At 34.6% G+C, this 72,089-nt stretch overlaps 2 protein-coding genes across 3 annotated transcripts in view; both read left to right on the top strand.

The window, feature by feature from the left end:
- Positions 1-9,161, top strand: part of LOC143256381 (uncharacterized) — a 12,158-nt gene extending 2,997 nt beyond the window's left edge. The window contains exons 2-3 of the mRNA XM_076513556.1: positions 3,195-4,552; positions 5,030-9,161. Coding sequence (XP_076369671.1) covers positions 3,203-4,552; positions 5,030-5,170 — 1,491 coding nt within the window. The 5' untranslated portion in view covers positions 3,195-3,202 and the 3' untranslated portion in view covers positions 5,171-9,161. The remainder of the gene's footprint in view (positions 1-3,194; positions 4,553-5,029) is intronic.
- Positions 9,162-44,891: 35,730 nt separating this feature from the next.
- LOC143256379 (tissue inhibitor of metalloproteinase-like) lies at positions 44,892-70,951 on the top strand. Of its 2 annotated transcripts, none has more exons than XM_076513553.1 (6): positions 44,892-45,210; positions 53,771-53,914; positions 60,103-60,185; positions 65,398-65,503; positions 66,065-66,186; positions 69,657-70,951. In XM_076513553.1, the coding sequence occupies exons 2-6, from the start codon at positions 53,785-53,787 to the stop codon at positions 69,882-69,884; spliced, it is 669 nt and encodes a 222-aa protein (XP_076369668.1). In that variant the 5' UTR covers positions 44,892-45,210; positions 53,771-53,784; the 3' UTR covers positions 69,885-70,951. The 2 variants fall into 2 exon arrangements, with proteins under 2 accessions (XP_076369668.1, XP_076369669.1); XM_076513554.1 differs by lacking the exon at positions 44,892-45,210 and adding an exon at positions 50,218-50,403.
- Positions 70,952-72,089: the final 1,138 nt, after the last annotated feature.

The following is a 72,089-nucleotide window of genomic DNA, read 5'->3' as shown; positions in this document are numbered from 1 at the left end:
TTGTATGCTACTGTTTTGTTAGCATCTGTTTCTTTTATTATTCTATTGTATGCTACTGTTTTGCTAGCATCTGTTTCTTGTGATATTGTATTGTATGCTACTGTTTTGTTAGCATGTTTCTTGTATTATTGTATTGTATGCTACTGTTTTGCTAGGATCTGTTTCTTGTGTTATTGTATTGTATGCTACTGTTTTGTTAGCATCTGTTTCTTGTGTTATTGTATTGTATGCTACTGTTTTGTTAGCATCTGTTTCTTGCGTTATTGGATTGTATGCTACTGTTTGTTAGCATCTGTTTCTTGCGTTATTGTATTGTATGCTACTGTTTTGTTAGCATCTGTTTCTTGCGTTATTGGATTGTATGCTACTGTTTGTTAGCATCTGTTTCTTGCGTTATTGTATTGTATGCTACTGTTTTGCTAGCATCTGTTTCTTGTGTTATTGTATTGTATGCTACTGTTTTGTTAGCATCTGTTTCTTGTGTTATTGTATTGTATGCTACTGTTTTGTTAGCATCTGTTTCTTGTGTTATTGTATTGTATGCTACTGTTTTGTTAGCATCTGTTTCTTGTGTTATTCTATTGTATGCTACTGTTTTGTTAGCATCTGTTTCTTGTGTTATTGTATTGTATGCTACTGTTTTGTGAGCATCTGTTTCTTGTATTATTGTATTGTATGCTACCGTTTTGTTAGTATCTGTTTCTTGTATTATTGTATTGTATGCTACTGTTTTGTTAGCATCTGTTTCTTGTGTTATTGTATTGTATGCTACTGTTTTGTTAGCATCTGTTTCTTGTGTTATTGTATTGTATGCTACTGTTTTGTTAGAATCTGTTTCTTGTGTTATTGTATTGTATGCTACTGTTTTGTTAGCATCTGTTTCTTGTATTATTGTATTGTATGCAACTGTTTTGTTAGTATCTGTTTCTTGTATCATTGTATTGTATGCTACTGTTTTGCTAGCATCTGTTTTTTGTATTATTGTATTGTATGCTACTGTTTTGTTAGCATCTGTTTCTTGTGTTATTGTATTGTATGCTACTGTTTTGTTACATCTGTTTCTTGTGTTATTCTATTGTATGCTACTGTTTTGTTAGTATCTGTTTCTTGTGTTATTGTATTGTATGCTACTGTTTTGTTAGCATCTGTTTCTTGTGTTATTGTATTGTATGCTACTGTTTTGTTAGCATCTGTTTCTTGTATTATTGTATTGTACGCCACTGTTTTGTTAGCATCCGTTTCTTGTGTTATTGTATTGTATGCTACTGTTTTGTTAGCATCTGTTTTTTGTGTTATTGTATTGTATGCTACTGTTTTGTTAGCATCTGTTTCTTGTGTTATTGGATTGTATGCTGCTGTTTTGTTAGCATCTGTTTCTTGTGTTATTGGATTGTATTCTACTGTTTTGTTAGCATCTGTTTCTTGTGTTATTGGATTGTATGCTACTGTTTTGTTAGCATCTGTTTCTTGTATTATTGTATTGTATGCTACTGTTTTGTTAGCATCTGTTTCTTGTGTTATTGTATTGTATGCTACTGTTTTGTTACATCTGTTTCTTGTGTTATTTTATTGTATGCTACTGTTTTGTTAGCATCTGTTTCTTGTGTTATTCTATTGTATGCTACTGTTTTGTGAGCATCTGTTTCTTGTATTATTGTATTGTATGCTACTGTTTTGTTAGCATCTGTTTCTTGTGTTATTGTATTGTATGCTACTGTTTTGTTAGCATCTGTTTCTTGTATTATTGTATTGTATGCTACTGTTTTGTTAGAATCTGTTTCTTGTGTTATTGTATGCTACTGTTTTGTTAGCATCTGTTTCTTGTGTTATTGTATTGTATGCTACTGTTTTGTTAGCATCTGTTTTTTGTGTTATTGTATTGTATGCTACTGTTTTGTTAGAATCTGTTTCTTGTGTTATTGTATGCTACTGTTTTGTTAGCATCTGTTTCTTGTGTTATTGTATTGTATGCTACTGTTTTGTTAGCATCTGTTTTTTGTGTTATTGTATTGTATGCTACTGTTTTGTTAGCATCTGTTTTTTGTGTTATTGTATTGTATGCTACTGTTTTGTTAGCATCTGTTTTTTGTGTTATTGTATTGTATGCTACTGTTTTGTTAGCATCTGTTTTTTGTGTTATTGTATTGTATGCTACTGTTTTGTTAGCATCTGTTTTTTGTGTGATTGTATTGTATGCTACTGTTTTGTTAGTATCTGTTTCTTGTGTTATTGTATGCTACTGTTTTGTTAGCATCTGTTTCTTGTATCATTGTATTGTATGCTACTGTTTTGTCAGTATGTTTCAGTATGTTTCTTGTGTTATTGTTTTTTTGTGTTATTGTATTGTATGCTGTTTTGTTAGCATCTGTTTTTTGTGTTATTGTATTGTATGCTACTGTTTTGTTAGCATCTGTTTTTTGTGTTATTGTATTGTATGCTACTGTTTTGTTAGCATCTGTTTTTTGTGTGATTGTATTGTATGCTACTGTTTTGTTAGTATCTGTTTCTTGTGTTATTGTATTGTATGCTACTGTTTTGTTAGCATCTGTTTCTTTTCTTATTGTATTGTATGGTACTGTTTTGTTAGTATCTGTTTCTTGTGTTATTGTATGCTACTGTTTTGTTAGCATCTGTTTTTTGTGTTATTGTATTGTATGCTACTGTTTTGTTAGCATCTGTTTTTTGTGTTATTGTATTGTATGCTACTGTTTTGTTAGCATCTGTTTTTTGTGTTATTGTATTGTATGCTACTGTTTTGTTAGCATCTGTTTCTTGTATTATTGTATTGTATGCTACTATTTTGTGAGCATCTGTTTCTTGTATTATTGTATTGTATGCTACTGTTTTGTTAGCATCTGTTTCTTGTATTATTGTATTGTATGCTACTGTTTTGTTAGTATCTGTTTCTTGTATTATTGTATTGTATGCTACTGTTTTGTTAGTATCTGTTTCTTGTGTTATTCTATTGTATGCTACTGTTTTGTTAGCATCTGTTTCTTGTGTTATTCTATTGTATGCTACTGTTTTGTTAGCATCTGTTTCTTGTGGTATTGTATTGTAAACTACTGTTTTGTTAGTACTTGTTTCTTGTATATAAATAATGTACAATTTGGATGAATATCTTCTGTAAATGCTAGTATTGATAGCAGCAGAAAATTGGTTAGTTGTTGTTTTATTCATGTTTTTAATACAAGGAACAAGAATGGACCAAAGTGAACTTTTGCAAGGAGTTTCTCTCCCCCTTGACTTCACACCCGCCGTTTCAGACGAAATAATTTATGAACATTTCAACGGCAGCAACGTTTCATTGGCACCTGTTTCAGTTCATGGCAAAATCTTAACAGATAGCAAACATACAGTAAGCTTATTCTGCAACCAAGAGAAGGAAGGGTTTCACATAGATAAGGTCTCTCTTCCTGCAATGACCGGAAATAATGACGATGATGACCTAAATATAAAGACTGGATACAGTGATACGTCTTTAGACCAAGTCAACATAGCATATGAACAAGGCCTAGAAGGCAACATTAGTTTAAAACACCCTATTTCAGTAAGATGCCATTCACAAAGAAAGGAGCCTCAAACCAAGAATTTAAAGACACGTCCTTTCTTAGAAGAGAACAACCATTACGATTATCGGGGAGACCGTAGTTTCTCTAAAACTAAGTTGTTTGAAAACTGTATTCAAAGCAACGGTTCTATGAATGGAATGTCCGTGCTTAAAGACTACCAAGTTATAAAAGAAACAAGTCCTGGTTCGAGTTATCATTATGTATCTCCGCTGACAACAAAACTCATTCGCGGCGAAACAAGCCAGCTGGTTACTGCACAAGATAACGAAATGCCTCCAATGATTTATTCAGACTCACTAATACAAGAAAATGAGTTAGAATTAAGTAAAGTAAAACAGCTAACATTACATCAGAATTCTTCAATTTATAAACTTGCTTTTGACGAAAGTTTTACGGACCATCCAGATGATGAAGTACAACATCTGGAATCCTTCCCAGAAGAGTTTTCTGTATACTCAAATAAAGACAAACTAGCCTCACCTTCCTCGTCAAGTGTTTCAATAGAAAATGAGGTACATCTTCAGGAAGATTCTCTCATGACGAACCAACGACAAGGTCAAGCTTTAGAAGAGATGGACGAATTTTCAAGACTAAGGTCAGAAATAATAGTTCATGAAATGGACACAGTGAGCGAGGCAGGGTCAGAAGATGTAGAACTGATACCCCACCGCTATGAAAGCCAAACAGCTGCTCAGAAGCACATTTACGTCAATAAACTTACTCTAGCTGTTGAACTGCTCAGAACCAAAGAGGTTTTACCTTACGACGAGGAGCTGAAACCAGTCCCGCTTGGTCATCAGGTAGAGGACGTACTACCAGAGGTGCACGTGTTCTCCTCGGCTGAAGGAGCAGTTAACCAAAGCTTTGTTAAAGAATCAGATCCTCACGACAGTAAGGAACAAGTTCAGACACCAAGTTCTATAAAGTGTGAAGTGAAAACGACACAGCCACAAGGCAGAACTGGAGTGTTAGGAGAGGAGGTAAGACATATTCTAATTATTTAGTGTGTTCGTGATGAAGACGTATAAACAATGGTAAGTGTACATCATGGTAAACGTAATCTGTTACATCATCAAAGTTAGAGCGAATAAACTTCTAATAACATCTTGTAGAACCTTGGAGAACGTAACATAAAATAGATATAATTACATAATAAATATTTAGTTAATGTTCCTCTTTCCTTTATTAAAATCAAATAGATATAATAATCTAATCTAATAATAATATATTATAAATATAAAACTTGTTGACATTCCAATTGTGACAGTAACTTGATTTGTTGTACTTCATATTTCACATTATTACATGTTTTCATATTTTAATATGTTCCATCTTTATTCATAAATTATTTCTAGCTTGTCATTTATTGACATCTGTATTGGTAAATCAGTTAAAGCTTCCTTACATATTCATTGATTTTACACATTTTATTGAATTTAAATGAATTATTTTATAAGATTCAGAAGAGCGAAAGACGGGTCCAAGGCAGCCAAGCCAAGAAGGGATATTCATTGTTTGGGTCTTCGCCATCTGTTCAACCAAACATTGGTCCGACCCATTTTGCATCTGCTCGCGGACTTTGCTGTGTGACAATGTGAACACGTGGACGACATTTCCACTTCGGTTAATCACGTCTTCTACTGTGGAAACTTGTTCTGTAACAATGTGAAACACCATTAGTTATGTCTCCTACTGTGGAAACTTGTTCTGTAACAATGTGAAACACCGTTAGTTATGTCTCCTACTGTGGAAACTTGTTCTGTAACAATGTGAAACACCATTAGTTATGTCTTCTACTGTGGAAACTTGTTCTGTAACAATGTGAAACACCGTTAGTCATGTCTCCTACTGTGGAAACTTGTTCTGAACAATGTGAAACACCGTTAGTTATGTCTCCTACTGTGGAAACTTGTTCTCTAACAATGTGAAACACCGTTAGTTATGTCTCCTACTGTGGAAACTTGTTCTGTAACAATGTGAAACACCGTTAGTCACGTCTTCTACTGTAGAAACTTATTCTGTAACAATGTGAAACACCGTTAATCATGTCTCCTACTGTGGAAACTTGTTCTGAACAATGTGAAACACCGTTAGTTATGTCTCCTACTGTGGAAACTTGTTCTCTAACAATGTGAAACACCGTTAGTCATGTCTCCTACTGTGGAAATTTGTTCTGTAATAATGTACAACACCATTAGTCATGTCTCCTACTGCGGAAACTTGTGAAACATCAGGTTTCAGAACCTTACGCTGCATGAAGTATATATCATACATAATGTACATCAATGTGAAGGATCAAATACTCATAACACCTGCCATAACAATGTGACCATCAGACAGTCATGTGCAGGTGTTTCGTAAGAAATTGAAAGTTACACCACACACCTTCATAAGTGTGCTCCGTGAAGATGTGATGTATTCTACCTTCATGATTTCTGCTCTCCGAGTATGTTTCACAAGTATTTGAAACATCTAACAATCACGACAATTTCTCAATATGTGTCATAACAATAGCAGGCGTTTTACCCTTATAACTCCCATACTATCACGACAAATACTCAATAAATATATTTCATAACAATAGCAGGTGTTTCACCCTTATAACTCCCATACCATCACGACAAATACTCAATAAATATTTTTCATAACAATAGCAGGTGTTTCACCCTTATAACTCCCATACTATCACGACAAATACTCAATAAATATATTTCATAACAATAGCAGGTGTTTCACCCTTATAACTCCCATACCATCACGACAAATACTCAATAAATAGTTTTCATAACAATAGCAGGTGTTTCACCCTTATAACTCCCATACTATCACGACAAATACTCAATAAATATATTTCATAACAATAGCAGATGTTTCACCCTTATAACTCCCATACCATCACGACAAATACTCAATAAATATCTTGAAAAATGTAAGGCATCGTACTTTCGTCACTCCCACGCAACAAATGTGTTCCATGAGAATGTCAAACATACACTACGTACTTTTCCAAACGTTATGTAATTAGGTTAATGTGTTTATGATGAAAATAGTGTATATGCTTGTCATCAAGGCCGTGTAAGAATGAATGGAACAGTTGTATGTCTAACATATAAACGACAGTTCTACTGAAAGAAAAACTGGGATTTTGTTAATGTCTTTGGTATTTGAATAACAAAACGTATTGAAACCATTGATCACAAAACCTCGTTTGATTGGCTCACTGGTACGTTACCGAATATCTTCCTCTGGTAGCAGCTAGAACTAGCATCAATGTTTTATAGAAAACAAATTTATGTTCATTTGTAGGTTTACTAAGAATTGTGTATCGACTTCAGCTTGTTAGCAGAAACCAAAAATTCATATGAGAAAGAGATGTTGGTCACAATGAAGTGTAAAAGTGACGCTTTATCACGTGGACACTAGATGGCAGCTAAAGCATTTGACTACAAACATCAATAAACAAAAATGAGTAATTAAAAGCGTTTAAAATGGTGTCTCTCGCTGGTGCAGCCGTAGATATACGGATTTGCAACGCTAAAATCAGCGGTTCGATTTTTATCGATGGTCACAACAAATAGCCAGATGTGACTTTGCTATAAGAAGAACATATGCAATTATAAAAGTTCTTATAAAAATGTTTTTTGTTTTTTTTTCTTATAACTATTATCCACATCTAATTTACAAGATATCGTTTAATGGTAATTTGTATTACGAAAGCATTTAATAGCATTAATGTATGTGAATACTTATTACTAATAATGTTGGAATATTGTGTTATAGAAACTGTCCTGGTTTAAAATTCGTATTATATAATACACAAGTCTATAGATTTAAAACACTTTTGTTTTTGTTGACCTTCCTATTTCCTGAAGCAATATTTTACAAGAGTGCCTGCGTTTGACCTGTGAACCCTAGTCACGTTGGAACTGAACAAACATCTAGTCAAGAGAAGGTATTCTGCAAATTATCTCTTCTTTTACAGTTCGCTTTGTTTTGTGGCATCAAAATCTTTAGATGTGAAGACATCTGTTTCTTAGTTTGTTCTATTGAGCTTTCAGTACCTATATTATAAATCTTAAAGCTTTCATGACTAGTTACAAACCATGAGATCGATTACAAGTTGTTGTATCTATCTATTTATATATGTGTGTATTATGAATAGTTATTTTATTTATTCGTTACTATATAACATTCTCTATACATTTCAAGGTCTCGCTTTAAGGAACAATGTGGTTATGAAACCATTGATTTCCACTACATTACTAACATTCTTATAGTATAAAGACAGTCTGAAACTGATTGTGTCTAAATAATAAACTGTTTAATTTTCTGTAGAAGTAGGCCCATAGAAATAACTTACAGGATCGTATTATATTATTAAATGCTGTTTTCAGCTACCATATGTTTATTACATAAATATAATCAACAAAAGGTATTGAATGGCAGATTGAAATTACTCAATATTTTCTTCTTATTCATGTAAATGGATTATAAAAATATAACTTTAGACTATATCTGACGTGAAATTATTGTATTCGATGAGGCGTAAGATGAAATTTTTGAATTAGGCAAAGCCTAACATGATGCTATTAATTTAGACTAGACTGTGTGACGCTGTGGAATTTTATCAGGCCTAACATTGCACTGTTAAATTATAGTCGGTAAACGTGACGCTTTTGAATTAGACTAGAACTAATAGAACGCTGTTGAAATATATCTGGCATAACATTACATTCTTAAATTATAGTAAGCCTAACGTGACACTGTTGAATTAGACCAGGCCTAGTGTAACATTGTAATTAGATCAGGCCTAACGTGACGCTGTTGAATTAGACCAGGCTTAGTGTAACATTGTAATTAGATCAGACAAGTGACATTGATAGTTATGTCAGACTTAATGAGACGTTATTGAAAATAAATGGTAGCTATATATATATATTTTTTTTTTCTGCTTAGATTGTTCTAAGTTTGATTGAAACTTATCTGCTTAAAGTTGATTCCCTTCAGTTCCTAGTAACTCGATAAATGAACCTTAAAGTATAACTATTATACTGCTCAACAGTAACGGAATTGTTTGTTGAATATTTCCTATGCTCCATTATATACAATGAAACTGATATAACTACTCATAACGTTTGAAATTCATACTTACCACCATCGTGCGTATCTGATATCTTTTGTTGTTCTTTTCTTTGTATTTTTTATTCATACCTTTGTTACTTATCGTACGTTTTGTTATCTAGATATTAACAACATACAAAAAGGATATGCCTAATTATATTGAAATAATTATTAGTTTATTATTATTAATATTAAGACACGTTGTTGTTACCATACTTATAGGAATATTATATGGTTAAAGTGTTCCATATTTCAACAATATATTGAAAAAAAAACATTATTTTTACTGAGAAAAATAAATAGAAATCAAAGTGCCTCCAAAGTGTCTAAAGAATTTAGACACGAATTATATTCAAGACGACGATAGGAAGTGTTTGATAGCGACGTGCGGTGGTGAAATGTAGTTATTATGAAATTTAAATGTATAATCGTAGAGTATATTTACAGAAAATAAATTTCTTCCAATCATTACCTTGTTTCTATATTTATTACACTGTTACACCAAAATCACGAAGCTACTTTCAAGGACCTTGTTTCTATATTTATTACACTGTTACACCAAAATCACGAAGTTACTTTCAAGGACCTTGTTTCTATATTTATTACACTGTTACACCAAAATCACGAAGTTACTTTCAAGGACCTTGTTTCATACTAAACAATGTTATTGTTATATAGCTACACTCAAACAATTTGTATTTATAATTATTATGTAACTACATTCAATAAGTTTGTGTCTATAATTATCTTCTAGTCACATTCAAAACGTTTGATTCTATAATTATCCCGGAGTTACATTCAACAAATTTGTTTTTGCAATTATTACAATCGTGAGTAATGACCTGTAAACTGAAGCTATGAATCACGACCTGTAATATGAAGCTACCATTAACGTATCATCTGAAGCTCTCAGTCACGACTTGTGTTATAAGTCACGACTTTTCGTTCCCCTCCACTTGTGTATTTTTAGGCTTAACGACTTAAACAGTGAAACAAGCAGTGACTGAGTTTATTGTAGTTCGATCTACACCACCACTATTTTCCAGTATCTATTTATTCAGTACAAGAATGCCCCAAGCTTTGATATGGTTCATAACAAACTACATTGCTGTAATTTCTTTTAGGGATGGGGCTGTAGTATGCCTACGGATCTAATTTCAATGTGATTCATTTTATAAAATATTTCTGAGGCGACTATATACATAATCTATGTATTTAGTACAGCTGTAATGTCATCTAGTACAGGTGATCCCAAACTTTTTAGACCTGCGGAGATTCACATTAGAAAGAAAAAAACTTTCCGAAGCCTTAACTTAAAAATATACGCTAAAAATAAAAACATTTGGTCACTAGCACCAGATAAAGTTTGCGTCTAGCTTTTAGAATATATAATTTATTAAAAATATCAATATTTAAAGAAAAATGTTCTTTTCTACTTTCTTGTTCAAAAATCTCTGCTTACAAAATTTATATCAGTAAAAGTACAGTGTATGTGTTTATTTATTATATCAGTAAAAATACAGTGTATGTGTTTATTTATTATATCAGTAAAAGTACAGTGTATGTATTTATTTATTAATGGCTCGGATGGGCTTGCTTTTGTTCACAAAGCAGTTCAATATTTGGAGTTATAGTTGTTACCTATAAGCGCAAATCATCTTCAATATTTAGCCTGTTCCTAAATTTGGTTTTTGTAGCTGTATACAGCGAAAAGGTTTGCTCACAAAGATACGTTGTTGGAAAACGCATCAAAATTTTCAGACCTCTGTTACTTATTTCGTGGTATTCCATGGCCATTTGAATCCAAAATTGTGTAATTTCTTCCTGCTGAAATTTTGTTTTCAGAGTGTAATCTGTTGAAATTTATATAAGCTGTTCTTTCTCTTTCAAAGACAAATCGTTAGTATTTGCAGAATCAACAAAGGGATTTTGAATCCACAGTAATTTTTCTAAATGAGGAGGGAAGTACTCCCCAATAGTTATATACAAATTAGATATGTGCTGCAAGACTGAAACGTTTGCATCTTTACTTAATGGAATTTCATTCATAACTAAAAAAACACTGAGATTTTCGAAGCAACCAAGTTCTTCCATAAGTATACATTCACTCCAAAGTTTTAGCTTATGTTAAAGCGCTTCTATTTTACTCTGAGCTTAGATAGACAAATGTGTCCAAAAGGTAAGCCACTTTCTGTATGCAGCACTTCTCCCTTAATTTGTATGCCAGTTCAAAATGGCATTGAGATAAAAAAGAAGCCTATCTCCTCACGCAGTTCGTAAAACCGAGCATGCACTTTTTCCCGAGAAAGTAATCGGACGTCAGTATAAAGCAGTAAGTTTTTATGCAATCTTTCCATATCCTCACTGAAGATCCCAGCATTGAGTGGTCTTTATTTTATAAAATTAACTATTTTTATGACATCACCCTATACCTCTTTTAAATCTTTTGGCATTCGTTTCATTGCAAGTGCATGACGATGAAAACAGCAGTGGATACTCTCGATGTCCGCGTTTTTATTTTTTGTACGTGCCACTGCACCTGAAAATTTTCCAATCACAGCTGCAACCCCATCAGCACAAATACAAAGCTGCCATTGGGATCTCATGTTCTTCCATAAATAAGTCGATCAGTTCAAATATTTCTTCGCCTGTTGTTTCAGTAGGCAAAGGTTTGCTAATTAGCAGTCTTCTTCAAAACTAGCTTCGTGAATATAGCAAACAAAAACACAAGCAACATCGAAATACGTGCGACATCTGTTGATTCATCCATCTGAAGCGAAAAAGTTGGACTCGCTTTTACTCGCCTTCTGACATATCACTGATTCTTCGATAAACCGAACTGTCAGAAAGGGGAACAGAGTTAATATTTTTAAGAAATTTCTCATCAGTCGTGCACTCTACCAAATCTTTTGGTTTTATGAAATCTTCTAGAATTGTATGAGCTTCATTTATATGCAAAAACGGCTCGTTTGGGTTGAGAAAATATTTTACATAGAAGAGCGAACAACGTTTCGACCTTCTTCGGTCATCGTCAGGTTCACAAAGAGGTATTAATACCGCCCTCTACATTTCGACACACAGTTACACAACCCCTTTCATACATGTGGTCAGCTTCCGGTCAGTTACCTCTTTCTTTGTGAACCTGACGATGACCGAAGAAGGTCAAAACGTTGTTCGCTCTTCTATGTAAAATATTTTCTCAACCCAAACGAGCCGTTTTTTGCATATAAATTTCTCAACAAGTGGGTTTCTCGACATCACTGATTGTATGAGCTTCACCTGCTTTTACAATACGTTAACTAACACGATATGAAGCAATAAGAACACCTTTGTTGTTCTGATGGACAAATGAACGAAATGTAGTTTTCCTTGTATTTAATTCCAAACATTTTCTTTTGAAATACTCAGAAGTTGGATTTCTTAATTGGGAGTGTTTAGTTTCTAGATGCCGTTTTAACTTTGCTGGATGCAAACTACTGTTACTCAACACTGTTCCATATTCAACACACAACCCACTAGGTCCATCTTCATTACCTGTCCATGTAAAACAATAAAACTTTCATCATACTTCCTGTTATTTGTTGTTTCTGTGCTTCTTGCATCATCCTGAGTTGAAGTGCTTCACTCGACGATAACGCCGATGAATTCGTTTAGGCCTAGAAAGATTTTTACTCGTATCTGATTTATTACTGATATTCAGCTCGCAATATAGCTACACTCAAATGTAGCTATATTGCATAATATTATTGTCAGGAGGTTTGTTCTGACTGCTAACTGCTAACTGAGGAAATTAACTTAAATAATTAAGTTTACTTGTATTGGGAGTTGAAATTGGTTGTATCAGCTGAATAAAAAAGGGAATATTTGCTCAAAGGCAAATTAAGCTTGTCCATGACTTCGACAAGCTAAGTCTAACTGTATACAGTTAATTCGAGATTTAGGTTACCTATAAAGTAACCTGTTATAAGCAATATATATTGCTTATATTTCGGCAATATAAAGTTTCATTATAAGGGTGACAACTAATTATTAATTTCTCTAAAACTATATTCTTATATCTTTGACGCTTGAAAAGTATTTTCACGGACACAAAATAACTTCTAAATGAAAACAAGCACTTGTTGTCATAACGAAGTCAGAATCAAAGATTTGTGGAAAAAATGCTAGGCCGCTAGAATTATATCTTTTTCTAAAGGAAAAGGGTAACCTGTTATTGTTATAATTTTTAAGGGTAACCTGTTATTTTTACAATTTTTAAGGGTAACCTGTTATTTTTACAATTTTTAAGAGAAATTTTAACCCAAATAACAAAACATTAAGCCACATTTGACGTGCGTCCAAACCTTGAACAAAATTAAATATGACGTCGTATGCCCGCAAATCTAACCTAACCTAACAATTACCAATTATAATTGTAATAAATATAATTATACTTCATATAAATGAACTTTGAAATTGAAACAACTGATACCGCATCTAACTGCATCACAATGTTTCAAATTTGGACAAGTTTCAGCTATGACGTCATATTTCATTTCGTTCGAGATTTAGCTGCTAATCCAGATATGGCTTTTAAAAGATAGTTGGCGTCACTACTTAGGGTTGACCGATGTTTCATACGAAAATTACTGGGCTATCTTGCATCTCCAATGACGCATGCGATCTTGAGATGGTTCCATATCTACTATCAACCAGTGGTGCCACTGTCAAAGTTAATTGAGATTGTATTAACACTTTCACCATGAGAACTTCCCCTAAGATAAATAAAATCGTCTGGCGTTAAGCTGAATAAAATATTGTTTGCTTGTTTGTTTTTGAATTTCGCACAAAGCTACTCGAGAGCTATCTGCGCTAGCCGTCCCGAATTTAGCAGTGTAAGACCAGAGGGAAGGCAGCTAGTCAACACCACCCACCACCAACTCTTGGGCTACTCTTTTACTTACGAGTAATGAGATTGACCGTCACATTATAACACCCCCACGGCTGAAGGGCGAGCATGTTTGATGCGACGGGGATTCGAACCAGCGACCCTCAGATTACGAGTCGAAAGTCTTAATCCACCTGGTAATGCCGAGCCTCTGAATAAAATATCAAAAGGCCCATTACGTGACAAACGTGTTGTATTAAAGATATATTTTACTTCTTTGTACAGCGTATTATGATTCACTTTTATAATTTTAGGAAAAAATATTAACATTCTAAAATTTAATATGCGTAGTTTTGTCTCATCATTATATAACTTTGGAAAATTAGTTTCATAAGAAACTCCATGTCACCTAGTTCTTATTCTAACCAATAATAGGTTCAGGTAAGGAAATTAAATGTCCATCTATAGATACAATAAATACATGTTTATCTGACATACACTAGGAAAAAGAAAAATTATTTCGAAAAGCCTATAAATAAATGATAAAGGGAATATTGTCCGACGCTTACATGCCTCCAAATATATCAGCAAATGTCCTACGAAGATGTTTCATGGTGTCTTCTTCAGCGTGGATGGTGTTTTTGCTTCTGTACTTCCCGCCATGTTTGAGATCCCCACAGGGAAGAGTGGGAACAGTAACTGCAGAAGCCTGTGGTAGTAAAGCTTGCACCCTCTGATGAGCAACTGATGGTGCTCTCTGTTGAGGTGCACTAGTAGCTACTTGTGGCGAAAGGGATGGGGGTTCCCTAGCTTCGCTCTATAGTAAAACGGGTACCTTCTGTTGAGAATCATGGTGTTATACTTTCAGTGCTTCGGCCTTTGGATAAAGGTTATAAGAACCAGTTAGTAGTATATAATACAAGTGTATTGACAACTACAGTAAAAACTGCTCCAAAAATAATATTCATTTTTTTACGTTACATGACATTTTCTTCACAGTTTTATATACCACCATAAACCAGTAAATGATGCATAAAAAACATGTTAATTACTTACACACCGCCAGGATGTGTCCAGCTTGAATCTATCCTTTCTAACATTTAATGCGGGGACGGATAACCAAGAACCCCAAGTTTCCACACACTTTGTGGAATTCTGGATACTTGTTTTCATGGTTTCCCCAAATCTCTTCCAGGGCTATTTGCCTTAACTGTCCGTAATCTTGTAGTAATAGAGTTGATAGAATGGAGTTAGTCAATAATACCCACAGCTGCTGTTGAGCTACTCTTTATCTTGTAGTAATAGAGTTGATAGAATGGAGTTAGTCAATAATACCACAGCTGCTGTTAAGCTACGCTTTATCTTGTAGTAATAGAGTTGATAGAATGGAGTTAGTCAATAATACCCACAGCTGCTGTTGAGCTACTCTTTATCTTGTAGTAATAGAGTTGATAGAATGGAGTTAGTCAATAATACCACAGCTGCTGTTGAGCTACTCTTTATCTTGTAGTAATAGAGTTGATAGAATGGAGTTAGTCAATAATACCACAGCTGCTGTTGAGCTACTCTTTATCTTGTAGTAATAGAGTTGATAGAATGGAGTTAGTCAATAATACCACAGCTGCTGTTGAGCTACTCTTTATCTTGTAGTAATAGAGTTGATAGAATGGAGTTAGTCAATAATACCACAGCTGCTGTTGAGCTACTCTTTATCTTGTAGTAATAGAGTTGATAGAATGGAGTTAGTCAATAATACCACAGCTGCTGTTGAGCTACTCTTTATCTTGTAGTAATACAGTTGATAGAATGGAGTTAGTCAATAATACCACAGCTGCTGTTGAGCTACTCTTTATCTTGTAGTAATAGAGTTGATAGAATGGAGTTAGTCAATAATACCACAGCTGCTGTTGAGCTACTCTTTATCTTGTAGTAATAGAGTTGATAGAATGGAGTTAGTCAATAATACCACAGCTGCTGTTGAGCTACTCTTTATCTTGTAGTAATAGAGTTGATAGAATGGAGTTAGTCAATAATACCACAGCTGCTGTTGAGCTACTCTTTATCTTGTAGTAATAGAGTTGATAGAATGGAGTTAGTCAATAATACCACAGCTGCTGTTGAGCTACTCTTTATCTTGTAGTAATAGAGTTGATAGAATGGAGTTAGTCAATAATACCACAGCTGCTGTTGAGCTACTCTTTATCTTGTAGTAATAGAGTTGATAGAATGGAGTTAGTCAATAATACCACAGCTGCTGTTGAGCTACTCTTTATCTTGTAGTAATAGAGTTGATAGAATGGAGTTAGTCAATAATACCACAGCTGCTGTTGAGCTACTCTTTATCTTGTAGTAATACAGTTGATAGAATGGAGTTAGTCAATAATACCACAGCTGCTGTTGAGCTACTCTTTATCTTGTAGTAATAGAGTTGATAGAATGGAGTTAGTCAATAATACCACAGCTGCTGTTGAGCTACTCTTTATCTTGTAGTAATAGAGTTGATAGAATGGAGTTAGTCAATAATACCCACAGCTGCTGTTGAGCTACTCTTTATCTTGTAGTAATAGAGTTGATAGAATGGAGTTAGTCAATAATACCCACAGCTGCTGTTGAGCTACTCTTTATCTTGTAGTAATAGAGTTGATAGAATGGAGTTAGTCAATAATACCACAGCTGCTGTTGAGCTACTCTTTATCAACCAATAGAAAAGAAAGATTGAACGTACAATTTTAATGACCTCACGGTTGAAACGACGAGCATCTTCGGAAATTGCGAGTCGAGACACCTGACCACAGGTCATGCCAAGCTTTTAAAAATGTTGATAAAAGAAATGAGTTAAGGAAAGAAAATATTATATAAGTGATTTCGAGGGGCTGTCTGGATATTGTTTCAGTATTAACGGCAGTTCTTATCATGTTATTCATTAATTGTTTGTTTTGTGTTTTTAAACATCCAAATTGGCACATTCAGTAAAGTTTCTACTGTCTTCAGTGCGGTGTTTCTCAGCATTGGTGATGGAATTTTTCACATTAAAAGGTAACTTTCTTCGTCATTAAATGGATTGAACAAGTCAATATACGGTTTACAGGAGCAGGTGCCCGATACATAGTTAATAAATGGATTGAACAAGTCAATATACGGTTTACAGGAGCAGGTGCCCTATACATAGTTAATAAATGGATTGAACAAGTCAATATATGTTTTACAGGAGCAGGTGCCCTATACATATTTATATGGTTTACAGGAGCAGGTGCCCTATACATAGTTAACTTTTGTTTTAGTAAACCATAACACAAGTACTTGTTGGTAAAGTGAATTAGTTTTCAAGAACCTCGTTTGCTTTAATTAAATAAAATTGCCTTTTATTTGGATACAAAAACACAATTTAACACGACCTTCCAGAGCCAAGGTGTGTTTTTACACTATGAGTTTGTACACATCCCTCAAGACACAAGGGGGGTGTATTTATACTACAAGTTTTAACACGTCCCTCAAGAGACAAGGAGAGGGGTGTCTTTATACTACAAGTTTTTAACACGTCCTTCACGAGACAAGGGGAGTTTTTATACTACAAGTTTTAACACGTCCCTCAAGAGACAAGGGAGGGGGGTGTATTTATACTACAAGTTTTTAACACGTCCCTCAAGAGACAAGGTGCGTTTTTACACTACAATTTGTTGAATATTAAAATTACTTTAATCTAGAAACTCCCAAAGAAAGTGGTTTTGGATGTAATTTTTCGAGATGAATTTTCGTTTGTAAATTAATATATTTTAAAGTGAAGTACAACATCCTCAAGTCTCCATACTAGCTAGTACTATCCGCTGTAAGTAAATTCAGTATACATGTCAATAAAGCCACATTATCACCATCATTATTTAAGCAACTGCCAATCTTTTATGTTTCTGTTATCACCTGTTTTTCGGCAAGGAAGGTCAAATCAGCATGATAGTCAGCAGTGGGATGAGCAGACAGGAACACTGTGAAAACAGTTACTTAAAATTGTGCTTGGTTTGCTGCACATTATATATGGATCCTAAATAATTGTGAGTATCATTTGGAGACTTCCATGTTTTTTGTGCTTGGCCATTAAGCTTGTGACGTGCTGACTGATTCTAGTCACCACTTAAATCATTTGTTGCAGCCCAAACGTGAAAAAACCGCAGCAAATGGTTCCTTTCTAGCCAATTACAATGTCCAAAATTTTAGTTCAAAATAAGAAAAACCCGACTGCGTAGTTTTTGTTTGTTTTTCATATAAAAATTCCCCCCAGTGGTTCACGAAGGGCCTGTTAAAAAGATAAAAACTTTCGCAAAATTCGCGCAGTTCTAATATTTATATTGTTATTACTAATGCATGAAATAGTTTCGCTTATTGAAAACCTACTACATGATATTCAGTTTTTGTCTGTCCTGAAAATATGCGTGGACCTCACCAACTAAATACACTCGCTCTTCATTTCAGTGGAAGTAGACAAAAGGTAGAACTAAATATACAGTAGCAGATATTTTGTACAAAACATTAACAGCTCATCCAAGTTTTTAAAAAGATCTAACTTTAGATCGTACAATAAAACAAGCTTATTGATATTATGAAGGACGTTAAAATTAACCCTAACTAAACTAAATCAATAAAACGGACACAAGTGACAGCGTTATCTCTATCGAATATAGGATTTAGCTAATAACATTTTAACTAATGTTAGGCCTATGACAAGTGAACTTGTACATTTATACGTCTGCTATTAGAAGTCTTGTGTATTACTACAGAAATCTTGCATAGTAAAGGTCGAAGAATTAGTGACTTCCTTTCAATATTATTCAGAGAAGGTAGAAACTATGAGTGAGGATATCACAACTTTGAGAGCTGAAGTTAAGGAGTGTAAACAGGAAAATAAAACATTAAAGCATGAAAATGAAGAATTGTGGAAGGAGATGGCAAGTTTTCGGAGGAAGATGTGTGAAGCGGAACAATATTCTTATAACTATAATGTTTTGATTGGAGGTATTCCAGAGAAGCCTAATGAGAATTTGCAAGAAGTTGTTGAGAAGATTACAACTACTTTTGGGGTTGACTGTGCTCCTACAGATATTGACACTGTTCATCGTATAGGAAAGAAAACAACTGAAAATAAGAGTCCGAGACAGATTGTTGTTAAGTTTTGTCGTAAGCAAATTAAATTTGATCTGCTTAAACTTAAGAAAACTAAATTTCGCTCTCTTAATACTAATGATATTAAGGTCTGTAATGAATCTTATCCAGTTTATGTTAACGAACATCTCTCCCATATTATCGTGATATTTTCATGCAAGCAAAACGAAAACAGAAAGATCTTGGCTATAAATTTCTTTGGGTATCGAATGGTAATATTCTTATTAGGAAATCAGAAACTACTCAGCCCATTGTTTTACGTTGCTTGATTGATCTTAATAATTTATAAATACTGCAATGGCTGATGATTTTGATGATATTGTTGGTGTTACACCAACTTTGTCTTCTCTTCTGATTTACCAAATGTTTTTCTGTTGGTCATTTAAATTTAATACATGTTAATATTCGAAGTCTTACTCAAAATTTTGACCAATTTCTTGTTTTTTTACAATCAAGCGTTGTTAAATTTCATATAATAGCTTTTTCTGAAACTTGGTTTGTTGAGGATGGATTTGTTTCCTTTTCGATTCCAGGTTACTCCTTTTATTCTTCATCTTCTAGTCTAAATAAGGCTAGTGGAGTGGCAGTTTTGTTAAATTTGAGATACTGACTATGATAAAAGAAGTACAGTACATTAAGTCTGATGCTTTAATTTTATTTTGTATGATTCAAAATAAGAAATTTAATCTCTTTGTTGTTTATCGATCTCCTAGATTGCCTGTATTGAAATTTATTGATGAGCTTTCATTAGAATTGAATTTATACAAATATGATATTAATATACTTGTTGGTGATTTTAATATAGATGTTTTGGCATTTGATGATGTTTGTTATAAGAATGCATATTTTAAGTTTTTGTCTGAGAACAATCTTCGTATTATTATTTCTTCTCCTACACGGATAACCAATGTTACTAATTCTTGTATTGATCATTTTTAATTAGTGGAAATACTGTTAAAATTGTTATTCTTATATTGTTGAGAGTTTTTTGACCGATCATTTTCCAATTGTTTTATGTATAGACATTTTATCGGATCTAAAACATGTCTCAAATGTTCAAAAGATTAAGTTTAATGAATTGAGTTCTTGTTTGAATTTTTCAGATTGGTCCTGTGTTATGAATTGTTCTGATGTTAATGTTGCTTATGATAATTTTGCTGAAGTGTTAACTGATTGTATTCAAAGTTGTACTACTACTGTTTCTGTGTCACGAAAGTTTAGAAAAATTAAGCCATGGATTACCAGTGAATTGGTTTTGTTAATGATTAAAGAGATAAGTTAAAAAAGAAAGTACATCAATTTCCTGATGATATTTATCTAAAGATTAGATTTAAGTGTTTAAGGAATTATATTGTTAGCTTGACCCGTAAGACTAAATGGACTTATTATCATAACCTGTTTAAGAATGCTAAAACTATTAAACAGAATTGGAATATTGTTAACTCTATTATTGATGTTAAAAAAAAAATAAGAAATTTTGTAATTTTGGTACTACTGATTTATCTGATTTGAATTATTTTTTTGTTAATGTTGCTAAATCTACTTGCTCCAATCCTAAATTTTGTTCTCAGGGCATGCCTCCTGCTCCTTCTTCTTCTTGTTACCTATATCCTGTTACTGTATCTGAAACTATGAATAATATTTTCTCCTTATCAAATTCAGCTTCTAATGGTGTAGGTGGTGTTTCGGTTAAGATTTTGAAAGCTAATGCTAATCTTTTGCACCAATTTTGACTTTTTAATTAATTTATCTTTTACTCAAGGGAAGTTTCCTAATGCTTTAAAGTTATCATTGGTCATTCCTATTTATAAATCTGGTAATATTTCTGATTTTACGAATTATAGACCTATTTCCTTATTAATACATTTCTCTAAACTATTTGAAAAATCTATGAAGATTAGAATTTTATCATTTCTTGATAGACATTCAGTTTTGTCTCCTTCTCAATTTGGCTTTCGGCCTGGGCTTGGAACGGAGGTTGCTGTTGCTAAACTTGTGGGAAGTATTACAGAAGCTTTGGATTCTGATCTTCATCCAATTGCTGTTTTTCTTGACTTAGCCAAAGCTTTTGATTCTGTTAATCATAAAATATTGTTAAATAAATTATCTTATTATGGTTTTAGAGGCATTGTTTTTGATTGGTTTTTTCTTACTTTCACAATAGAAAGCAATCGGTTTGTATCTATAATAATTATAGTGATTGGCTTACAATTAATGTTGGAGTACCACAAGGTTCTGTTCTGGGCCCTTTATTATTTCTCATTTATATAAATGATATTCTTTACCAACAGTTTTTTGGAGATATCCAAGCCTATGCCGATGATATTGCTGTTGTTTATAGTAAGCCAAATCTAATTAATGAAGCCATTATTTCTAGTGATCTTAATAAAATTAAAATTGGCTTTTCTGTAATGACTTATCCTTAAATATATCTAAATCTTTTCTTCTTCAGTTTAACCTTTATGGTGTCATTCCAGCTTTTCCTTCTATTTTTATCATTCTAGTGATTGTTATACTTACTCTAATTGTAAGTGTCCCAAATTGACTCAAGTTTCCTCTGTTAAATATTTAGGAATTATTTTAGATCGAAAATTAAATTGGCAATTTCATATTAATTCTTTAGTTAATAAATTAAAATATAGTTCTATGCTAATTTTGAACTTAGTCATTGTGCTCCTTATCATATTTTGTTAAGTGTATATTATGCTCTCTTTCAATCTTTCTTACAATATTGTATTTCAATTTGGGGTGGCACATATAAGACTTTTTAATTCCTATTCACAAGTTGCAAAAAAGTGTTTTCTCTCTTATTTTTACTCATAGGCTTGATACCGATTTCAGTAAATTTAACTCCCTCTTTCATATGATAAACTTTATTTATATTTTTTAGCTTTATCTACATTGCATGTTTCTTTTAATAGGCCTTTTAAAGTCACTTCATATTTTACACGACTTCAATCTTTTTTTCCAATTAATGTACCCACACCACGTAAAACAGTTACACTTCATCAATATCTTTATTTGGCACCTCGTATTCATAATTTTATTCCTTATAGTATAAGATCTTCTATTAATCGTGTTAATCAAAAGAAATACTTAAAACAATGGATCTTAAATACTGATGATAATATTCTGGGAACTTTATATTGATTTTGTAAGTTTTGATTTTACTTTATTATGTGTTTAACCATCACAGGACGAGTTAACTCTTTGTTGATGGTTTTATATTGATATTTGATTTTTTGTGTCTAATTTATTGCTTAATAAATTTATTATTATTATTATTATTATTATTTCCAAAGTACTACTGCATGCAGTAAAGTTACTAACTTGACCAAATTGTTTTGTTAGTCTCAAAGAAAGGTAAGATAATATTGTACTTCTTTCTTTTATTTCAATACCTATAATGTAAAAGTTAAGAATCCTCCTAAGACTACTTTTAAAGGAAGTAAATTTTTAAAAAGTACTACCACAATGATTGTACCCAGTAACCTGCCCGAAAGGTTTGGTTTTAAATTTCGCTCAAAGCTACATAAGGGCTATCTGCGCTAGCCGTCCCTAATTTAACAGTGTAAGAATACAGGGAAGGCAGCTAGTCATCGCCACCTATTGCCAACTCTTGGGCTACTCTTTTACCAATGAATAGTGGGATTGACTGAAACTTTATAACGCCCCCACGGCTCAAAGGGCGAGCATGTTTGGTGTGACGGGGATTCGAATGCCTTAACAACCTGGCCATGCCGGGCCGCTAGAAAGATACTGCCACATTGTCTGTCTACATTAACCTGGTAGAAAGGTACCACCACATTGTCTGTACCCAGTAACCTGATAGAAAGGCACAACCTCATTGTCTGTGCCAAGTAACCTGATAGAAAGGCACTACAGTGTGTACCCAATAACGTACTAGTTAACTGTTACGAATTAGTTAGTAACCTGAACCAATTTATTTAATACATTTATCTATTTAAAACCAAGCCTCGCTATTCCATTGTTCAGCTGTACAAAACATCTGTATGACATTCAGTTATCAATGTTCGTTTATTGATGTTGAATTGATTGACTAAAAATAAATAAATAAAGATGTACAGCAACAGAGTTCTTGTGAGAACAACTAGGTAATACGCTAAGATGAAAATAGAGGCAAGAATCCTCTTTCACGGCCGCGTACCCAAACCATGTAACTCAATAAATCGTCAACTTCTTATTAAAAACGTGAAAAAAACAAAGGTCAACTAATTTTTAAGCTACGTATGCAAGTAACCTTACGAGTTCACTGTCAGATATGTTGTTCAACTAACACTAACTGTTGTCACTAGTTTGAGTCAGAAATCTAAATATGACACTCAAATGAATTTCAACCGTAAACTGTAAGACACATGGAATCTATGTACATCCGGTATCAAAAGTGGGTTTAATCCTAAAAACACACAGGTATTTTAATGTCTGGAATATTTTGTATTTCTGAAGATTACCAAAACTCACACCTCATACCAGAAAAGAAAATATATTCACCTACCGAAAGCTGATCTGAAGCATGGTGACCTCCTGAATGACTGCCAGTTGTTGAAACTCCACTTAGACTCGTCCTTGAAGCTTGCTTGCTAAGTATAAACAATTAAGCAGTACAGCTGAATATTAGGTAGGCCTAAAGCAACTAGTTTAAGGTGCTACTCTTCATTTATCTTATATTTTTATGCAGATGCCACATTTTCGTTAACTATCGTATGTGATTAAACTTACACTAATTTTAATATCTTGGTTTATAGTAGCGCAACACACCTAGAACACCTGGTCTAGTTTTCATTTAACTCAAACAGGATATAAAACTCACACATGTTGAAAGTACACTTTATTCATGTTCCTTCCAATATAACGATACAAATATAATTGGTAAATCTTCCATATTGAGTTATTTTTCTTTTTCTGTTAGGTTAAGTTTTCGCACGTGTTTGAGCAACTTAATACCTGATAATTACAGCTAGAAGACGCATATAATGGGCGTGAACTACAAATTGAATGAAGGGTGTTCGTAACAGCAACATAAATCTGAATAGATAAATAAATAATAATATATATATGCAAAAACGGCTCGTTTGGGTTGAGAAAATATTTTACACAGGAGAGCGTACAACGTTTCGACCTTCTTCGGTCATCGTCAGGTTCACAAAGAAAGAGGTGACTGACCGGAAGCTGACCACATGTTTGGAAGGGGTTGTGTAACTGAGTGTCGGAATGTAGAGGGCGGTGTTAGATGTTTGAATATATAATTTTATTTTATTATATTAATATAGGTATAAAGGCGTTCCTTTATATTGGTTTATTTTTGGTTTAAGTTGTTGTATAAGTAAGGCTTCTTTAATTTTGCGTTTGTTTATGTTTGTTTATGTTTGTTTCTTTATTTAGTATTTGAGTGTTTTCTATGGTTATGTTGTGTTTATTTGACTTGCAGTGTTCGAAAACGTGTGAAGGTGACTTTTTATGTTCTTTGAATCTGGTTTCCATTTTCCTACTTGTTTCTCCAATATAGAAGTCGCGGCAGTTATCACATTGTATTTTATAAATACTGTTGGTGTGGTGTTCGTCAGTGTAGTTTTTACACAGTATAGACCTCAGTTTTGTGCCTGGTTTTTGAATAAATTTGGTATTAACTGGAATGTCACATATTGTTATTAGTTTTTGCCAAATGTTGGTTTTTGTCTGCTGATGTCGGGAATATATGGTATGCAGCAGTATATGGTTTCGAGATTTTTTTATTCGTGAGATATATTTACTTTTGTTACTTGATTTTGCTTTTTGTCTAGGTGTGTGCGTATAATGTTTTCTACGGTTTGTGGAGGAAACTTATTGATGTTGATGAAGTATTGTTTTATTTTGTCTAATTCATCGTTAATTTTATCTGGTGAGCATAGTTTTATGGCTGTGTTTATTTGGTTTCATAGTATGTTGAGTTTTTGTTTTGTTTCATGTGCTGAGTCCCAAGAAATGTATAGTCCAGTATGGGTGATTTTTCGGTGGATTTCTGTTTTGAATTGTGTGTCGGTTCTTGTAATTTTGAAGTTAAGAAATGATATTTGATTGCTTTCTTCCTGTTCACATGTGAAGTTAATGTTGGGATGTATAGAGTTAATGTGATTGAAAAAATTAAGTATGTGTTCTGTAGATTTGAATCCCGCAACCGTGTCATCTACATATCTGTAACAGTATAGTGGTGGATGTAATGCTGTGTTAATTGCTTGTGTTTCAACTTGTGTCATAAAAATATTGGCTAGAACTGGTGATACTGGGTTGCCCATGCTTAGGCCATTTGTTTGTATATAGTTTTGGTTGTTGAACATGAAGTTTGTCTTTATCGTGGTGAATTCTATGATGGTTGCTAATTGGTTGCTGGGAATGTCTATAGTTGGGTTAGGGTCTCGGATAATAGAGTTCTAAGGCTATCTTGCAGGCTTCACTGGTTGGAACTTCTGTAAAGAGGGATATAACATCGAAACTGGCCATTAAGGCTTTATGATTAAGTTGATTTAGATTAGACTTGAAATTAAAAGAGTCTTTGATGAATGAGCTGGCTGATGTTACATATTTGGAGAATGCCCATGCTATGTATTTACAAAGATTGTAATTAAACGATTCATATGTGGACATTTTTGGTCGTAATAGACAAACTGGTTTATGAGGTTTGGGGATGCCGTATATTTGTGGTGTGCGTGAGTCGGTTTTACATAGGTAGGAATAAAGTGTTTGTGAAATTGTGTTGGCTTTTTTCATTTTTAGTAGTAATTTGTTTAGTTGCGTCTCGTGTGTCTTTGTTGGATCTATGTGTATTGGTTTAAATTTGTTCGTGTCTGATAGAATGTTCTTCATTTTTTGGATGTATTCATGAAACCAAATAAACACAGCCATAAAACTATGCTCACCAGATAAAATTAACGATGAATTAGACAAAATAAAACAATATTTCATCAACATCAATAAGTTTCATCCACAAACCGTAGAAAACATTATACGCACACACCTAAACAAAAAGCAAAATCGAGTAACAAAAGTAAATATATCTCACGAATCAAAAAATCTCGAAACCATATACTGCTGCATACCATATATTCCCGAGATCAGCAGACAAATAACCAACATTTGGCAAAAACTAATAACAATATGTGACATTCCAGTTAATACCAAATTTATTCAAAAACCAGGCACAAAACTGAGGTCTATACTATGTAAAAACTACACTGACGAACACCACACCAACAGTATTTATAAAATACAATGTGATAACTGCCACGACTTCTATATTGGAAAAACAAGTAGGAAAATGGAAACCAGATTCAAAGAACATAAAAAGTCACCTTCACACGTTTTCGAACACTGCAAGTCAAATAAACACAACATAACCATGAAAACCACTCAAATACTAAATAAACAAACATAAACAAACGCAAAATTAAAGAAGCCTTACTTATACAACAACTTAAACCCAAAATATACCAATATAAAGGAACGCCTTTATACCTATATTAATATAATAAAATAAAATTATATATTCAAACATTTAACACCGTCCTCTACATTCCGACACTCAGTTACACAACCCCTTCCAAACATGTGGTCAGCTTCCGGTCAGTTACCTCTTTCTTTGTGAACCTGACGATGACCGAAGAAGGTCGAAACGTTGTACGCTCTTTTATGTAAAATATTTTCTCGACCCAAACGAGCCGTTTTTGCATATATATTTCACTACAAGTGGGTTTTCTCGACATCACCAAATAATAATATAGTATTTTAATATTTTCGTTTATCTTTCACATTTTCTGAAGATGTATAAATGAGCTTTATTAACATCCTAGATAAACTATTGTTTGCACATACACATCTACAGTTACAGAAACCGTTAACAACAGTCTCTAACTGTCACATGGTATAATGTCAGATACACACACATTTATAGTTACAGAAACCAATAACAATAGTTTACAACTGACACATCGTATATGTTTAGTAATTACATTTATTGTTGCTTTTTCAAGCCATTGGTGTTTTTTGTTTTAGTTTGGTTTTTAAATCAAGGGCGTCTCGATGCTTCGTTAATGTTAGGCCTACTTAGTATTAAAGGTATCGAAAGTGAGATATACTATATATTCGATTGGGATTGTGTAATCAGCGTAATAAGAAAGGTAATGAAATATACTTCCAATCTTTAAAAGTGAAGTTTTACAATAAATTGTATTTACTGGTGTAATTAGTTCCTTAGTTTTGTCAGTTTTCAAATATAATGTTCAATTTTAATGTTCAAATCTACCTGATCCATTAGTGACATGGCGACCGTTTATATTGTTTATTAAGATGAAGTTTCAAATACGAAGTACAAAATAGGCCACGTGTCTCGTTAATCTTATTTTGTTTCTTCATATAATTTAATAAGTTTGTTTGTTTCTGGTGAAGGGCAAAGTTACGCAGTAAAATTATATAATTATCTGTGCTGAGCCCAGCACTAGTATCAATACTTCGTTTTTAAAGTCGATAGCTATCACACTCGAGGTTATAATAAATTATGAATCAACTTGCACATGTTCATTAGATTAACTTGAGCATTTGAATAAAGTTTCAGTAGTTTTTGTAAATATTTATAACTCTTTCTATACTTTTCCCTGCATATTTGAAAAGCATTGTCAAGCACGTACAAACTACATCTGAAGAGGAATAACATGTAATCACAAATTGTTCAGTTAATATAAGGCTGCTTATATTAACATAAGCATAATACTATATGTACTTACCAATAGATGGTACACTATTAATAAACACTCTCATAGTCTTCTTTACTAACAGTTAACAGATAAAATGTGCTAATCCTCGACTAGTAGTAAAACATCACGTGGTAGTTAATCAACAAATAAATAATTGCTCGAATTACGGCACAATACCAACTAACGTTAATAATTGAAATGCGTAAATATGCAGACCTAAATTTCACCAGGAACATGGATCTTTATTACAATTTCAGTTGATTAAGAAATTAATCGCAAATAGTGTTACAGCTAGACCTAAAGAGCAGTACAATTAGAAGCTGTAATAAGTTAAGCCTAACGAGCAATATATTAGGTTGAGGAATAATTCGTGAGCGTTTTTAAATAATTTCATTCAAGCATTACATGCAAGACTATACAATACTTCAATGCATGAACACATTACACCCAAAACATTTATTATGATACTTTATTTCATGTAATACCTGGGTATGTAGTATGCATTGTTTTAAACGAAATTGCAAGAAATTAAATGCGAAAAGCAGATGGTGTCGAAAATGCTCGATTTTGTCCACTTGACAGTCCATTTAATGAGCTGAAAATGAAAGCAAAAATTAAAGACATATGAAAATCAAACACACCATCTATTAGAGCAAAAAATGATCTACCAAATGACATGAAATATTTTGCGAAAGCGTTTCATTTATGAATATATTTGTTTAACTTGAAAAAACGCTCACGAATTATTCCTCAACCCAATACTTGGAATCAGTAACAGCCGAAAAAGAAGTATGACTTTTTAATCCTAATGTTATCTGACTATACGTTCCAACAATAAAACTCTTTAGACTGACAGTTCACTGGTTTTGACTATATTTCTCTTTAAGCCTAAGTGTATACTGATTGGCTTAAAGAGTAATGTAGTCAGAACCAGTGATCTATCAGCCTAAAGAGTTTTACTGTTGGAACGTGTAGTCAGTTAGGATTAGGATTAAAAAGTCATAAAGTTGAACCAATACTCAGCTAGGCCTAAAGAGCAATATAATTAGAATAAGTAGTTAGCGAATCCTAAATAACTATATTTTTAATCTAAATTGTAGTTTTTAAACAAACAACAAGATATACAAACATATCAATCTACAGTCTCAACAATTCTCTCGTAAAAATGTAACCTGAAAAAGCTGTCCAATCTATGGTTAGTTAGAGCCCAACAGAGAATACTTGGTGTTATATTCATATTGGAAAATTGATGCCACAAAATAGTGTTAAGAGTTTTGGTCAGTTTAACAGACTGGTTATCAGAACAAACTGAATTTGGGAATGAAAGGAGATTGAGAGATATTGGCACGATAATAAAATTTCGTTATATTTAGGTCCAGAAACCATTTAATATCATATCACATCTCAGCTGAAGAAGAATGTTTTTTTTCTACAACTTCATTCAACCACCTCACCTAAGAATGGAAATTTCTTTATTCTGTGGACATATTGTTCCTTGAGCAACTTACGTTTGAGAAAATTTACGTTTAAAACATCCTTGTACAGTACAAAACATTCTATTACAGTATAGTATTGTACATTATAACATAACCCTAAACAAAATAAAATAGTATTATAAAGTGCAATACATTTCTATACAACGAAACCATAAACAACATAAAACAAAATTATACAGTACAAAACAATATTATAAAATGTAACACATCCCTAAACAATACAGTACAATATTACACAATAGAGCACAACTGTAAACAACACAATAGAGTATTATACGAAGCAGCACAGTCCTCAACAACACAGTACAGTATTATAGAATATAACAGAACCGTAAACAATACAATGGATTATTATACAATACAACACAACCTTAAACAACATAATAGAGTATTATACAATATATCACAGCTCTAAACAACACAAATAATATTATACAACACTATCCTAAACAACACAGTACAGTATTATATTAGGTTGTCCAGAAATAAATGTTTTTAACAGTGAAGTTTGGAAAAGTATAAACTAATGTTGTAAAACATGCTTTAATCAAAGTAAGAACCATGTCTTCAACATACTTTTGCCAACATGTAACGATGCTGTTTATGCTCCTGCTGTAGAAATCAGAGTTTTTATGGTCAATGAACTCCCTGAAAGCTTCTTCTGCAGCTGCCTGGTTTTGAAAGCGTTTATTGTTCTAAAAGTTGTCAAAGTGTTTGAAAAAATGAAAATCTGTAGGGGTAGGGTCTTGAAACTAAGGTGGGTGAGGCAGATTCCCAAATCGTTCAGTTTTTGGAGCGTCATCCTTGACAGGTCTCATAACGCTGATTTGGTTAACTTTCAGTCAGCTCATGCGGAACCCACTTATCCAACTTTACGTCTTTCCAGTCGCACTCAGGTGGTTCACAATGCTTAATTTGCTTGTGTCTAGTTCTTCTGCAAGCTCACATACTGTTGTGCGAGGGTTTGACTGCTTCCTTTAATGTGTTTTCATCTAAGAATGGCTTCCTTCCACGACCCTTGTGGTCTTCAAGACTTTCATTTTCATGTCGAAAACTTTGGAACCAATACTAAACTGAGTAACAGATCCATGGTCCAATGCCTGGTTAATGTTCCGTGTAGTTTTGGTAGCTTCTCGTTCAAATTTGAAGTTGTAGAGGAAAATCAGACGGAAGTCCTTGTTCACACTGCCTTGGGGGTTGCGATACTTACTCTGAGTAGAGTCGAAACAGTAGACAAGAACCGTATACAATACAAGGCATTATTATACAATACAACACAGCCCTAACCAATAGAATGTAGTATTATACAATACAACACAACCTTAAAGAACACAAGAAATTATTACACAATACAAATAAACTCTAGAGAACAACATAAGACAGGAATAACGAGTACAATACAGTGTTACAGAATACAACACAGCGTTAAGCGACACAATACAATATTATACAACGAAGTCCTAAACAACATAAAACAGTATTATACAGTGCAACACAGCCCTAAACAGCACAACACAAAGGAACTCAAAACAACATATAACAGTATTAAAGAGTACAATGCAGTATTATACAATGCAACACAACCCTAAACAACAGAATACAGAATTATACAATACGACACAACCCTAAACAACAGAATACAGAATTATACAATACGACACAACCTTAAACCACACAATACACAATTATATAACACAGTACAGCCTTAAAGAACACAAACGACCTTAAATACTGAATTTCTCTTGTATAAACACAAAATGGAGAAACTAAGATAGGAAAATCGTAAAACACCAGAGAGACCGGGCTTTCTCATTTTTAAACTATTTAAAACTCTTATAATAATACATGATACAAATATAACTATTATATTAGTACGAGTATTTTATTTTAATTGACGTAAAATAAGATTAATTCTAAATCTGATCCCAGCAAGTTTTGAACTTATCGCAAAAGTAACCGAAAATTACTTTAGCTTATTAATACACAGACGAAATGAATTTGAGTTTATTAACATTAGAATGCTTTGTTTCGTCAGTTTGGGAACTTCACTTTCAAAGACATTTCGACCCTAATCCCCTTGTCATCTCACGAGGTTCAGTTCACTTAGATTAGTGCTAAGCACATGTATTAAACTAATAATGTAAAACAATCTTTATAATTAAAGTATTATTATAAGAAATAATTAACATTTAAAAAGTAATGATATCATTTTTAACAAATTAGCATGAAAATACTGTTAATAAATTAACACTCGATTTGTCTGTTACGAAAGTAATGTGTGTGCACATGCGTGTACAGATAATAATGTGAGCACGCACTGTCAAAATAAACAAAAAGCTAGTATCATTATAATAGACTTTGAGAGTCCCTCAAGACATTTGCCATGAGATTGAATACAGGATTTCTAGTATAATACAAAAAACTATAATCACTGAAAGTGAAAGTTCTGATATTATAATTCTGCTATCAGTACATCTCATAAACATGCACAACAACAATTTTACTCAGAAAAATAGTGCAAGCGTCAGCCTGCGCCAGAGGTTTAGAAGTCTCAACGAACAAGGCAGTGCAACAGTTCTATGAATGAAGTAATAACAAAAAATAGTAGCTGGTAATATCTTTTATTAACTATTTAGTGAAATAACATTAAAAATTCGAACTTTCAAAAGGTCTTACAGTAGGTCCTAGAACAATGTTATAAGTTTTTGTTAGATACTATTAAATACAACATAGATTATCTAAAGGTTAATTTAAAAACGTATACAGAAAAGTGTTATTGTCGGATTGAAAGACTGTCGTAGAAGTAAGAGTACGATCCTGTGGATTGGCAGGCGTCTATAATTATGAATTGTTCCCATACCGTTCAGGTGTATATAATTATGAATTGTTCCCATACCATTCAGGTGTATATAATTATGAATTGTTCCCATACCGTTCAGGTGTACATAATTATGAATTGTTCCCATACCGTTCAGGTGTAGATAATTATGAATTGTTCCCATACCATTCAGGTGTATATAATTATGAATTGTTTCCATACCGTTCAGGTGTACATAATTATGAATTGTTCCCATACCGTTCAGGCGTATATAATTATGAATTGTTCTCTTATCATTCAGGTGTATATAGTTATGAATTGTTTCCATATCGTTCAATTCTCTATGAGGTGAATTAATCACTTTTTTGGTTGCATTTAATGTTCTTCTCAAATGTCTAGTAACGACTGCCAGATCTCCACATGAATAGTGTGTTTCCATCTTTACTCTCTCTATTCTTAGTGTGTTTCCATCTTTACTCTGTCTATTCTTAGTGTGTTTCCATCTTTACTCTGTCTATTCTTAGTGTGTTTCCATCTTTACTCTGTCTATTCTTAGTGTGTTTCCATCTTTACTCTGTCTATTCTTAGTGTGTTTCCATCTTTACTCTCTCTATTCTTAGTGTGTTTCCATCTTTACTCTGTCTATTCTTAGTGTGTTTCCATCTTTACTCTGTCTATTCTTAGTGTGTTTCCATCTTTACTCTCTCTATTCTTAGTGTGTTTCCATCTTTACTCTGTCTATTCTTAGTGTGTTTCCATCTTTACTCTCTCTATTCTTAGTGTGTTTCCATCTTTACTCTCTCTATTCTTAGTGTGTTTCCATCTTTACTCTGTCTATTCTTAGTGTGTTTCCATCTTTACTCTGTCTATTCTTAGTGTGTTTCCATCTTTACTCTCTCTATTCTTAGTGTGTTTCCATCTTTACTCTCTATTCTTAGTGTGTTTCCATCTTTACTCTCTATTCTTAGTGTGTTTCCATCTTTACTCTGTCTATTCTTAGTGTGTTTCCATCTTTACTCTCTCTATTCTTAGTGTGTTTCCATCTTTACTTAGTGTGTCTTTTCTCTCTATTCTTAGTGTGTTTCCATCTTTACTCTGTCTATTCTTAGTGTGTTTCCATCTTTACTCTCTCTATTCTTAGTGTGTTTCCATCTTTACTCTGTCTATTCTTAGTGTGTTTCCATCTTTACTCTGTCTATTCTTAGTGTGTTTCCATCTTTACTCTGTCTATTCTTAGTGTGTTTCCATCTTTACTCTGTCTATTCTTAGTGTGTTTCCATCTTTACTCTCTCTATTCTTAGTGTGTTTCCATCTTTACTCTCTCTCTATTCTTAGTGTGTTTCCATCTTTACTCTGTCTATTCTTAGTGTGTTTCCATCTTTACTCTCTCTCTATTCTTAGTGTGTTTCCATCTTTACTCTGTCTATTCTTAGTGTGTTTCCATCTTTACTCTCTCTATTCTTAGTGTGTTTCCATCTTTACTCTGTCTATTCTTAGTGTGTTTCCATCTTTACTCTGTCTATTCTTAGTGTGTTTCCATCTTTACTCTGTCTATTCTTAGTGTGTTTCCATCTTTACTCTGTCTATTCTTAGTGTGTTTCCATCTTTACTCTCTCTATTCTTAGTGTGTTTCCATCTTTACTCTCTCTATTCTTAGTGTGTTTCCATCTTTACTCTGTCTATTCTTAGTGTGTTTCCATCTTTACTCTCTCTATTCTTAGTGTGTTTCCATCTTTACTCTCTCTATTCTTAGTGTGTTTCCATCTTTACTCTGTCTATTCTTAGTGTGTTTCCATCTTTACTCTCTCTATTCTTAGTGTGTTTCCATCTTTACTCTGTCTATTCTTAGTGTGTTTCCATCTTTACTCTGTCTATTCTTAGTGTGTTTCCATCTTTACTCTGTCTATTCTTAGTGTGTTTCCATCTTTACTCTGTCTATTCTTAGTGTGTTTCCATCTTTACTCTGTCTATTCTTAGTGTGTTTCCATCTTTACTCTGTCTATTCTTAGTGTGTTTCCATCTTTACTCTCTATTCTTAGTGTGTTTCCATCTTTACTCTCTCTATTCTTAGTGTGTTTCCATCTTTACTCTCTCTATTCTTAGTGTGTTTCCATCTTTACTCTGTCTATTCTTAGTGTGTTTCCATCTTTACTCTGTCTATTCTTAGTGTGTTTCCATCTTTACTCTGTCTATTCTTAGTGTGTTTCCATCTTTACTCTGTCTATTCTTAGTGTGTTTCCATCTTTACTCTGTCTATTCTTAGTGTGTTTCCATCTTTACTCTCTCTATTCTTAGTGTGTTTCCATCTTTACTCTCTCTATTCTTAGTGTGTTTCCATCTTTACTCTGTCTATTCTTAGTGTGTTTCCATCTTTACTCTCTCTATTCTTAGTGTGTTTCCATCTTTACTCTCTATTCTTAGTGTGTTTCCATCTTTACTCTGTCTATTCTTAGTGTGTTTCCATCTTTACTCTCTCTATTCTTAGTGTGTTTCCATCTTTACTCTGTCTATTCTTAGTGTGTTTCCATCTTTACTCTCTCTATTCTTAGTGTGTTTCCATCTTTACTCTGTCTATTCTTAGTGTGTTTCCATCTTTACTCTGTCTATTCTTAGTGTGTTTCCATCTTTACTCTGTCTATTCTTAGTGTGTTTCCATCTTTACTCTCTCTATTCTTAGTGTGTTTCCATCTTTACTCTCTCTATTCTTAGTGTGTTTCCATCTTTACTCTCTCTATTCTTAGTGTGTTTCCATCTTTACTCTGTCTATTCTTAGTGTGTTTCCATCTTTACTCTCTCTATTCTTAGTGTGTTTCCATCTTTACTCTGTCTATTCTTAGTGTGTTTCCATCTTTACTCTGTCTATTCTTAGTGTGTTTCCATCTTTACTCTCTCTATTCTTAGTGTGTTTCCATCTTTACTCTGTCTATTCTTAGTGTGTTTCCATCTTTACTCTGTCTATTCTTAGTGTGTTTCCATCTTTACTCTGTCTATTCTTAGTGTGTTTCCATCTTTACTCTGTCTATTCTTAGTGTGTTTCCATCTTTACTCTGTCTATTCTTAGTGTGTTTCCATCTTTACTCTGTCTATTCTTAGTGTGTTTCCATCTTTACTCTGTCTATTCTTAGTGTGTTTCCATCTTTACTCTGTCTATTCTTACCATCTCTCGCCTACTGGGTCTTCTCTTTCACATGTATTCCATCAAGTCTGTGGCCATGAGGCAGGAAACACCACAACTGGGACTTTTCTACCTATAATTTAGTCAGCAAGTCCAGGAAACACCACAACTTTTCTACCTATAATTTAGTCAGCAAGTCCAGGAAACACCACAACTTTTCTACCTATAATTTAGTCAGCAAGTCCAGGAAACACCACAACTTTTCTACCTATAATTTAGTCAGCAAGCCCAGGAAACACCACAACTTTTCTACCTATAATTTAGTCAGCAAGTCCATGAAACACCCCAACTTTTCTACCTATAATTTAGTCAGCAAGCCCAGGAAACGCCACAATTTTTCTACCTATAATTTAGTCAGCAAGCCCAGGAAACACCACAACTTTTCTACCTATAATTTAGTCAGCAAGTCCATGAAACACCCCAACTTTTCTACCTATAATTTAGTCAGCAAGCCCAGGAAACGCTACAACTTTTCTAGCTATAATTTAGTCAGCAAGTCCAGGAAACACCACAACTTTTCTACCTATAATTTAGTCAGCAAGTCCAGGAAACACCACAACTTTTCTACCTATAATTTAGTCAGGAAGCCCAAGAAACACCACAACGTGGACTTTTCTACCTATATTTTAGTCAGCAAGTCCAGGAAACACCACAACTTTTCTACGTATAATTTAGCCAGCAAGCCCAGGAAACACCCCAACTTTTCTGCCTATAATGTGGACAGCAAGCCCAGGAAACACCCCAACTTTTCTAGCTATAATTTAGTCAGCAAGTCCAGGAAACACCACAACTTTTCTACCTATAATTTAGTCAGCAAGTCCAGGAAACACCACAACTTTTCTACCTATAATTTAGTCAGCAAGTCCAGGAAACACCACAACTTTTCTACCTATAATTTAGTCAGCAAGTCCAGGAAACACCACAATTTTTCTACCTACAATTTAGTCAGCAAGCCCAGGAAACACCACACCTTTTCTACCTATAATTTAGTCAGGAAGCCCAAGAAACACCACAAATTTTCTACCTATAATTTAGTCAGCAAGCCCAGGAAACACCACAATTTTTCTACCTATAATTTAGTCAGCAAGTCCAGGAAACACCACAACTTTTCTACCTATAATTTAGTCAGCAAGTCTGGGAAACACCACAACTTTTCTACCTATAATTTAGTCAGCAAGTCCAGGAAACACCACAATTTTTCTACCTACAATTTAGTCAGCAAGCCCAGGAAACACCACACCTTTTCTACCTATAATTTACTCAGGAAGCCCAAGAAACACCACACCTTTTCTACCTATAATTTAGTCAGCAAGCCCAGGAAACACCACAATTTTTCTACCTATAATTTAGTCAGCAAGTCCAGGAAACACCACAACTTTTCTACCTATAATTTAGTCAGCAAGCCCAGGAAACACCACAATTTTTCTACCTATAATTTAGTCAGCAAGCCCAGGAAACACCACAACTTTTCTACCTATAATTTAGTCAGTCCTGTCAGTCCTTCTCTGTTTTTTTTATTTTATCTTTTCCCTGATAATTTATTTCAGTTTTATTGTTATTATTATTGTTCGTTCTTTATCTTCATTTACTTATAATCAAATCTCCACTGGGAGTTCTATGATAGATCCTATAACGACTCGTTTTCTATTTATCTGAACTTTGTTCTTTCTTAAATCTCCAGTCATTCTTGCTCTATGTTCATCGGTTAAAATCCTTTCGTCATTCAGAACTTTATTATTTCAAAGTTCTCACATGCATAATATATGTTGACAGGAATCCTGACCACTCCGGGTTCTGTCCAGAATACTGTCATATTTCTTTTCGTCTCCTTACAGGTCTTAAAAAAGAGTTTCTATTTTTTCTAATACCAAGTGTGAGCTGTACAATGGTAATAAGACACCGCCCAGACGGTAAAACACTGTAATGGCCCAGGATTCCTGGGCTTAGGAACCACACGAGTTTTTCTTCCTTAACTTTTAGGCGTGCAATAAAAATCAAGAATTAGAGAGAAACTAGCCCCCGCTAGTACAGCGGTATGTTTACGGATTTGCAACGCTAAAATCAGGGGTTCGATTCCCCTCAATGAGCTCAGCAAATAGCCCAATGTGGCTTTGCAACAAAAAACACAACACACACAAGGAAACTAATTTTATTAAAGTAACAGACAGGAGGGGGAGGTGTGATTTATCTTCACAGTTAAAAAGCTGAGAAATCTTATTTAAACTAGGGTTTTTACCCTCGTAATAATTTCTGTGTTAGAGAAACTTGTCTTTTGTTACACACTAGAAAAAGCACCGACATTTCCTTTGGTTACTACATAAAAAAAACAAATGAAAATTTAAATATGTAAATGCATGATTTATCAAGGTGATGTTCACGAAACGCAAAATTAAACAACCTTGCACGTGAGATTGTCACTTCTAAAAATCAAAAGCAAAAAAAATCCGTAATTTCAATTTTAGACAACGCCACGTGCTTTAGTATTAAGTTTGAATTTTAGGCGGACTTTGTAATAGTTCAAAGGCAAGAGGTAGAAAAACGCCCTTCTTGGCCATGGAAACACCCATTTGATGAAATATCTGAGAATTATTTATTTTTGTTTATTTCCAAGTATTTGGAAGTTAAAAGAAAATAAGTGACGTCAAAATTGCTACATATAATGGAAGCACGTGCTATCCTGTAGCACACGCTACACTTTAAAAAACATTGAAGTCCTCTAGTGGTAGGTTGTCATACTAAAGGTTGAGTGATGTATATAACGGTACAGTCGACATTACGAGATATAAATCTGATTGCTTAATTTTCATTCTCATATCCTGTCTCAAGTTACCTAAAACATTAATTTTCAATTCCAAACCTTGTTCTTACCACATCGTAGAACATGAATCAAGGTCGAAGCAGAAACTGACCAAAGAAATTTTGGGTGGGAAACCACTTTATTAGAAGTTAAGTAACGTGTGTGCTTCCCAAATATACAATTCGTCAGTTTTTGTATTGTGCTTTTAATAGTCAATTTGCACCGAACAGATGCTTCTCTTGAGTGAAAATTTCCTTAAACCATGAAATAAAAATGCCGCATCAACCAGTTTCAGCTGGATAGTATTACATTTCTTAAATATTATGCACTTATGTATATACATTAATCTCAGTTTAAGCGAACCACGTTTATCTGGACCTAGATAGCTTAGTAAACTTATAACTGTTTACATGCGAATGTTATTGGTTGTCAATTTTATTTTTTTATGCTCGTTCTACTACCAGGGTAATATTAAATAAAACGAATTGTAGAATGAACTAGAATATATGCATTCTTAACGAATTCATTCACCATTACCAGTAAAATAGAAGACTAACATATCTCTATCGACTTTCGCATAATTAAAGATTACAACGAAATATCTTAACCCTTAAACAACGGCAATGTTGTATGTAGTTGCATCAATTGATGATATCCGCTTTTTAAGAGTTAAATCTGAGAAATAAAACTATTTGTAACGCTTCACAGAAGCGTCGGTGTGGATTCCTGTCCGTGGTGAGGGGACCTGCCATTGAAGGTTCTGTTCTTTCAGTTTACCTCTTCTGTAAAACTATTTGTAACGCTTCACAGAAGCGTCGGTGTGGATTCCTGTCCGTGGTGAGGGGACTTGCCATTGAAGGTTCTGTTCTTTCAGTTTACCTCTTCTGGGATCTAAGTATTCACCCATGTGTAAACGAATTAATGGAACAGAACGTCAGATTAAAAGCGACTTCATCCCAATGTTAAGTATCGTAACTTACCACCCAAGGCTTATCCTGGAAGTTGTGGAGACTGTGATACCGGGAACTACGCTATATTTAAACCCTCACAACAGGTTTTGGTAGTCGTTACAAGCGTCTCGTATGTGCTGTCGTACCAAAAGGGCCGAAAAGAGCTGTGAAGACATTATTAAATAAACAACGTGTTTTCCTCTGCGTAGATTCCTGTACCTGGTGAGGAAACCTCCCAGAGAAGGTTCCGTTCTTTAAGTTTACCCCTCTGGGAACTGAATATCCCACGTATTTTACTGTGCGTAGCGAGCCGCGACGGGAGGAGAGGATCCTTGGTAGTTGAATGGTCCAACCCTAACACACCACTTTGGCCTTGAATTCCTGCAGACAGGCGGCCTTGGGGGTGCCCCCCAGGATCAATCAGCTGGTCCAATTGGACTAGAGTCAACCAAGTGCCAGTGTTGGATATTCTCAACAGATGTTGTTGGCAATGTTTTTAATGCTGGTGTTTGAGTATAGTGCTTACGAAATCACGGCGTTGCTGTAATGTCCTTGTTTGGCATTGTAGTGCGTCCCCTCGTAGGACTCCATGGTGGGTGGGGTCAGTAGGCATCGAAACATTCCTTTTTTATAATGGATCCCCCGAATAAAATAGTGAAAAAACAGTTCATAGGTAAACGACCACGTATTAAATTCTGAGCAGCAATCTTCAACAGTTGTAACACTTGAACTTCATTTTCTTATACTACATTCTCTTTCAGACAAACCTTTAGAGAAAATGTCTCCCTTTTTCATTCAGAAGGGACTATAGGGATTTGCTGACTCTTCAGAGTCAGTCAAAATACTTCGCTCTGATGACATATTGGTAGAAACAGCCACATTTAAACACAGTGATCACCTCTTGCATTCAAAGGTGATTGGGGATATACCCATTGAGGTTACTTCCTATGCTATTTTGAACTCGTCACAAGGAGTTATTATTTAGAGGGATTTGAAAATCTTCCCCGAGTCGGAGATTCTCCGTTGGTTTCTCCACCCAAGGAGTTTCTACAGTGGAGCGTGTCTCCACTCACAAAGATGAAATTATGACGCCAACAAATTCAAGTACACATGAGTAAAAATGGCCACTTTGATACAATGGAACTGTCCAGATTTACATTCTAATCTGGATGATAGGAATTATGACGCCAACCAATTCAAGTACACATAAATAAAAATGGCCACTTTGATAAAATGGAACTGTCCAGATTTACATTCTAATCTGGGTGACATCAAAACATTGATTGCTTCCTACGATCCTGAATGTTTTTCCTTACAGGAAATATTTCTGAAACTTCCTGATAGTCCCCTTTTGGTAGTTTTCTTTGTACAGGAATGACAAGTTGTGTATTGGACGAGTGCTTGAAGGGGTGGAACGGTTGGTTGATCAACATGTGCCCACCCTATTTTTGCCACTCGACACACCCTTGGAGGCCGTAGCCATCCGTGTTTCCTTGGTCGTACCATCACTGTTTGTTCTCTCTACCTGTCTCCTGAAGAGACCTATGATTAATCAGACCTTGATTCTTTCGTTGAACAGTTGTTATCTCCCTTTTTAATCGTGGGGGACTTTAATGACATAATCCCCTCTGGGGCAGTGCTGATATTAATAGGAGGGGTCGCTCTGTAGAGTGTATGTTCTCTGATCACAACCTTTTCTCTTTTCAATACTAGTTCTTCTACTTATTTTCATGCACCTAGTCAGTCCTTTACTGTTATTGATCTCTCAATTTGCTTCCCTTCTCTGTTCTCCCATTTTTCATGGAGGGTTGACAATAATCCGTGAGGCAGTGATCATCTTTCTGTAATATTGAGATACACTGGCCGTGTCGATGTCACCCGACCCGCGTGCCCTGGAGGAAGCTGGATCAAGCAAACTGGCTCTCTTTCACTGCTCTTGCAGTGTTCCTGCCATTGTCTGTAAGCCACTAATAGATGACTGTGTGGCACCAGTGACTGACTGTATGATACAGGCAGCTGCTCAGTGTATTCCTAAAACTTCGACATGTTTTCCACGATATCCTCATCTGTCGTGAAATCCTGCCTGCCACATGGCACGGAAGGCTCAAAAACGGGCGTGGGATACTTTTCGTAGGTATCCCACACCCTCGAACTGCACCGCTTTCCAGCCGGCTCGTGCACATGCTCGGCGGGTAAGACGTTAAAGCCGGAAGGAATCTTGGATTAGGTTCACAACTGGCATATCTTCTACCACCAGTCATATGAGACAAGATTCGAAAGGTCAATGGGCAATAAAATTCTGTCCCCCTGTCAATTTTGCTCTTTGATGGCCAGGAAGTACCTGATACACGGAGCATCGCCGATACTCCAGGTGAAAGCTTTTTCTGCATATCCAGCAGTTATGCTTCTTCCTCCACCTTCTTAGCCACCAAGACTCGCGCAGAGCGATCACCTATTTCCTTTTGAGATGATTGTCTCTTTGACTATAATTGTCCCTTTACACTGGTGGAACTAAAACTGGCCCTTCATCGGCATGGCAGTACATCGGTTGGACCTGATGATGTACACTATGATATGCTGCGCCATCTATCTCCTGCTTCTCTTGCTATTCTTCTGATTGTTTTTAACCGGTTCTGGAAGGAGAATGTTTCCTGATGTCTCGCACCAGGCTATTGTCCTACTTTTCTCTAAGCCTGGGAAGGATCCCAAGATTCCTTCAAACTACTGTCCAATTGCTTTGACGAGCTGTCTCTATAATACCTTAGAGAGGATAGTTAATGCTTGTCTTGTTTGGTTCCTTGAATCAAACAATCTCCTCTCGCCCACCCAGTGTGGGTTCCGACGACAGCACTGTGGACCACCAGATTCGACTTTAAACGTCAATCATAGAAGCCTTTCTGAAACGACATCTTGTATCAATATTCTTTGACATTGAGAAGGCTTATGATACAACATGGAGGTATGGCATTTTGCGAGACTTCCATATATATGAATTACGTGGCCATTTGCCCATTTTTTATTAAAAATGTTTTAACTGACAGGAGATTCCGAGTTCGTGTAGGTTCGACACTTTCCTGTTCTTTTCTACAGGAACTTGGAGTCCCTCAGGGCTGTGTTCTGAGTGTCACACTTTTCAGTATAAAAATTAATGCCATCACTGAAGAAATCTCTCTCACTGTTGCAAACAGGCTCTATGTCGACGACTTTCACATCTCATGTCAGTCGTCAAACATCAGTAATATTGAGCAGCAGCTACAGACTGCCTTCAATCGTTTAATGAAGTGGACCACAGCAAACGGTCTTAACATCTCTCTCTCTAAAACTGTTTGCATGCACTTTTGCCACCAACGGGGTATTCACCCTGATCTTGAACTCCGTATTGGGGAAACTGTGCTGCCTGTGGTCCCTGAGACAAAGTTCTTGGGGCTTATCTTTGTTCATAAGCTGACTTTTATACCACACATAAAGCAGCTGCGGGTCAAATGTACAAGAGCATTGAACATCCTCAATGTCCTCTCTTCCACCACTTTGGGAGTGGTTTGATGTTCTATGCTAAAGTTATATCGTGCTCTTATTCGATCGAAACTCGACTATGGATCACTGGTCTATGACTCTGCCACGACCCCGGCTTTAAAGATGCTGTACTCCGTTCATTATCAAGAACTTCGACTCTGCACTGGGTATTTCTGCATTTCCCCAGTTCAGAGCTTATACATAGTCTCATGAACCTTCTTTGCACCTCTGCCGTTTGAAACTGTCTTTACTATACGCTTCGAAACTTTGTTCCTTACCAAAGCAACCCAACTGGGGTTGTGTTTTCCTTTCTCGGTGGGCCATATTTTTTTCAGAACATACGATCTACCATTCCTCCTTTTGGCCTTCGTATCCAGGCGCAGTTGGGTGAATTTGGTCTGTCCTTGGATAACATTGCTGTATCTACTGTCAGCCCATCCCACCATGGCTTCTTACAGTCCCCAAATGTGACCTATATGCTAAGTCATCTGAGGAAAAACAGGTATTCCCGATTGGAAATGCTGTCTGTTACTTGCTTAACAACTTTCGAACCATCATCCCATTTGTATTTATACAGATGGTTCGAAATCAGGTGACTGTGTAGGCTCTGCCATGTTTTGTTGTAGTTCGGTGGTTGCGCGCAGAATCCCCTTTACAGTTTCTGTGTTCACTGCTGAACTGTACGCTATTTCTCTTGCCCTGGATCACATAGAAGCTAAGCAGTACTCAAACTGCACTATTTATACTGACTTGCTTAGTTCTCTACTGGCTCTGGAATTGCTTCACATTGGTTCACACCCTGTTCTCATCAATATTTAAAACTGACTGGCACATTTCTCTGTAACATCTACTTCTGTCCAGCTTTTCTGGATACCTGGCCACGTTGGTATTCGCAGGAAGGAGCTCGCCGACACTACAGCTAAATCTATCTGCTCTGGCACTATCACCACTGTGCCTGTCCCATACATGGACTGTGGTCCTGTATCGAAGGCTCGGCCCCGTGCCAGCTAGCAGTCGACTTGGAGTGAGCAACATGAAATCAAGCTTTTCCAAATAAAACCCTATATTGTACTTTGGCCGTCTTGCTTCCGTAAGGATCAGAAAGAGGAAGTTGTTCTAACTAGACTACGCTTGGTCACGGTTTTTTAATGTGTTTTCTTTTGTCTGGGACTAGTGCACCAATGTGTAGTGTGTGTAACACTCAGGTCACAATAAGCCACATTTTACTGTCTTGTCGTCGTATGACTCTCAACGATGGCACCATTTTAAACATGTTCTGTTCCTAGGTTTATCCATAACATTAGACAGTGTTATTGGTGATGGCAACACTGTCTACCTTGGAAATGTTTTAGTTCTTTTAAAAACCATTAGTCTTTTTAGTGCTATTTAAGTTTTTTATAATTTATACACTATACTTTTGTAATGTGATTCCCTTTTAAGAATCAAAGTCCATCTAATCTGATTTGAAATTACAAAATGGTCGTAACGTCAAACAACTCAGAACCAGAACTGGAAAGGCCAACTTCAGGTGACTGACGGTGGTTTTTGTACTTACCTGTTAGTCTTCCTGGTGAATTGTGATAATTATGCTACAGAAAGCCCTCTACAACTAGTATTACTGTAGTTTTTCTCTCACTGCTGTAGACTAGATATAAAATTGTATTTAATGTTATTTATGTTTTAATTCAAATATTAAACTGTTTTGAACCTTGATTCATTTTTATGAATTTTACTTTAATTTTAACTTTAACCGGATGTTTGACGCAGATAGCCTTGTTGTTTTGCGCCATAAAATGCCAAACCAACCAACCACAGAGGACCACAGTCATGCAACACAACTCTGGTTTATACTCCAACTTCCTCGTTTGTCATTGGTTTGTTTGTTGTTTATTGAATGTGATAAATGGTTTTCATAGCTGTTGACGTCAGTAATTTGACTAATCCGGTTATTGTTTAGAATATTCTTGCATACTTCTCACAGATGGAAGGTGTGTTGGTGATAAACTCTACCTACACTTAGTGTCTGTTTTCAGTGTATTGGTACGACTTTTTCAGTCAGTGAAGCCAACAATTTAACTGTTGTTTAGTGATAGACACGTTTTAGATTAACATAAAGTGTGTTTTTAGTCTCGAGTATACAAACAGGGGATGTTTCCTGCCGTAACTCCTTTATCATTCATCTTCGTAAATCCACCATGAGCAAAACTTTTACGTATTATCCATTTTGTACTGTTATAACTTAGTTCTACGCTACATGGTTCTCTGAATGTTGTAGAAATGGTAAATGTACTTGAGTTTCTTTTATCAAAAGCTAAAACACGTGTGTAGATTACATAATTTTGATGGTGTGGCTGTTTCGAATATTCAAAAGTTTTTAGTGGTTATTGTTATATTTTGCTTACTACTGTGATTTTGAAAACACCACACAGTCAGTATATACCCGCCTGGGAAAGAACGGTTGAGATGGTTACAGAACTAATAACATCACGTGATTGTCAAAGGTTATAATGGTTACACGATATAACTCATTACATAATACCACATGGAATTAATGGTTGTGAAAGGTATATACAATGTGATAGTCTTTTAGGATATATGCAAGGTAGTCAATTGTTTTAAGGGTTATCTATAATGTGGTAGTCGGTGATCCTGAGGATATATTCCACGTGGTAGTCAGTGAGTTTACAGGCTATAAACTAGGTTGTTATCAATGGTTATGAAGGTGTATATAGAATGTGGCTGTCAATCGTAGTCAACTAACTAACCCTACAATAAGAGAACTAAGTTCAGGTGTTGGTTCAATCTCCCATTGTCTAAAGGGCAACCGGTTACACAGTTCGATACACACTGCTTATCACCCCCAACACACGTTATTGGATCCTCCATATAACTAGTAGTCATCCAATAGTAAGACTCCTGTTTAGCTAGGGTTAAGCAACGAAACTTGTGAATCAACCAGACTGCCAGTCGTTAACACATGCAGGAGTAGCTCGTGCTCAACACAAGGTAAAGTAGACCGGAATGTTGTGTTTAATTCGAGACAAGTTTTTGCTGTTGTAGTAATTTCTTCGTGTGATTTTATATTAATGAAAAGTTTAGTTCAATGTTTCTAAATTCGTTAAGGATACTTAAATAAGCACGTTTAACATAGTATGTATGTTTTGATTCTACATATAAGTTTAAGTTTTACTTAACACTGTTTTACCAATAAAAATCGGAACTGATATTAGAATCCTCGTGATTCGTAATGGTGTAGCTTGTATTCACCACATCGACCTTTATTCTATCTTATAACTAATTTGTTTAAATCGTGTATAGACAGATTTAGTTTAATCTTGGTGTGCTAGTTTCTCTACAGAAACATCGTGACTTAGTCTCATGACACAAACACTAAGTGTTAACAGCTCACTTCTAAGATAAGATGTTTTTTTGTCAGTTCACAGTGGCCAGAAAAAAATTAATAGTAGAATGTTTAGTATTAGTTCGGGTTTTAGATAACTACTTATTGTGTAATGATTTTAACGTTGTATTCCTTTAAATTGTATATGAAAGATTTCCTTACTTGAGTGGTTAAAGCGTAAGAACTCTCAACACGAGTCACCGCCTTCACTTGTATCTATTTTAAGTCTCCTCTCTTCTCGTGGTTAAGAGAACATGTGGGGTTCTATTATTTGTTTTTTCTCGAGCAAACTTCAAGATCAAGGTTACTTATTTTAAACGATGCACACGTCGCTTTGTGAAACATATTAACAATTCAAGCAGTATTTTAAACTGTAAGAGATAATTTGTACGATTCTTTTAAACATGGATAAACCAACAGAAAAGTTAAGATCTTAACGTATTTTCTGATCATTTACGATTATCAGGTACAAATCTACACAGAACGTTTCAAACCTTTCCATGTCGAAATAAGGAAAAGAAAACCTGATCTCGAATAAAACCACATGCGCACTATCCTCAAAATAGCGTCTACTTAATGTTTATCGTGGTTTAAAACAGAATGACAGCAATCACTGAACCACATCTTAATCATCAACTTCCTAAACTTTCAAACACACAAGTTGTTAAAGAAAACAGATCAAAGGTTACCCTCGTATGAGTGCACAAAACGTCGTGCCACCTGCTTTTAAAAAGGTACTCGCGCGAGGACTAATTTTAGTGCCAGAAGGGGGAGGAAAGAAAGAGAGAGAAAAGAACATGGAATATAGACCCACAGAACAAGTTCCTTAAAATAAGACTTAATTATCTCACTCAGTTTCAATAAAAGAAAACCAAAATAAATCCACAAAATGGATGTCGTGTCCTATTAACGTGAATAATATAAGATAAAACTATTTCGAGTATACTTTTATAAGTCACTCGCAGAAGAATATGTACAAGGTTACCACCACCACCATCTGTTATAGAATGTCCTGCACGGTACAGTCCTGTGGTTTTACAACTTAGCAGTTACATCGTAATGCTCTGCAAATTACAGTTATTTTTGCTACTTTAACCCAACACCCTTAATTTGCCGTGGTCTCCATAGCTGTTGTTTGGTATTTTCCAAACTTGAATTACTAGAATACTAGTCGCCGATCTCGCGGATAATGTTGTGGCCAGCTAACTCTGTGAAACTAGAACCACATCCGAGTTAAAAATAAACCATCGGTGAAACTTCTTCACTGTTTAAACGACCCAGAAAATCGGGACCATACGTGGCTCATTTTAGAAAGAAAATTTGCTGTCAACCAGCTCTTTGTTCTTACAAAGGAGCAGGAGGGAAATGTTTGAGTTGAAAAGTGAACAAGGTAATGAAGCCAGACTGATGCCATTCTGTTTGTTAACCTCAAGGTAATGAAGCCAGACTGATGCCATTCTGTTTGTTAACCTCAAGGTAATGAAGCCAGACTGATGCCATTCTGTTTGTTAACCTCAAGATAATGAAGCCAGACTGATGTCATTCTGTTTGTTAACCTCAAGGTAATGAAGCCAGACTGATGTCATTCTGTTTATTAACCTCAAGGTAATGAAGCCAGACTGATGCCATTCTGTTTGTTAACCTCAAGGTAATGAAGCCAGACTGATGCCATTCTGTTTGTTAACCTCAAGGTAATGAAGCCAGACTGATGCCATTCTGTTTGTTAACCTCAAGGTAATGAAGCCAGACTGATGCCATTCTGTTTGTTAACCTCAAGGTAATGAAGCCAGACTGATGTCATTCTGTTTGTTAACTTCAAGGTAATGAAGCCAGACTGATGTCATTCTATTTGTCAACCTCGGGAAATCTAACTCTCAGTTACAATGTGCTTTACTATTGTAATGACTTTCATCAGTCCAGTCGTAAGTGATTTATTATGTTTGAATTTTTACGAAGGTCTACAAGGGTGGAAGTTTAAACTGAGGAACCAGAGGTAAGGTTTCTAGTTAACATTGCCTACCGCCATTTCTTGGCCGAATAGTGGAATTCGAACACAACTGTTAATGTGAACCTACGACAGAACCGTGAACAGCCGATTGACGCTATACACTAGGATATGACCAGACCCGACCTTACTTGACAGTTACACACTGACGCTAGGTACTAGGATATGGCCAGACCCGGCCTTACTTGACAGTTACACACCGACGCTAGGTACTAGGATATGGCCAGACCCGAGCTTGTTTGACAGTTACACACCGACGCTAGGTACTAGGATATGACCAGACCTGACTTTACTTGACAGTTACACACTGACGCTAGGTACTAGGATATGGCCAGACCCGAGCTTGCTTGACAGTTACACACTGACGCTAGGTACTAGGATATGGCCAGACCCGAGCTTGCTTGACAGTTACACACTGACGCTAGGTACTAGGATATGGCCAGACCCGAGCTTGCTTGACAGTTACACACTGACGCTAGGTACTAGGATATGGCCAGACCCGAGCTTGCTTGACAATTACACACTGACGCTAGGCACTAGGATATGACCAGACCTGACTTTACTTGGCAGTTACACACTGACGCTAGGTACTAGGATGTGACCTGACCTGACCTTACTTGACAGTTACACACTAAGAATTGCTCTTCCCTTTTTTCTTTTTTTTAATTGTTTGAGAACTAGCAAGGTTTAGTAATCGATCACAGTTTGACCACGTTGTTAAGTTTTAAACTGTCGTTAAGATATATAAACAAACACGAATTACTTCGTCACTACTTAACCACACCTTTCGTGTTTTGCTTAATTATAAATTAACATTTTAGATACTAGATATGGAACTTTTTACCGAGGTTTAATGTTACCTTTTGTGAATCATTTCGGACAGCATTGAAACGGGGTATAACACAAAATTAGTAAACGATGGTACTGGAGCTGTGACAAGTGCTTTAACCATAGTGAATCAAACATACTAGCAACTGAGGTAAAAAATATGACAACGTGTTAAAGTAAAATTAGGTACAGAAGTAAAACATAAACATATAAACCTGAAATAAGATTCAACAAGTATGAAGGCTTATAATGGTAAAACTCTGGATGGCTACTGGTCGCCCTTTGCCTAGCTTTGTGCTTAACTACAAACTAACGAAATTCAAAGACCTTATGTTTCAAGGCTTACTGATTGTGCTTATAGCTGTTTTCAATATTATATATAAATTCTCTTGTCTGAATAGTCTCTATTAGTTTCAATACATGCACGCTGCTACTTAAAACATAAGGCCTTAACAAATACATTTTTAGACAAACCAAACAGCTTAAGTTCAGATCTTCTGTACGTTGCGTGATCTGACGACATCTCCGTAAAATCGACTTTAATTGTCACTAAGTTTTATATTGAACGTTAAAGAATTACCAGATCGTTCTGTTATTTCAGTATCTTCTTTGTTAGAGTAATTGTCTGTTTTATAAGCGAAACTAAAGTACTGACAAGCAAGTATAATCGTTAAGTGTAGTACTTGATAAAGTGAAGTACAGCTGAGAACCAAACGGAAGACATTAACTGTTAAATTTGTTCTGTAATTAAATTTATTAATATATTCAATGACCTCTTTCTTCTTGTATGACTAAGACAATTTTTGTTGATATATCGAGAAAATATTATACATATATAGTGATGGAAATTTGAGAATATTATTACCTGTTGTTTTAAATGTAAATCTTAATCGTAACTATAGGATTCAGCATAATTTGTTTTCAAGATGCAAGTTGTTCATAATACAACTGATCCTGTGTAATATCAGGCACTAGTACCAAAACACTTCACGTGACTCTTTGTTTAGAATCAAATAAAGGTCATGTCCAAAGAAATCTTATTAGAAGGAAATGGAGGTCATCTTGGTTGAGTTAACTTTCATTTACTATTGTGTATAAATGACCAAGACACTGATTAAGCCTAACTAGTGTTTAACTTTTGTTTCAATGCCACGTTTGAATCAAAATGTTGCAAAATCTGGAAATGTTTTCTTGGCACAAAATATCTGGTGAATCTCGATTAATTAAAGCCCTAGTTATTTATCACGATTAATTAAAGCCCTAATTATTTATCACCAAATATGATAATTCATAAATCGCGATTTCATGACAAAAATCGTGTTTATTCATTTCAAAACTCGTGATAATTCCTAGTTCTATTTAGATGTTTATGTAATTAAAGGCAGGTAACCTTAAAGTCCAAAATGTGTTGGATCCAGTTCTACAGGTTCTTTTGGCTACAAAATAAGTGTCGCGTACAAAGCACGACAATGATGAAAGGTTTAACAAACTTGTCCGAGAAACTTCCCAAAACGATGAACAAGAAATTGACAACTTGTCTATTAGGTAGATAATGTTAAAGCGGGGGGTGTAGGTTTCGAAACTAGTGTGCATAAATATTATTCTTCTGGAAGAGAAACTGGTTTATAGCATGTTTAGTTTTACTGCCTTAACCTCTGTATCGATGACGTTAGAATTCTCCTAAAATATTTTTGTTTTCATCTTCCTTAAATGTCTGATACTTTAACGTAATTTCCCGAAAGCGCGGGTTCCTGCGAGAGTTAAAGTCAGAGTTCATATTGATGATGGACGCCACATGTCAACAACTATAGGCCCTGTTGCGTCTCCAGCTGGTGGCCACGTCTCAGTAATGCGTTTTATTAACCTTTAGTGAACTCCGTTTTAAAACTCCCTGATTGTGTAATAGTAGTGTAAGCATATCATCTGAAAACTGACTTCCCGGATGTAATCAAACAAGCAAGAACAGGTATTATTAGTTCGAAGTTAAACCACTAAAATTTATATACAAAAAATATCAGTAAAAATTCCAAACGAAGGCATTTCAACTGGGGGGTCGCACGTATTTGACAGGGTTGACAACAGATACGATACTGTTAATATACTCATGTTTCGTAGATTCATTCGGTCTGGATGCGGAAGGGTTGTACTAAGAATCCATGTTCTGTTGTAAAGGTAGTTCACTCAGACTGTTTCTCGATTTTACCTTTTTCTTTCAAAAGTAATATAGAAAACTCGAGTTTCTGTGATTAAAATGTTACTGTACTTTCAGCAAGGAAATGTGACTCATTAATCAGCTGACGAAATGTAATGAATTGTATCCATCTAAATCCACTCATTAATCAGCTGACGAAATGTAATGAATTGTATCCATCTAAATCCACTCATTAATCAGCTGACGAAATGTAATGAATTGTATCCATCTAAATCCACTCATTAATCAGCTGACGAAATGTAATGAATTGTATCCATCTAAATCCACTCATTAATCAGCTGACGAAATGTAATGAATTGTATCCATCTAAATCCACTCATTAATCAGCTGACGAAATGTAATGAATTGTATCCATCTAAATCCACTCATTAATCAGCTGACGAAATGTAATGAATTGTATCCATCTAAATCCACTCATTAATCAGCTGACGAAATGTAATGAATTGTATCCATCTAAATCCACTCATTAATCAGCTGACGAAATGTAATGAATTGTATCCATCTAAATCCACTCATTAATCAGCTGACGAAATGTAATGAATTGTATCCATCTAAATCCACTCATTAATCAGCTGACGAAATGTAATGAATTGTATCCATCTAAATCCACTCATTAATCAGCTGACGAAATGTAATGAATTGTATCCATCTAAATCCACTCATTAATCAGCTGACGAAATGTAATGAATTGTATCCATCTAAATCCACTCATTAATCAGCTGACGAAATGTAATGAATTGTATCCATCTAAATCCACTCATTAATCAGCTGACGAAATGTAATGAATTGTATCCATCTAAATCCACTCATTAATCAGCTGACGAAATGTAATGAATTGTATCCATCTAAATCCACTCATTAATCAGCTGACGAAATGTAATGAATTGTATCCATCTAAATCCACTCATTAATCAGCTGACGAAATGTAATGAATTGTATCCATCTAAATCCACTCATTAATCAGCTGACGAAATGTAATGAATTGTATCCATCTAAATCCACTCATTAATCAGCTGACGAAATGTAATGAATTGTATCCATCTAAATCCACTCATTAATCAGCTGACGAAATGTAATGAATTGTATCCATCTAAATCCACTCATTAATCAGCTGACGAAATGTAATGAATTGTATCCATCTAAATCCACTCATTAATCAGCTGACGAAATGTAATGAATTGTATCCATCTAAATCCACTCATTAATCAGCTGACGAAATGTAATGAATTGTATCGCTCTAAATCCACTCATTAATCAGCTGACGAAATGTAATGAATTGTATCGCTCTAAATCCACTCATTAATCAGCTGACGAAGTGTAATAAATTATATCAATCTAAATCCTGGTTCAAGCTTTTCATAATACATTCTAAATTTGTTAACCTACATGACGGTCCCCTAGTGCGTCTTTAAGAAAGAAATAACGTTAAGAATATTATGAATTTACATGATGGTCCCCTGCTGTGTTTCTAAAACTGAAATAGTGTTAACATTTTAATTACCCTTTCTAAATAGAGAATGTAAGATTAATAACGTATTTTAACCCATGTGAACATATACTGAAAATTACAAGTAGTTGTTGAAATGATCTACGTTCGTGTTCTAATTCTAGTGGATCTGGTATTGTTAATTCAGTTATATATAGTGAGTTGGCATACAACAAAGTGTAATGATTTGTTTAGAAGGGGGTGAGGGTATACATGTTTCTAAAGAATGTTGGCCTGTCGAAATGTGTTGTATGTTCCAAGAAACATAAATCAATTAATTAGACTGTAAATCGCTGTTTGCCAATCTGTTCTTATATTAGCATAATGCGTGTCCTTACTGAAGCAAAGTCAATTTATTATTAATGTTATTTGCTATAAGATAAACAAACAACCAAAAGGTACTTCCATTATCGATACTTTTATGTATACATACTGACTGACTAGTTACGCTAAAACCATTTTACATCTGTAAATCAGTGGAACGGAACGTATTGAAACTTTATTTAAATACTATTAGACCTTCAGTTATGTCGAGAAAACCCACTAGTAGAGAAAAATAGTATATGTAAAAACGGCTCGTTTCGGTTGAGATATTTTTTTTACGTAGAGGAGCGAACAACGTTTCGACCTTCGATCATCGTTGTTCGCCCCTCTATGTAAAAAAAATTCTCAACCGAAACGAGTCGTTTTTACATATACTATTAGACCTTACACGGTCGCTTTTGTAATACGCATGTAATAACTTTTCTCACGCAAAATGTTGATGTAATCAGATCATACAGATTTGTTCAGATCGAGAATTTAGAATTCTTAAGACAGAAATATTCTTTGTACTTTATGACGTTCGAAAAGAAAGGAACATGGATCATCGCTAGGCATAAAAACCATCTAGACAGTGGCCTACAGTAAGTCGTAAACAACGTGTAACAGGTGAGAATCCACGACCACAAAAATCAATATTAAAACCACTCGCGTAATAAGAAAGATCTTCGTCTAGAAAAGCTGCATTATGAAAAGCCAGCGCAAAACATAGGTGTACTTTGAACATCACGGCCTTACGACGAAACCGTCTGCAACGACAATACGGTGCAGCTGAGTTATTATAAGGATGCACAGTCGTCAGATAAAGTATGATAGAACGTATTCAACCCCTATACAACCCGAAATGAAAGTGCTCGTCATAACAGGATGAATATAGGATAATTCTATGTCTTTAAAAATGTCATTATCTATTTTTTGAGCCTGTTCTCATTGTTTCTGTTCATAACTATTAATGAGCCACGTGGTTAGGGCGTGGTCAGGTAGTCAGGGTGCTCGACTCTCAAGCTGAGGATCGCAGGTTCGAATCCCCGTCCCACTAAACACGCTAGTTCTTCCAGCAGTTAATCCTACTATTCGTTGGTAAAAGAGCAGCCCAAGAATTAGCAGTGGGTAGCGATGACTAGCTGCCTTCCCTCTAGTATTTCACTTCTAAATTAGGGACGGCTAGACCAGATACACCTTGTGTAGCTCTGCGCGACATTTGCAACAAACATTCTTAATGAATCGGTTTTTAAAAGGCTACAACGACCCAGTTTTGATTTCATCATTACTACACCTAAGAACCAGATATAGTTTGATGTTCTTCTCCGTTAGTTCTCAACGTTACTATGGCAATCCATCATCTAAACATCTTGGTACTTGTGGGAGCGACATCTTTCCTCCTCTTAGAAAATGTGACTGAGGGATGCACGTGCAGGAAATTACATCCTCAAGATCACTTCTGCTCGGACGATTTTGGTGAGTGTTACTTTATAATACTACACGTAGAGAGATTTCAGCTTGCTTACAAAACTTATAAACAAAACGTTGTTGCTTCTTCCGTCTTTAGTAGGAAGAATTTATTTATTTTGATTCATAAATTGTTTTTGTTCCTATTATCCTACTTAAAACAACAGTTGATTTACAAAGTGAAAAAAGTGTCTTAAACTCTTGACTGTACCCTAACTAATAAACAATACTTAAAACAACCAGTTGATTTGCAATGTGAAAGAAGTGTCTTACTCTTGACTGTACCCTAACTAATAAATAATACTTAAAACAACCAGTTGATTTACAATGTGAAAGAAGTGTCTTACTCTTGACTGTACCCTAACTAATAAACAATACTTAAAACAACCAGTTGATTTGCAATGTGAAAGAAGTGTCTTACTCTTGACTGTACCCTAACTAATAAATAATACTTAAAACAACCAGTTGATTTACAATGTGAAAGAAGTGTCTTACTCTTGACTGTACCCTAACTAATAAATAAATAAATAAATCCTTCTCATAAATGTTACAAATGTGCATTAGTTTACATTTTTACTTTGTTTGAACTGTGATTTAGAGAGTTTTGATCCACACTTTGGAGCAGTAGATGTGTGTTTATAATGTTTATACATTATTATACATAATGTTATAATGTTTATACATTTTTACTTTGATTGAACTGTGATTTAGAGAGTTTTGATCCACACTTTGGAGCAGTAGATGTGTGTTTATAAGAGTGACAATCAAATCCCTCTGTTCAGTTAGCTAATCCAAACAGTGGGCGCTATTAACTAGCTGCCTACCGTCTACTCTAAGTTCAAAGTTAGACACAGATAGTAGAGATAGTTCTCGAGTAGCTTTGTGCGAATATCCGAAATATAAATACACTTACGATGTAGCAACGGCATTCTGCAAATAGTTAGAAGTGAGTTAGCCCAACAAACAAAAGCGCTTACGTAATTAACACACACACACACACACACACACACACACACTTGCAGCGACTACGTAATAAAATATAGAAAGTTTCAGGGTGAACTGGTCATCAACGTTTTTAGCCTAAACCACCATCATCAGGCCGATGAGATTCGTTTGACCAAACCTCGTCTATATAATTTTTTCAACAGTTTTACATCTTTCTTTTCTTTATTTTAAGGACCAAGCTTTTGTCCATGTTAATGGACAACATAAAATTATCTATCAATCTCTTGTTAAAAAAAACCAAAAACTCACTATAGTAATACACCAGGAGGTGTTCGAGCACGGAACTCCATCTATTATCAACCTTATTTTGTTCGGTGCTTTTACCCTTTAGCAATACGTCAGGAGCTTCAGCTAGTGTTTGTTTGTGAACTTCACGCAAAGTTAGCTTTCCCTAATTTAACAGTGAAATTCTAGAGCGAACGCAGTCAGTCACCAACTCTTGGATAACCAACGAGTAGTGGGATTAACCGCACATTATATCATCTCGTGGCTGTAAGGACGAGCATGTTTAGTGGGATGGAGATCCGAACTCGCGAGTCGGGCACCCTAACTACCTGGCCACGCCATCTGGTGCTAACGAATTTAGTTTAGATGTAATATCGTTATAATACCATTTTCTCAGAAACAAAAAACACACGATGTCCTTAACAGAGAAACGTCCGATACATTCGGAAACTAATGAAACAAAACACACGATGTCCTTAACAGAGAAACGTCCGATACATTCGGAAACTAATGAAACAAAACACGATGTCCTTAACAGAGAAACGTCCGATACATTCGGAAACTAATGAAACAAAACACAATGTCCTTAACAGAGAAACGTCCGATACATTCGGAAACTAATGAAACAAAACACGATGTCCTTAACAGAGAAACGTCCGATACATTCGGAAACTAATGAAACAAAACACGATGTCCTTAACAGAGAAACGTCCGATACATTCGGAAACTAATGAAACAAAACACGATGTCCTTAACAGAGAAACGTCCGATACATTCGGAAACTAATGAAACAAAACACGATGTCCTTAACAGAGAAACGTCCGATAGATTCGGAAACTAATGAAACAAAACACGATGTCCTTAACAGAGAAACGTCCGATACATTCGGAAACTAATGAAACAAAACACACGATGTCCTTAACAGAGAAACGTCCGATACATTCGGAAACTAATGAAACAAAACACGATGTCCTTAACAGAGAAACGTCCGATACATTCGGAAACTAATGAAACAAAACACAATGTCCTTAACAGAGAAACGTCCGATACATTCGGAAACTAATGAAACAAAACACAATGTCCTTAACAGAGAAACGTCCGATACATTCGGAAACTAATGAAACAAAACACAATGTCCTTAACAGAGAAACGTCCGATACATTCGGAAACTAATGAAACAAAACACAATGTCCTTAACAGAGAAACGTCCGATACATTCGGAAACTAATGAAACAAAACACGATGTCCTTAACAGAGAAACGTCCGATACATTCGGAAACTAATGAAACAAAACACGATGTCCTTAACAGAGAAACGTCCGATACATTCGGAAACTAATGAAACAAAATATAATGTCCGCAACACGTCAGAGAAACGTCCGATACATTCGGAAACTAATGAAACAAAATATAATGTCCGCAACTTATCAGATAAATAGAGGAGATTCATACAAACAACTCCCATTTTGGTGATAATATTTGGGAAAACCACCAATAGTATGAGGACTACCCGTTTGTTGATGAAAAAATGAAGACCCGACGAAGATCTGTGGTAGCAGATGGTGTTATGTGTGGGAATGTGAGAATTACTTCATAACTTGACCCTGCTAAGTGTGATGTGTGGGAATGTGAGAAGTACTTCATAACTTGACCCTGCTAAGTGTTGTGTGGGAATGTGAGAAGTACTTCATAACTTGACCCTGCTAAGTGTTATGTGTGGGAATGTGAGAAGTACTTCATAACTTGACCCTGCTAAGTGTTATGTGTGGGAATGTGAGAAGTACTTCATAACTTGACCCTGCTAAGTGTCATGTGTGGGAATGTGAGAAGTACTTCATAACTTGACCCTGCTAAGTGTCATGTGTGGGAATGTGAGAAGTACTTCATAACTTGACCCTGCTAAGTGTCATGTGTGGGAATGTGAGAAGTACTTCATAACTTGACCCTGCTAAGTGTCATGTGTGGGAATGTGAGAAGTACTTCATAACTTGACCCTGCTAAGTGTTATGTGTGGGAATGTGAGAAGTACTTCATAACTTGACCCTGCTAAGTGTTATGTGTGGGAATGTGAGAAGTACTTCATAACTTGACCCTGCTAAGTGTGATGTGTGGGAATGTGAGAAGTACTTCATAACTTGAACCTGCTAAGTGTTATGTGTGGGAATGTGAGAAGTACTTCATAACTTGAACCTGCTAAGTGTTATGTGTGGGAATGTGAGAAGTACTTCATAACTTGAACCTGCTAAGTGTGATGTGTGGGAATGTGAGAAGTACTTCACAACTTGACCCTGCTAAGTGTGATGTGTGGGAATGTGAGAAGTACTTCATAACTTGAACCTGCTAAGTGTTATGTGTGGGAATGTGAGAAGTACTTCATAACTTGAACCTGCTAAGTGTTATGTGTGGGAATGTGAGAAGTACTTCATAACTTGAACCTGCTAAGTGTTATGTGTGGGAATGTGAGAAGTACTTCATAACTTGAACCTGCTAAGTGTTATGTGTGGGAATGTGAGAAGTACTTCATAACTTGAACCTGCTAAGTGTGATGTGTGGGAATGTGAGAAGTACTTCATAACTTGAACCTGCTAAGTGTTATGTGCACAGCAGCAGAGACGATTTTCAATGTTAACTGTAGATCAGTTCTAGTTACTGTTGTATTGTAGATGTTAGTAATTCTATTCCTCTGACACCTCAACATAAACATCTGATCACACAAGATGATCTGATTCATGGTTTGTTCCTATCTACACAGTATAGAGAACTCATTTACAGCAATGGAATTTTATTAGGACCAGATATGAGTTTCGATTTACTGAAGTCGCCTTCAAAGTCTTACTTCTCATTGCAACATGAGATACTTTGTTTTAAGACACTAATGGATGTATTCGGTACAAAGCATCGTCCTCAAGTTTGAAGACTTTTTTATCAACTCTTTTACAGTTATTCGGAAAGCTGTACTTTTGTTCAAAAGGAACGTTAAGCCATTGATTTCTGTTGTTCATGCTATAAACCTGAAATAAACTTATCAAAGAATGCAGATTTTATTTGAGGCCATCGAGTATAGTAACTGTAGGTGAAACATAAGTGATGATGTAAAAGTTATGCTATGCCTGCAGAGTGACTATACCAGACATTTTTACCCTTGTCTATGGGACAGCCGAGATTATAAAAATCACTAAAAAAAATAAGTAATGTCCAGTGATAGAAAACCTGCATACCATGGAAACAAAAGATCGAGTATCACCTTTAATGAATCCTCAGAATATGTTTCTGCCTGACGAGTTTTGTAAAATAAATGAGCAAAGATAATTCTGTCAAACCTGTCCGACAAGTTTCCAAACATCACAAATTAAAATAAACGTAGACATATATTTGGACTATAGATTGGGAATGTGCTGATGCATGATTTGGAAACAGTACTGCCAGAAAGAACTTGCTGCCTGAATATCATTTTAACTGGTTTACCGATATGTTCGAGAACTACAGTAAAATGGGGTCTAGGATATCGCTAAAGACATATTTCTTCCATTTAGACTTCATTACAAATGATTCAGATGCAGTGAGTGATGAACTTGGTAAGCGCTTCCACAAAGATGTATTTTCTCCAATGGAACTGAGACATCAAGGATAGTGGAATCCTACGATGATTGCTGTTGATTCTCAGTGTAAAACTGAGAACATACACGAAAGGTTCAACAAATCAAGCAGAATATTTTCTAATTTAAAAACAAATACTGTGATGAATGTTTTAAATATAGCTTGAATATACCTTTAATATATACACTCATTGCTTTCATAAACTGGTAGTGGTATTGTATATAGTTTTCGAACATTCTGAAATACAATGTTCACTGTATAGATAGTTATGAAAGTAAAACCAATTTTCATGGAATTAATGACCAGAAACCCACTTGAAGTAAACACTTTAACCTGAAAATGACCTAAAAGTCGAAACGTTTTGTCTTTTAATTAAAAATTAATACCCACACCAATTGTGTTTAGAATACAATTTCATGGAATGTAAGAATAATATTAAATAAATCTATCGTAGATCAAAAACAGATAAAATAAATTGCATACATTTTTAAAATCAACATCGTTAAATTAAACAATTGCATTTTTTTTTCTATTATCGGGTAAATTATTTTGGTTTTTGCCCGATGATAGTTAAACACATGTAGCGCTAGTGTAACATTAACCGAGAAAAATATTTGCTTGGATTGATAATTTATGCACAAGTTAGTAAATACCTTTCAATTGTCCCCTGACATTGAACAATGAAGTACAACATATCATACGTTATTTTATAGATTACATTGAAAAATGGCATATGAATCAATTTAGGATACCAGGATATCAAGAGACACATGAATAGTCTTATTATAGAATTGGATAGGAGTCTTATATCAGTTTTTACAAAGGAAACTACACTATAAGGCTGCTGACAACTCGCGTGGTCGTCCGAACTGTGCGAGACGACATTAAACGTACAAATGGTGAAGAATTATTTTAAACTAACTTGCATAATATCTGCGTGATTTAGGGGTACACGAATAATGATTTTAGGGTTTATAAAGTTATAAAAATTTTCACGCTTTATACAAGTGGTAGCAGGCTTAAAAACTTTAAAAAACGGTTATAGCTAGCAGCATAACCATGTGCTGGAAAGACACTGCCACGCCTAATTTACCCTTACTAATACTGAATGTATATACTTGTATTAATAAGCGTTTAAAATCATATTCTAGAATGCAAATAATTAAAACGTTCACATAGAAATATAACGTGTGGCTTAAAACCTGTACGGAAAAACCACATCTAATAAGAGGTGGAATGATTTTTTTAAAATGGAAGAAATGAGAAACGTCTTCTAATAATATGGACGTAGCACTTCAATAGTTTTGTTTACTGAGACACTTGTGTTACAATTATTATTTTAACATTGCCATTGTTTATATTTTATCCTAGTGGCATTAGTGAAAGTTAAAGGTTTCGGAAAAAACGATGGTAGACATGTATCGTATCATGTTAAAGTGAAAAAGGAATTTAAGGTAAGTTGGAAAATACCTTAAAATATACATGAAATAAAGGATACAGTAGAACAATCACAAAGTTTTGTAATTTGTAAACTTCGAAGTAACGAAAACATGAAATTTGGCGGTTTACGATATATTCTATAATTTTTTAGAAATTAGAACAAGCTCATAGTTAAACCTTTTTAAGCTTGTATCACCTACTATAAGTATAAATTAGAACAAGCTCGGAGTTGAACCTCTTTTAAGCTTGTATCACCTACTATAAGTATAAATTAGAACAAGCTCGGAGTTGAACCTCTTTAAGCTTGTATCACCTACTATAAGTATAAATTAGAACAAGCTCGGAGTTAAACCTTTTTAAGCTTGTATCACCTACTATAAGTATAAATTAGAACAAGTTCGGAGTTGAACCTTTTTTAAGCCTGTATCACCTACTATAAGTATAAATTAGAACAAGCTCGGAGTTAAACCTTTTTAAGCTTGTATCACCTACTATAAGTATAAATTAGAACAAGCTCATAGTCAAACCTTTTTAAGCTTGTATCACCTACTATAAGTATAAATTAGAACAAGCTAAGAGTTAAACCTTTTTACGCTTGTATCACCTACTATAAGTATAAATTAGAACAAGCTAAGAGTTAAACCTTTTTAAGCTTGTATCACCTACTATAAGTATAAATTAGAACAAGCTCAGAATTAAACCTTTTTAAGCTTGTATCACCTACTATAAGTATAAATTAGAACAAGCTCAGAGTTAAACCTTTTTAAGCTTGTATCACCTACTATAAGTATAAATTAGAACAAGCTCGGAGTTAAACCTTTTTAAGCTTGTATCACCTACTATAAGTATAAATTAGAACAAGCTCGGAGTTGAACCTTTTTAAGCTTGTATCACCTACTATAAGTATAAATTAGAACAAGCTCATAGTTAAACCTTTTTAAGCTTGTATCACCTACTATAAGTATAAATTAGAACAAGCTCAGAATTAAACCTTTTTAAGCTTGTATCACCTACTATAAGTATAAATTAGAACAAGCTCATAGTTAAACCTTTTTAAGCTTGTATCATCTACTATAAGTATAGATTAGAACAAGCTCATAGTTAAACCTTTTTAAGCTTGTATCACCTACTATAAGTATAGATTAGAACAAGCTCATAGTTAAACCTTTTTAAGCTTGTATCACCTACTATAAGTATAGATTAGAACAAGCTCATAGTTAAACCTTTTAAGCTTGTATCACCTACTATAAGTATAAATTAGAACAAGCTCATAGTTAAACCTTTTAAGCTTGTATCACCTACTATAAGTATAGATTAGAACAAGCTCATAGTTAAACCTTTTTAAGCTTGTATCACCTACTATAAGTATAAATTAGAACAAGCTAAGAGTTAAACCTTTTTAAGCTTGTATCACCTACTATAAGTATAAATTAGAACAAGCTCAGAATTAAACCTTTTTAAGCTTGTATCACCTACTATAAGTATAAATTAGAACAAGCTCGAGTTAAACCTTTTAAGCTTGTATCACCTACTATAAGTATAAATTAGAACAAGCTCGGAGTTGAACCTTTTTAAGCTTGTATCACCTACTATAAGTATAAATTAGAACAAGCTCGGAGTTGAACCTTTTTAAGCTTGTATCACCTACTATAAGTATAAATTAGAACAAGCTCATAGTTAAACCTTTTTAAGCTTGTATCACCTACTATAAGTATAAATTAGAACAAGCTCAGAATTAAACCTTTTTAAGCTTGTATCACCTACTATAAGTATAAATTAGAACAAGCTCATAGTTAAACCTTTTAAGCTTGTATCATCTACTATAAGTATAGATTAGAACAAGCTCATAGTTAAACCTTTTAAGCTTGTATCACCTACTATAAGTATAGATTAGAACAAGCTCATAGTTAAACCTTTTAAGCTTGTATCACCTACTATAAGTATAGATTAGAACAAGCTCATAGTTAAACCTTTTTAAGCTTGTATCACCTACTATAAGTATAAATTAGAACAAGCTCATAGTTAAACCTTTTTAAGCTTGTATCACCTACTATAAGTATAGATTAGAACAAGCTCATAGTTAAACCTTTTTAAGCTTGTATCACCTACTATAAGTATAAATTAGAACAAGCTCATAGTTAAACCTTTTTAAGCTTGTATCACCTACTATAAGTATAAATTAGAACAAGCTCGGAGTTGAACCTTTTAAGCTTGTATCACCTACTATAAGTATAAATTAGAACAAGCTCGGAGTTGAACCTTTTTAAGCTTGTATCACCTACTATAAGTATAAATTAGAACAAGCTCAGAATTAAACCTTTTTAAGCTTGTATCACCTACTATAAGTATAAATTAGAACAAGCTCATAGTTAAACCTTTTTAAGCTTGTATCACCTACTATAAGTATAAATTAGAACAAGCTCATAGTTAAACCTTTTTAAGCTTGTATCATCTACTATAAGTATAGATTAGAACAAGCTCATAGTTAAACCTTTTTAAGCTTGTATCACCTACTATAAGTATAGATTAGAACAAGCTCATAGTTAAACCTTTTTAAGCTTGTATCACCTACTATAAGTATAGATTAGAACAAGCTCATAGTTAAACCTTTTTAAGCTTGTATCACCTACTATAAGTATAAATTAGAACAAGCTCATAGTTAAACCTTTTTAAGCTTGTATCACCTACTATAAGTATAAATTAGAACAAGCTCAGAATTAAACCTTTTTAAGCTTGTATCACCTACTATAAGTATAAATTAGAACAAGCTCATAGTTAAACCTTTTTAAGCTTGTATCATCTACTATAAGTATAGATTAGAACAAGCTCATAGTTAAACCTTTTAAGCTTGTATCACCTACTATAAGTATAGATTAGAACAAGCTCATAGTTAAACCTTTTAAGCTTGTATCACCTACTATAAGTATAGATTAGAACAAGCTCATAGTTAAACCTTTTAAGCTTGTATCACCTACTATAAGTATAGATTAGAACAAGCTCATAGTTAAACCTTTTTAAGCTTGTATCACCTACTATAAGTATAAATTAGAACAAGCTCATAGTTAAACCTTTTTAAGCTTGTATCACCTACTATAAGTATAGACTAGAACAAGCTCATAGTTAAACCTTTTTAAGCTTGTATCACCTACTATAAGTATAAATTAGAACAAGCTCATAGTTAAACCTTTTTAAGCTTGTATCACCTACTATAAGTATAAATTAGAACAAGCTCATAGTTAAACCTTTTAAGCTTGTATCACCTACTATAAGTATAGATTAGAACAAGCTCATAGTTAAACCTTTTAAGCTTGTATCACCTACTATAAGTATAGATTAGAACAAGCTCATAGTTAAACCTTTTTAAGCTTGTATCACCTACTATAAGTATAAATTAGAACAAGCTCAGAGTTAAACCTTTTTAAGCCTGTATCACCTACTATAAGTATAAATTAGAACAAGCTCAGAGTTAAACCTTTTTAAGCCTGTATCACCTACTATAAGTATAAATTAGAACAAGCTCAGAGTTAAACCTTTTTAAGCCTGTATCACCTACTATAAGTATAAATTAGAACAAGCTCATAGTTAAACCTTTTTAAGCTTGTATCATCTACTATAAGTATAGATTAGAACAAGCTCATAGTTAAACCTTTTAAGCTTGTATCACCTACTATAAGTATAGATTAGAACAAGCTCATAGTTAAACCTTTTAAGCTTGTATCACCTACTATAAGTATAGATTAGAACAAGCTCATAGTTAAACCTTTTAAGCTTGTATCACCTACTATAAGTATAGATTAGAACAAGCTCATAGTTAAACCTTTTTAAGCTTGTATCACCTACTATAAGTATAAATTAGAACAAGCTCATAGTTAAACCTTTTTAAGCTTGTATCACCTACTATAAGTATAAATTAGAACAAGCTCAGAATTAAACCTTTTAAGCTTGTATCACCTACTATAAGTATAAATTAGAACAAGCTCATAGTTAAACCTTTTAAGCTTGTATCATCTACTATAAGTATAGATTAGAACAAGCTCATAGTTAAACCTTTTTAAGCTTGTATCACCTACTATAAGTATAGATTAGAACAAGCTCATAGTTAAACCTTTTTAAGCTTGTATCACCTACTATAAGTATAGATTAGAACAAGCTCATAGTTAAACCTTTTAAGCTTGTATCACCTACTATAAGTATAGATTAGAACAAGCTCATAGTTAAACCTTTTAAGCTTGTATCACCTACTATAAGTATAAATTAGAACAAGCTCATAGTTAAACCTTTTAAGCTTGTATCACCTACTATAAGTATAGACTAGAACAAGCTCATAGTTAAACCTTTTAAGCTTGTATCACCTACTATAAGTATAAATTAGAACAAGCTCATAGTTAAACCTTTTAAGCTTGTATCACCTACTATAAGTATAAATTAGAACAAGCTCATAGTTAAACCTTTTAAGCTTGTATCACCTACTATAAGTATAGATTAGAACAAGCTCATAGTTAAACCTTTTAAGCTTGTATCACCTACTATAAGTATAGATTAGAACAAGCTCATAGTTAAACCTTTTTAAGCTTGTATCACCTACTATAAGTATAAATTAGAACAAGCTCAGAGTTAAACCTTTTTAAGCCTGTATCACCTACTATAAGTATAAATTAGAACAAGCTCAGAGTTAAACCTTTTTAAGCCTGTATCACCTACTATAAGTATAAATTAGAACAAGCTCATAGTTAAACCTTTTTAAGCCTGTATCACCCACTATAAGATATTCTTTAACAGTCGTGTTAAACCCATACTGGCGAAATGGACTGAGAAAAATAACATCAAGTTATTTGGTTTTAAAAGTTAAAACACTCAATAAAATGACTTTTTTCAATTAAAATATATATATTTAGAATTTTTGAACACATTTTGTAAAGTTAGATTGGACCAGAGTATCTGGTTTAGTTTCATACGTTTACTGAGAATGGGTAAAACTTTATAAAATTATTCTCGAAGCAGAGTTCTCTGAGTTTGTCAGTTTTAAAAATTGTAGTTTGTGTTTTATGAGTAAGGTTCTTAGTGTTCAGAAAGTGAACATAATATTGTCTCACTATAATAACCTTTTTTATCACGTGTTCTATACTTTATCGCAGGGAATCAGGCGTGCTCTATATGTGAAACGAACTTTGTTAAAATCGCCTTTCAACTCTCACAAGATTCGTACTAAAACAATCTGTATTCCAGATGACGCATAAGGCTCGTGAAGCTCTAAGCCACGGGTTCTTGTGGACCTCTCCATATGAATCTAGCTGTGGAGTGTTCCTTGGTAGATCGAAGTATGTCATAACAGGTACGTACGCCTTTCTAGTGTATCAGAACTTGACTAATAATGAGCCCACCCATCACAGGACTAATATAGATAGTTGACAAATGTGAGTATTGACTTGGTTGATGACAGACAATACGTCTATTTATTTCATTAAGAAACTGAAACCTAATCCCACTTGTATGGCATACCCTTCATTATTCGATAGACGAGCTTATTTCTATCTGTACATCGCAACAGTCTTATCTTCCAGACATGATACACTGAACAAGTTTTGTTTGTCCTGTTTTCGCCAAAATAAACATGAATCCAGCTATTGTTCTTCACGTAAAGTCGAGACAACTCAGTCTGCTGTGGGATCACACTTGTCCTGTTTTTATCCTGATACTTCATATATTTCGCATTATACAGTTAATCGTATTTTGTAACTTGCAACACATAATTAAGAACTATTTCTAATCGTCGACAGTAAAATAATTGTTGGAGGTCATCTAAGTCAATGTTAAAATCATCGTTGGGAAGGTTGTTATTCTGGACACTATGGTCATTTCTCAACAAATATTCCCTGTTTTTGCTCGTCCCCAGGTTATGTGAATGGTGAAAAAGCTCTGACTTCCCTCTGTGGTTACGTTAAAGAATGGACAACACTGAGCAGAAAACAGAGAAAAGGGTTTCGAAAACTGTATCAACATGGCTGTAGGTGCAGGGTAAGTAACCAGCCTTATTCAATGAACCATATGTTCCGGCAGTAAATAAACGTCGTAACCAGTGTTAAGAATACCACCAACTAATATTTATCTGTTGTATTCTTCCTCACTCTTCTCATAAAGTTAGGCTTGGCATGGCCAGGTGGTTAAGACTCGTAATCTGATGGTCGCGAGTTCTAGTCCCCGTCACACCAAACATGCTCGCCCTTTCAGCCGTGGGGGAGTTATGTCACGGTCAATCCCACTATTCGTTGGTAAAAGAGTAGCCCAAGAGTTGGCGGTGGGTGGTGATGACTAATTGCCTTCCCTCTAGTCTTGCATCCCTAAATTAGGGACGGCTACCGCGTATAACCCTCGTGTAACTTTGCGCGAAATTCAAAACAAACCATACTCAAAGTTAAATGCGGACACACCTTAAAAGACTCATCAACGAAAATAGTCGCAAAGAAATATCCTGCACTCGAACATTATGATACAATAGCACGCACAAAGAAATATCCTGCACTCGAACATAATGATACAATAGCACGCGCAAAGAAATATCCTGCACTCGAACATAATGATACAATAGCACGCGCAAAGAAATATCCTGCACTCGAACATAATGATACAATAGCACGCGCAAAGAAGTAGCCGAAGCTTTCAAAGATCAACTTCAAAATACATTTAAAACTCACTCTGATCCAGATATGAATACATATTTCTACAATAGTCACCAACCGTATATTAAACAATAAAAAATAAATTTGAACCAATTTTTCGAATAAACATTACGGAGACAAACACAAGACTTGTCACAGATTATGAAAACTCGTTACTAGCAAATGAAATATCCATACATGAACTTCTTGAAGTTATAAAAAACACAAAAACAAATCTCCAGGTGAAGATGAAATACAAGCCATCCTTCTAAAAAAGGACACTCCGAAATTCTTTGACCATCTAAAAACGCTATTTAATATATCTATCCTCAGGATACATCCCAGTTTCTTGGAAGCTCACTAATATATTAATGTTCCATAAGGAAGGAAACCCAGCAAATAAACCTAACAGCTACCGACCAATCAGCCTGACCAGCTGTGTAGGCAAAATTCTCGAAAGAATAATCAGTAATAGACTCTCCACATTCTTGGAGATAACATCAAAATTACCGAAAGAACAAAATGGATTCAGGAAATTTATACAAACAATAGATCACTTAATCAGATTAACTGAAACTATAATAAACAGCTTCAATAAAAAAGAATGTTCTGTCTCTTGCTTCCTCGATATCGAGAAAACATTCGACACTGTATGGCACGATGGCCTAAGGTTCCGAATGAATGAAATGGGACTACTGCGTGGAATTATTCGCTGGTTATCTAACCTTTTGGTAAATAGAAAGTGTATAGTGAATGTTGAGGGTATCTTTTCTGGGTACTTTACTCCTGAAGCTGGAGTCCCTCAGGGAAGGGAAGTTAGCCCTATACTCTTCATCATGTATGTAAACAATATGCCACTGAAGGATCCTAATCATGGATTCTTTTCACAGTTCGCTGATGATGTGGCAGTCTGGAAAAGTGCCACAACACCCACGATAGCAGCCACCAACATACAACCACAACTAAATAGAATAAGTGAATACTGTCAAAAATATAGAATAAAAATAAACACAGCAAAAACACAACTCGTAGTCTTTACGAAATTGACAAAACGCACAAAAACTACAACCAGAAGTATATATGAATGGCGCACTACTTCAGACTGCCACATCGGTAACATTTTTAGGTCTAACCTATGATTCAAAATTTAACATGGATTAATCACGTAAATGAAATTAAAGTCTGGCGAAGAACTAACTATGCTAGGAGTCTAACTGGCAAAAACAGTGAAGCATCTACAGACAACATACTAAAAATCTAAAAAAACATATATTAGACCTGTAATAGACTATGCAGCTCCAGCATGGATAACTGTAAGCAATAAAATAATTAAAACCAAACTACAAACAATCCAAAACACACTCCTCACGACTGCATAGAGTTCCAAGAACTATATCATCTCAATTCATACACAAATATTCGAACATACCAACCGTACCAGATAGATTTTTATATAGTACAATAATGTACTTCGATAAAAAAAATTGTATGAAAAACGAACTACTATGCAAACTAGATAGGTACTTCATACATGAAGTTGGTACTAAATATCTCTCCCCAGTCAATTTATATTTTAAACATAAAAATAAATAAATAAACAAAAAATATAAAAATTAATTAAAAAGAAAAAAGTGCCACCAACAAACTTGACATTCTGCTGATAGAATAAAATAATAACCATATATGTACCACAATACATGAACATTGTAAGGATCAGAATAATATTCAGTTCAATAATTACAAATTCCAATACGCAAGACCATAAGTACGGGGAGGAAAAAGAGGTCACAGAGAGCCTGTCCCTCCAGGGTATGAACATATCCCAAACACCGAGAGAGAAAACTGCCAATGAAGTCTGGGAGCAGGTTTCTTTCCATATCCTATTGATAATGGTTATAATGCTGAAGTTTACGGTTCTAACACTGTGGGTGAAGATAGCACAGATAGTCCACTGTGTGCTTATAAAAACAATCTTGTAGTGTGTCTCCACAGGGGTAAGAAAGTTGGGGTTTAATGATTTGTGAAATTATAGGTTACAATTTAGACACTTTAATAGAAATGATACTCATCGTTGGTCAGTCAGATAGTCGGCAATTTCAATAAATAGTAATATATTACTTCTTATTTCTGTTTAAAAGTGTTGATAAAAATAACTTACCTTATTCACTATCATAGCGTATAATCACTAGACCTTGTTTTAGGAAATAAGATTAATTTTATTTACCAATATGGCGTGTCTTCACTTGCGCTCCATTAGGCCTACATTTGAATAAATGTCTTGTATTATGACTTGTCGATTAACCATCTTGGCGTATCTTCGCTGGATCTTCATTGAAATAATTCATTCTTTTGTCAACTGTAATGAATCTACTATAGTTCATAATAATTAGGCCTTATTTTAGTAAAGTAATATTTACCTTATTCACCACTATGCTTTTATAATTGCTAGTCTCACTAGGCCTTGTTTTCACACGAGTTTTAATACAACGCTTGAATTTTCTTTACAACGTGTCTAAAAGTGAAATCTGTATTGAAATTACGTGACGACTAATTTCACTGCAGATTTTATATAGTATGAAACATTTCCTGGTTCCAGTAATATTTATAACAGAAACCGATGGTTATGTACGTAGTATCATCAAAGAATGAATTTCTGTGACGTCACTTTTCACTGTATACAACTATGAATAATATGGTATTTTAAATATCAGATATCACTTACGGTTTATTTAACCGTAATGTGATAGCAAAGAGTAAGTATACGCGTTACTTATAAAATGTTACATGTATATTCTTAAAATTAAGTTTTCCTTTCGTTTGTTTTGTTAGGTTCTATCGTCTTTCCAATCACGACTGTTCGGAAAAGGTCTTCTCTCCGAGAAAGGGCGCTACTGCCCTTGGATAACTGTTTGGGATGGAGATAAAGATTGTGAAGGCCTACATTCAGTGTGTGTACCAGATAACGACACGTGCAGATGGCTTCCTAACCGCGTGTATAAACGTTGCATGAAGCAACGCCAAAAGCAGCTGGACACTGAGAGAAGGCGGGAACCGTAACGCCATTACTAAGAAATTCTTTATTTCTGTTTAAAGAAGCTCCACACTCGACTCATCTATAATCCGTGAAATTACGCTCAACAAAATATTGTTTAAAAAAGTGAACAAGTATGATTTTTATATTTCGGTTTCAAATTGAAGGTGGGGGTTTCATGAAGGCGTAATGCCATCGTATGTATGAACATCTTTTAGTACAAAGATACTGGTCGTTACCAACATTATAAATTATTGTACTTGACTATTAAATTAGTGTTTAATGACTTGCTTTGCAATCGATAAAACCATTTGAAGATACGTAAACTATGCGAACAACGTAGCAGTATGTAGACCTAACGTGATACTAATTCTAAAAAGTTTCGTAAACTGTTAATAAATATTGGGCTGTGTATTAGGTGAAAAATCTGTGTATATGACACAAGTTAACAGAAATGTGTTAATGGATTTATTTTAAGTTGTTTTTATTTCAACTGAATATAAGCGAGAACTACTTAAGCCTAAATACTTGGAAACTATTTTGCTCGAAATTAATATTAATTATCCTGTGACAGTTCAGCCACAACATTTAGAAACATTTAAGTCAAATGAACTCATTTGAGGTAATCGTGATTTGGTCTGAGTGAATATTGTAGTGTATGTAGAACTGTTAATACTGTTAGAGGGTAATCTTTTTGATAAATAAAATACATTGTAGTTGAGTATCTAATCGCACAAGAACAAGCGAAGAATAAAAGTAGGCAGCAAACGTTTTAAAAATGTGGCACGTAAATAAGTGTTTTAAACTGTTTTACTATAATAATTAATAACAAAAGTTTAAGAACAAGTCGTCTGTTCCTTTAACGTTAATAACTGATCCAACCACATTGGAGTTCATAAAACGAACTCTTCCTTGTTGTGTTAATACTTCTGTACTTTATCTATCAGTCGCTGCATTTCTGGATGTTTTCCTGCAACGGATCTACTAAATAGTGTCACGTGTGGAATGCTTTTATGTATTGTGTTGGTTTGGAATCTGAATTCTATGCTGTATAGCTTTGAAAACTTAATAAATATAGGAACTTTAGTAATAAGTTATACTTCATATCTGTTAAGTTATAAGGTAGTTCTTCACAAACATTCATATTCCTTCTATGTATTGTGTTGAATTAAGCACAAAGCTACACAATGGGCTATCTATGCTCTGCTCACCACGGGTATCGAAACCCGGATTTTAGCGTTGTAATTCCGCAGACGTACCGCTGAGCCACTGGAGGGCATTTTATGTATTCCCTCGATGGGACAGCAGTAAATATAGAATTGCAACACTAAGATTCGCAGCAGATCGCCCAATGTTGCGTTGTTCTCAAAGAACCTGTCGTCGCATGTATGGCACAAGAACTGAGAGAACAAAGTAATGTTTAGCTAGAAGTATTAACCACGTGTTCATTTGGTCGTGTCAAAGCTTAATATGTTCTGATATTTTTAAAATGTTTTTATCCACTGATGTTAACAGATGGCACGACAATCGGAACTGTTTCATAGTCACATCAATCAATAACTTCAGCCGTGAACGAATAAACGAAACAACTTTTGTGCCGAATCAATAGAAATAAATCTCGTGGATTTGTGTAGGAAGTGTCGAGGCCATATAGGAAGTATCAAGGCCATATTAAACACGTCGTAAAATTCATATCAATCGTGTTTTTGTCGCACACCAAAAAATACTTAAGATGTTTAATTTACAAGCTGGAAAAACGTTGCAGCTTCTTAACTATGGATTTAGTAAATATTGGATGAGGAATAATGTGTCACTCTCAAAATTCTTTGTAATTGTGGCCTACAGAGGGACGTGACGGTAGTCACTCAACACGCAGTTAGCTTATAGAATAATGTGGCAGTAGTGATAATGTGACCTCTTAACACGACACAAAGTGATATATTGAAAACTTCGTCCACTCTCATCAGCCAAGGAAAGTAACGTGGTGGATTGCTCTGGTATTACTGTATTGCAGTATCGGTGTAGAACCACGTCCGGTACGGTAATAGTGTTACATAATGTTGTGAATGATGATAGAAGTGAATAATTGTTTAGAACACTTACCATTCCCTTCTAGTTGGGAGAGAATATCTGCTCCATTAACGGAAAATTCTATCTTCCAAGACGATGCTCGATTAAAAGCGGCAGATAAAACTGGAAAAAGTTAAAATAGTTATTGTTTGTTTTAACAG

This window comes from Tachypleus tridentatus, chromosome 7 (assembly GCF_004210375.1).
Source record: "Tachypleus tridentatus isolate NWPU-2018 chromosome 7, ASM421037v1, whole genome shotgun sequence".
Classification (NCBI taxonomy): Eukaryota; Metazoa; Arthropoda; class Merostomata; order Xiphosura; family Limulidae; genus Tachypleus; species Tachypleus tridentatus.
Note: the sequence above shows the minus strand (reverse complement) of the source record. Positions and strands in the feature narration are given on the sequence as shown.

What these genes read in the sequence shown, in the direction of transcription:
- LOC143256379 (XM_076513553.1), top strand. Translation starts at nt 53,785, where the DNA reads ATGGCAATCCATCATCTAAACATCTTGGTACTTGTGGGAGCGACATCT. An exon ending in ATCGAAGTATGTCATAACAG is followed by an intron (nt 65,504 to 66,064) that starts GTACGTACGCCT and finishes GCTCGTCCCCAG; the next exon opens with GTTATGTGAATGGTGAAAAA. An exon ending in AACATGGCTGTAGGTGCAGG is followed by an intron (nt 66,187 to 69,656) that starts GTAAGTAACCAG and finishes TTGTTTTGTTAG; the next exon opens with GTTCTATCGTCTTTCCAATC.